Raw genomic sequence first — 72,089 nt, 5'->3', positions numbered from 1 at the left:
ATTTTGAATACCTAGTCATGCCTTCTGCCTTGGCAATGCTCCTGCCACCTTTCAGCATTTTATTAATGATACATTGCTGGATCTGTTAGATCATTTTGTTTTTGCTTACCTCGATGATATATTCTGACTGCTTGGAGGAACATTGCAAGCATATCTGGCTGGTCTTGGAACGTCTTCAAAAGAATCGTCTCTATATCAAACTGGAAAAATGCTGGTCTCCAATTTTGCCCTAGGCGGCAGCTCTACTTGTTAAACTGTTAAGCTTGCTGGACAGCTCCTCTGCTGAATCGTAGCCTAGTCCTTGCTCTGGTTGAATCCAGTTCCTGCCTTCCTATCTTGGCTTCACCCTCTCCTGATTGGACTTCCTATATAATTCTTGCCCTTACAGTGTACCACTGCATTATTATTGTGCATCACAGCCCATAGTTGAGCTCCACCACCTTCCTGCACCTCTGCAACCAGACTGATACCTACCATTAGTGACCCCTGGCATTCCTCTGACTACACAAACTGCCTGCTTCTTTGTACTGCGACAGATAGCTACCGTTACTGCCGTCTAGCTTTACTGATCACGCCTTCTGTTTGCTCGGGTTGAAACACGAGGCTCCGAACCAGCACCTGAACGTTACACCTCCCTCCCTGTTTTTTTAATACATTTTTTATTTGTTGATCATCCAATGGAATACAAGAACATTTGCATAGTAATAACGAGACGCATCAGTTTGCATACTGATCACATGGGATCGTTCACACGGCAAATGACATCTTTCTTAAGCAAACATCTCTGGTGATAAATCGGCTTTTTGTTTCTTTACTTGGTTTCTACATTCTTTTTTATTTGGTGGCCGGACCAGTAGCTTCTAGTCTTCTCTATCGTGAGATAGTTTCAGAGCAGTCTTGACTCGTAATGCCCTTGGCCCCCTCCTGGGGGACTGGTGAGAGGGGCAGTATGGATATGAGAGGGTGGGTGAAGTGGGTATGTTTACTACAAGAGACAGACCAGGAGCCGCCTTTGCCTTATGGTTAGGGTTCTCTGCCCCTTGCTTGCTCTCCACTAATTGCAGCCCCAATTGAGACAAAGGCTTTTGTACATGTGATGAGAGACATCCGTCATGGTGTTGGTATTTTTCCCAAGGGGTTCTCTGCCTTCACTGGCGCTTCGCCATGTTACTTTTGTGTGGGCAAGTGAGCACCGGGCCCACACGAATGTGACCCAGATTAATAGGGAACACCAGGTGAAACTACCACAGAGTAACACCTCAATAAGGGGCAGCTCAGCGGTCTTCAGATCTGGGCCCTTGCTGCTCCTAGGAACCCACACACCCTGGATAGGACACATACACATGCCACCACCGACAGGGACAACAAGACACACAGAGCCAGAATCACACCATACAGCATCCAATACACAAACACCAGTAGCAGGTGTTAGTGCAATAAATGCCAGGTATTAGTTGACATTTTGGCCAAAATATGGAAGCTAGCAGGCCACATCACGGCTCCTGGCTATACTGCTAGTCCCTACACTAACCAGGAGTCCAGCAACATAACCAAACAAAACCACAAGACACAAACCTATCTTGTAGCCAGCACACATAGAACCTGCTCACACCACACAGAGAGAGAATGAGAACAGAGAAAGCTGACCACACCCACACCTGGGAAGACAGCTGACCACACCCACACCTGGGAAGACAGGTGACCACACCCACACCTGGGAAGACAGCTGACCACACCCACACCTGGGAAGACAGGTGACCACACCCACACCTGCGAAGACAGCTGACCACAAGCACACCTGGAAAGACAGGTGACCACGCCCACACCTGGAAAGACAGCTGACCACGCCCACATCTGTGAAGACAGCTGACCACGCCCACATCTGTGAAGACCGCTCACCACAAGCACACCTGGGAAGACAGGTGACCACGCGCACACCTGGGAAGACAGGTGACCACGCGCACACCTGGGAAGACAGCTGACCACACCTACACCTGGAAAGACAGGTGACCACGCCCACACCTGGGAAGACAGCTGACCACACCCACACCTGGGAAGAGAGGTGACCACACCCACACCTGAGAAGACAGCTGACCACAAGCACACCTGGAAAGACAGGTGACCACGCCCACACCTGGAAAGACAGCTGACCACGCCCACATCTGTGAAGACCGCTCACCACGCGCACACCTGGGAAGACAGGTGACCACGCGCACACCTGGGAAGACAGGTGACCACGCGCACACCTGGGAAGACAGCTGACCACACCTACACCTGGAAAGACAGGTGACCACGCCCACACCTGGGAAGACAGCTGACCACACCCACACCTGGGAAGACAGCTTATATGTATACTGACCTGAAGTGATTGGCTGACTGGAGACACACACACCTAGCCAGCACAATCCCCACCACCTCAGCAGGGAAACTCCAGAGCACCTGTAGCACCACAGATCCCAGGAGACAGATGTGACACCCCAGCTGATGACTAGACAGATGATGCTTGTAATGGCCCTTTGGTGATGTAAATACTTAAGCTTTGCTAGAAGTTATTGAAAAAGTGTTTTACAATATCAGTAACATAGTAACATAGTTCGTAAGGCTGAATGAAGACAATGTCCATCTAGTCCAGCCTGTTTATCCTCCTGTTTTGTTGATCCAGAGGAAGGCAAAAAACCCCAAGAGCAGAAGCCAATTAGCCCTTTTGGGGAAAAAATTCCTTCCCGACTCCCTAATGGCAATCAGACTGTTCCCTGGATCAACCCCTAATAGTTCCTACCTGCCTATATACCCGGATTAACAATTAACCTAAGATTTATATCCTATAATGTCCTTCCTCTCCAGAAAGACATCAAGTCCCCTTTTAAACTCCTCTATGGATTTTGCCATCACCACGTCCTCAGGCAGAGAGTTCCACAGTCTAACTGCTCTAACAGTAAAGAACCCCTTTCTATGTTGGCGATGAAACCTGCTTTCCTCTAATCGTAGCGGATGCCCTCTTGTTACCGTTGCAGTCCTGGGTATAAACAGATCCTTGTATTGTCCCCTCATGTACTTATACATGGTTATTTGGTCGCCTCTTAACCTTCTTTTTTCTAGAGTAAATAGTCCCAGTTTTGGTGCCTCTCTGGGTATTCCAGTCCCGTCATTCCATGTATTAGTTTAGTTGCCCTTCTTTGTACCCCTCAAGCACTGTGACATCTTTCCTGAGCCCTGGTGACCAGAACTGTACGCAGTATTCCATGTGAGGCCTGACAAGTGCCTTATATAATGGGGGGATAATGTTCTCATCCTTCGCCCTATACCTTTTTTAATGCACCCCAAGACTTTATTAGCTTTTGCAGCAGCTGACTGGCATTGGTTACTCCAGTTTAGTCTATAGTCCACTAGTACCCCCAGGTCTTTTCCCATATTACTTTTCCCTAGTGGTACCCCATTTAGTGAATATTGGTGACATCCGTTTCTCCTGCCCATGTGCATAACCTTACACTTATCAACATTGAACTTCATTTGCCATTTTTCTGCCCAAGCCCCCGGCTTATCTCGGTCCGTTTGTAGCCGCACATTGTCCTCCGTTGCATTAATTATATTGTATAATTTTGTGTCATCTGCAAATATTGATATTTTGCTGTGCAGCCCCTCTATCAGGTCGTTGATAAATATATTGAACAGAATGGGGCCTAATACTGAACCCTGTGGCCCCCACTAGTGACTGTGGCCCAATCAGAGTACGAACCATTTATTACCCCCCCCCCCCCCCTGCTTTCTATCATTGAGCCAATTTTTAACCCACTTACACACGTTTTCGCCCAGTCCGAGCTGCCTCATTTTGTATATTAGCCTATTATGTGGCACGGTGTCAAAGGCTTTAGAGAAGTCCAGATATACAAGATCAATAGATTCTCCCTGGTCCAGCTTAGAGCTTACTTCATCGTAGAAACTGATCAGATTTGTCTGACATGAGCGACCCTTCATGAATCCGAACGGGGGGGGGGGGGGGGGGTTAAAAAAAAAACAAACCCGTTTCGGCGCGGGACAACCCCTTTAAGTTTGATTTGACGTATAGACATACCCCTCCGCCTTTCTGGTTCCTTCGGTCTCTTCTGAAGTGATTGTACCCCTGTAAATTTGCCGCCCAATCACACTTATCATCAAGCCATGTTTCCGTTATTCCAACTATATCATAACTCTCATCAGTCATTCTTGCTTCAAGCTCACCCACTTTACCAATCAGACTTCGTGCATTTGTGGTCATACAAGTTATATCGTTATTTTTGTTTTTTAGATTCGTTTTGTTGCTATTCGTACTAATGGGTGACATCATATTTCTAACTGTACTAACCCCCCCCCCCGCTCGACTCCCATTTCTTTGACCCAGGTCGCTATCTACACTGGCTACCCCACTATTTCTCATTTCCCCTCCCCCAGTCCCTAGTTTAAACACTCCTCCAGCCTTCTAGCCATCTTCTCCCCCAGCACAGCTGCACCCTCCCCATTAAGATGCAGCCTGTCCCGTAGAGCCTGTAGCCGACAGCAAAGTCAGCCCAGTTGTCCAGGAACCCAAATCCCTCCTTCTTGCACCAACTCCGGAGCCACTTGTTTACCTCCCTAAGATCCTGCTGCCTTTCTAGTGTGGCTTTAGGAGCAGGTAGTATTTTTGAGAAAACTACCCTGGAGGTCCGCGCCCTAAGCTTGGACCCTAAGTCCCTGAAATCATTTTTGAGGGCCCTCCATTGACCTCTAACTTGTTCATTGGTGCCAACGTGCACCATGACCGCTGGATCCTCACCAGCCCCTCCCAGTAATCTGTCAATCCGATCCGCGATGTGTTGAACTCGAGCGCCAGGAAGACAACACACCGTTCGACGATCCCGGTCTTTATGGCAGATTGCCCTCTCTGTCCCCCTAATAATTGAGTCCCCTGCCACTAGGACCTGTCTAGCCTGCCCTATGCTCCCCGTCCCCGTCTCACTTTAGCAGTCATCCCCCTGGCGTTCAGAGGGCGTGTCGTGCTGCAGCGGTGCTGGCTCTGTAATGGCATCCCCCTCATCTGCCAACGTTGCAGACATGTTGGGTTGTGCCAGTTCAGGACCAGCCTCCCTGGTTCTCTTCCCTCTATCCCTCCTCCTGTCACCCAGCTTACTGCCTGCTCTCCCTGCTCTTCCGTACTACCATCCGCCCCCGCCTCTACCCCAGCGAGTGTCTGCTCAGTGAGCACCAAACTCCTTTCCATGATGCCAATGGCTCTCAGTGTTGCCAGTTGCCCATTTAGATCCAGGATTTGGGCTTCTAAATGTGCGACGTGCACGCATCTTGTACAACAGTCTGCACCCTCGATCGGCTGATCAAGGACCGCATACATTGCACAAGTCGCACACTGGATGACATTGCCAGGCATGGAGCTTATCCTAATGGGGATCTACAATTTACTTGTGGAAGTAGTGAAGATAGACTTGTTCACACTCCGCTCACACGCTGCCGCCTCTGCGCAACCGCTCACACGCTGACGCCTGCACACAACCGCTCACACGCTGACACCTACACGCAACCGCTCACACGCTGACACCTACACGCTGACGCCTGCACGCAACCGCTCACACGCTGACGCTCGCACGCAATTGCTCACACGCTGACGCTCGCACGCAACCGCTCACACACTGACGCTCGCACGCAACCGCTCACACGCTGATGCCTACACGCAACCGCTCACACGCTGACGCCTACACGCAACCGCTCACACGCTGACGCCTACACGCAACCGCTCACACGCTGACGCCTACACGCAACCGCTCACACGCTGACGCCTACACGCAACCGCTCACACGCTGACGCCTACACGCAACCGCTCACACGCTGACGCCTACACGCAACCGCTCACACGCTGACGCCTACACGCAACCGCTCACACGCTGACGCCTACACGCAACCGCTCACACTCTGACGCCTACACGCAACCGCTCACACACTGACGCCTACACGCAACCGCTCACACACTGACGCCTACACGCAACCGCTCACACGCTGACGCTTACCCTCAGCTCAACCGCTCACACACTGACGCCTACACGCAACCGCTCACACACTGACGCCTGCACGCAACCGCTCACACGCTGACGCCTGCACGCAACCGCTCACACGCTGACGCCTACACGCAACCGCTCACACGCCGACCCCTGCACGCAACCGCTCACACACTGACGCCTACACGCAACCGCTCACACACTGACGCCTACACGCAACCGCTCACACGCTGACGCTTACCCTCAGCTCAACCGCTCACACACTGACGCCTACACGCAACCGCTCACACACTGACGCCTGCACGCAACCGCTCACACGCTGACGCCTGCACGCAACCGCTCACACGCTGACGCCTACACGCAACCGCTCACACGCCGACCCCTGCACGCAACCGCTCACACGCTGACGCTTACCCTCAGCTCAACCGCTCACACAACAAAATTTTTATTTTTCCCCCTCCTCGCAAACACTTAGACCCGCCGACATACACACTTACACTAGGTACACAGAAGACAAACACTTAGATTCACACACACACAGAAGATACTTCTCGGCTCCTGTTGCAGCTCCTCCACAGTGACGTCACCTGCTCTCCCGGCGGCCACTCACTCCACCTGTCACTCTGCCCTCCTGCTGCTGCTCCGGGACCCGCTCCGCTTCTGCACTCCTCCTGCCGGCTCTTCCTCGGACTCCTGTCACCTCCGGGCGCCGGTATGGGCTCCTCCGCTGGTCCGATGCCCCCTTCTGCCCTTCAGACCCTTCAGACCCCCGCTCGTGCCTCGGCCAGTGTTGCAGCTCATTCTATTAGTAACATTGCGCTACATTTAACTCCTTGTCCTTCTTATCGTATAAGAACCTCAAACACGAAAATGTGGCAATACAAGTCAGAGGTTCCAATGAAGGAAGAACTTCGGTTCCTTTCTGGATGAGCTGATTCTCCTTCGCTCTCGTGCAGCCTGCTTAGACAGTGGGATCCATCGTTGACTCATTTAACGAAAATCATTCTGTATCGTTCAGTCTGTCACATTAACCCCTTAGTGACGGAGCCAAATCTTGGAAATCCGCCATGTGTCACTTTAACATGGAATAACTCCGTAAAGGTTCTGCAGATCCCGCTGATTCTATCGGTAAAAATAGATCGATAGAATTTGTGTATATTTATTAAAAGCGCGAAAATTGGAAACTTTTGAAACAAAAATTATCATTTTTTTTCCAATTTTCAACTGCAATATCTCAAATATGCGCAAATATACTGTAAAAATTTGCTAAGATATATATTTCGATCTGTTTACTTTATTCTGAATGCATTTTCGCTTTTTTTCTTCCATTTAGGAGACGGACAAATATAACATTAAATTATCAACATTTTGAGGAAGACTTTGTTTTCCTGCACCGAGCCAAGATTGTAAAGGCTCATAGGTGTCAGAATGATAGAGACCCCCACAAGAGACCCCATTTTGAAAACTGGACCTCTTAACAAATTAATGTGGGGGGGGGGGGGGGGGGGGGGGAGGGGGGGGGTTCAAATACAGAGGCCTCCGTAAAAAAATTACATCTCCTCTCACTGATTGCAACGGTGAGGAAAGATGAAACTTTTATGTGATTGCCAATATCCATTGGATAGCGGCGATCACGTGATCAGGAACCGCTCACCCCAGCCCCCCATGACATCTCCTTAGTAGCCAAGAGCAGGGAGATTTTAAATTTCCTGGGCAATCCTCGACTTTTGCTCATGTGTCCGCCATTTTGCTGACGCCATGTTAGGTCCGCAGATAAAGATCCCATTGAGAGAAATCCGGGGAGATGAAACTTTCACTTTTTAAACTTTTTTTTTTTACATTTTTTAACTTTATATGATGGATAACAGTGATCATGTGACCAGGAACCGTAAACAGCGGACCCCGGTCACATCTCCCTGCACTAACATTAAAATCACATCAAATCACACGAAAATCGCGAGTTCATGTGATGCGATAAACAAGGAGGCTGCATAGGGAACATGGGAGATTTTAAAAAATCACACGTCGCAGAAAGCTTTTTTCTCCGCAACATCGCATTAGTGAAAACATGGCTAAAGTGAAGGAAACCATTGGAAAGCATGGGTGTCACAAACGTACGGTTTGTAGCGCTGTCGCATCGCCGGAAAATTGCACGATTTTGTAGTCCGTGTGAGAACTGCTTAACAAATGTGAACGACTAACTGAGCGCTGGTTAAGCAGAAGAAGCCAACGAGGAACAAGGAGCCAACGAGGAACAAGAAGCCAACGAGGAACAAGAAGCCAACGAGGAACAAGAAGCCAACGAGGAACAAGAAGCCAACGAGGAACAAGAAGCCAACGAGGAACAAGAAGCCAACGAGGAACAAGGAGCCAACGAGGAACAAGAAGCCAACGAGGAACAAGAAGCCAACGAGGAACAAGAAGCCAACGAGGAACAAGAAGCCAACGAGGAACAAGAAGCCAACGAGGAACAAGAAGCCAACGAGGAACAAGAAGCCAACGAGGAACAAGAAGCCAACCATTCCTGATCGTCGGTCACTCGTTAGGTTTAGACCAAACAATGGGTGTTCACTTTCGCTTGTTTAAAGGACGATTGTTCCCTCTCTTAGCATCCTTAGTCTAAGGTCATTAACAGAGAGGAGAGCATGGGTAGAGTAATAGACAGAGCTGACGGAGGAGTGCAGCACTGGGAGAGCTTTATGGATGAGACTCATGAGTTTAAATTGTATTTTATATTTTACTGGCTGCCACTGCAGTGACTGGCACAGGGTGGAGGCATCGGGGCAGTGACCGGCACAGGGTGGAGGCATCGGGGCAGTGACCGGCACAGGGTGGAGGCATCGGGGCAGTGACCGGCACAGGGTGGAGGCATCTGTGCGCTGATTGGCACAGGGTGGAGGCATCGGGGCAATGACCGTCACAGGGTGGAGGCGCCTGTGCGCTGATTGGCACAGGGTGGAGGCATCGGGGCAGTGACCAGCACAGGGTGGAGGCATCTGTGCGCTGATTGGCACAGGGTGGAGGCATCGGGGCAATGACCGTCACAGGGTGGAGGCACCTGTGCGCTGATTGGCACAGGGTGGAGGCATCGGGGCAGTGACCAGCACAGGGTGGAGGCATCTGTGCGCTGATTGGCACAGGGTGGAGGCATCGGGGCAGTGACCGGCACAGGGTGGAGGCATCTGTGCGCTGACCGGCACAGGGTGAAGGCATCTGGGCAGTGACCGGCACAGGGTGGAGGCATCGATGCAGTGACTATCGTAAGGTAGATGCATCGGTGCAGTGACTGTTACAGGGTGGAGGCATCGGTGCAGTGACTGGCACAGGGTGGAGGATCGGTGCAGTGACTGGCACAGGGTGGAGGCATGAGTGCAGTGACTGGCACAGGGTGGAGATATTGGTGCAGTGACTGGCACAGGGTGGAGGTATAGGTGTAGTGACTGGCACAGGGTAAAGGCATTGCTGAAGTGACTGGCACAGGGTGGAGGCATTGGTACAGTGACCGGCATAGAGTGGAGGCATCGGTGTAGTGACTGGTACAGGGTGGAGGTATCCGTGTAGTGACTGGCACAGGGTAGAGGCATCGCTGCAGTGACTGTCATAAGGTAGGAGCATTGGTGCAGTGACTGTCGTAAGGTAGAGGCATCGGTGTAGTGACTGTCATAGATAGCTACAAAGCGATTAGCGAGGGAGCAAGGGACTGGGGGGCGGGTGTTAGGTCAGGAAAGGGTTAAGAAAGCAACCTGAGTAGGTAGGAGGAGTTAGTACAAGGAAGAGGAGAAAGGAGGAGCGGTCAGTCCACGTGGAAGAAAAGAAGAGAGAAGACGTGTGAGGACATCGGGGAAGAAAACACCATGGACCAGCTCATCCAACAGATAAAAGAGGCGGTTGCCAGCCAGGGACCGGAAAGGCTGATGAGAAGGGCCGATGAAGTGGGAGCAACGTCGTGGGGAGAAGCCGGGGCTGGACGGGACCTTCCAGTACCAGTCGTGAGTAGCGAGCCAGGCTGAGCTCGAGTCCAGCCGCGAAGAAGGGGGGCCGGAAGACCGGCGAGAGCGAGTGGCGGCAGCGGAGCGTGGTCGCAGCGCTTAACGACGGGAAGCAGCCAGGGCGCGGCCGGAAGCGGCGCCGGAGCGAATACGGAAGAAATCGCGGGTCTTACCAGGAGCGGAGCGGAGATGTTCAGGAAGGGTAAGTCCAGCGCGGGAAGGGGTTGCCCCGTGGCTGTCCACAGGATGACAGAGGGTGACGTTGAATGGCCCTCGCGCCGCTCCGGCGGAGGGCGGATGGATCCGCGGGCCGGAAATAGTTCCGGCGCCGGGACTCTCGTGCGGCGGGATACCTGCGAAAGCTGCAGGAGAGAGTCCCTCAGTAGCGCAGGCGGCGGCAGCGACCAAGCGAGGGGACAGATTAGTAAAAGAGCCGGGGGGGGGGGGCAGATAGGGAGGTGAGGCCTGTGGCGCGAAAACAGAAGGAAAGGAGGGGGGGAGGCGCAGTTAGCACGGCTTCCAACTCGCCCCAGGGCTCAGGCTCGGAAATAAGGGGCAATCCACCACAGCGTTATGAGGCCTCCACAAGCAAGCATAGGGCGCATGTGGCAGCACAGAGGGTGCAGACCGGCCGGGGGCTTAAAAGGGGGGCAGGGGAAAGCTACACGCCCTGTAGCCAGGGGTCTAGCAGCAGGGCAGTGTGAGGATCAGAGCGTAGGCAGAGGGAGGGTAATTTAGCGGGCGAGGGAAGGCGCGGCGAGGCTAGACAGGGCAGCTCTGCGTTAGCAGCGTCAGGAGAGGATTGCGCCGGCCGCGAGAAGTTCCCCTTTACAGGAGACATAGGCGTGCCGGAGCGGTGCAAAGGAGCAATAGGCATAGCAGCCAAGTGGCATCTGCTTGGGCTACGCGGTCCATCTTCACCGGCTTCCTCCACAGATGATAGGCGGGCCGTCCGCGGCAGCAGGCAGAGCGAACCGGTCGCGGCCACCAGAGCTTCATACAGCAATAGCCCGTTGCCCCGTGGTGTCTCCCGCAATAGGGACATGGCACGACACGCGGTGGCGAGTCTGTTGCGGCGTCAGACTAGACCGAGTGACCCGTCCTTTCCCTCGGCAAGGCCGGAGGACGAACTAGAGGGTGAGTCATCATGTGATAGAGTTTGGGGCGACACGTCGACTGGGAATATGAATAATTTTATGGTAGCGCTGAGAGCGCTGGTGAATGATTTTGATAAAGAAAAAGGGCTAACAGTGTCCTATGGTCATCCAGGGAGCCGAGGCTCGCCCGTGGTTGGTAAGGTGACTCACGCTCCCGGGTACTTGGGTGGCGAGCGGGAAAAGCGAGCGGGAAAAGCGAAGAGTCGGTGAAGGATGGTTTACGGTTTTCTGATTCACTTTTTTGTGGCGTAGCCCCCCCTGGGTGTGGGCCTCGCAGGTGACACGGTGGAGAAAATAAAGAATGGATTATACATGGATATCTGGCGCTCCTGTCGGTGGAGCATGTGGCAGTCGACAAAGAGCGTTTTTCGGAACGGGGAGTCGATAAGAAGCCTAAAATAGCTAAAACTTTTAGTAACTGGCTACAAGCCATGTTGACCCTGTCACGTGATATGCCAGCATCAGCCGTTTAAAGGCCTGGAGTTGCTGGTTTATATAAACACGATTCACAGCGCCTACAAGCTGCAGGGTGGTACAGTATGGTGGCGCTACGACGAGGATTTTCGTCATCGCATTTTGGAATTAAAGAGGTTAGTTGGGCGACGAAGGCAACGGACGCCTGGATCCAGTTGATCCTGGCACAAAAACCGGCGAAGCCGCTTTTCAGAGTAGTACCACGGGGGCCGGAAATGGGCAACAGGCGCCCGTGGCACACAAGCCCTCGGGGTCCTGTTGGTCATTCGACGAAGGGCACTGCCGGTTACTTGCCGCCTGCAAATTCTGGCAAGAATGGTCCTTTTGCGGCAGTTCGCACGCAGCGGTACGTTGCTGCCGTCAACAGAGGCAAAATGCGCCTCCTGGCACACCCGCGCCCGGGGGCAACTCCAGTGAACGCCCAGTTCCTGGAGGGGTGGTTTGGCAAGTACCACAGGAAACAGGAAGCAAGCCTGCTTAAAGCAGGTTTCGCTTCAGGTTTCGTAATTCCGCATACGCCAAGTTCTGCGTTGACGCTTAGTCGCAATTTAAAATTGGCATACGAGAATAAGGACTTAGTGATGGAGAAGCTGCTAAAGGAGGTGGAATTGGGTCGGATGGCGGGGCCTTTCAGGTGCCGCCATTCGAGAACTTGCGAGTTCACCGTTGGGCTTGGCACCAAAGAAGGAACCGGGCAAGTTCCGGCTTATCCATCACTTATCCTACCCGGCGGGCGAATCAGTTAACGACGGTATCTCAAAGGAACAGACAGCCGTATCGTATACTTCTTTCGATAGGGCGGTCTGCCTAGTCCGTCAGGCGGGTACTTGCCGATGGGATGTTCCATCCCGTGCTATTACTTCAAAGTTTTCAGCTCATTCCTGGACTGGATGCTACGATATGAGTGCGGGCGTGCAGCGGTGTTGCACTATTCGGATGATTTCCTTTTCGTCGGGCCCTCAGATTCGGACGTATGCCGGTTTTTACTTTCCTCCTTTCAGGAATTGATAGGAAAAGCGGGAGTGCCGCTATCGCGCGGAAAAAAACGTCGGTCCGGTCACTTGCCTAACGTTTTTTGGGTATCGAAATTGATATGAAGGAGATGGATTTCCGTCTACCGAGAAGAGAAAGTAGCGCGACTGCGTCAAGAGGTAAAGCTGTTTGGCAGTTCAAAGAAGGTTACACTGCATCAGCTACAAGTGCTTCTAGGCTTGTAAAAAGTTGCATGCCGGGTCATTCCCATGGGCCGCTCATTCGCTAGGCGGCTGGACTCAGAGAGCAGCATTACTTTTTCAGAGTGACAAAGGGCATGCGGGCGGACTTACATGTATGGCAAGTCTTCCTTCGGGCGTCAGTGGAGGTCGCAAACGAGGAGCTTTGCCTCTTTGCGAATGCGTCGGGTTCATGGGGCTTCAGCGTGATTATGGAGAACAGTTGGTGCAATGCACCATGGCCGGTAAAATGGGTCGTGAAACGGTGGGTTGGAAATATAACGCTGTTGGAAATTTTCCCACTGATGGTGGCTGTGGAGATCTGGGGTTCGGTTTTGGAAAAGAAGAGCATTTGCTTCTGGTCGGATAACCAAGCGGTGGTGAGAGCTGCGAACAAACAATCATCCAGATCTCCCTTGGTTTTGGCGCTGATACGCCATTTGGTTTTGAGATCCTTGCAAAATAATATCAAGCTGAAGGCGAGACATGTACCCGGAACAAAAAGTAATACGGTTGACACTCTTTCTCGCTTCCAGATGGAGAGATTCAGGGAGCTTCACCCGACAGCGGATGTCGAGGGGGTATGTTGCCCGTCGTTTTATGGGAAATAATAGAAGAGAGCTCCTAACTCTGATTCGCAATTCGGTTAGGAATCGACGTGAAAACGCTTTAATGCCATATGGAAAGCATGGATGGCGGCCGCGGGGGGTTATTTCCCCGAAGAAGCGCAAGCGAGAGCAGTGACGCTGGACACGTTAGCAGAGCTGCGGAAACGGGGCGCGTCGGCAGACGCGGCGCGCAAGCATTTATCGGCAGTTGCCTTTTGGTTGCGCCTGCTCGGTCGTCACGACGTAACAAAGGAATTTGTCTGTGGACAGATCATAAAAGGATGGAAGATGGAGAAGTCTTCAAGAGACGACAGGCGACCGAAAACTTTTGAATTGCTGAATGCGATGCTGAGCGTTTTGGAGGCGGTTTGCAAAGTAGGAGAGGTGTTGCCTTTTCGGGTCGCGTTTGCGCTAGCATTTTCGTGGCGCTAAGACTGGGTCAACTAGTATCCCCCAGCAGAAGGTAGCTGGGGGGTTGCTTTTTGCGGTGGTTTTGTGCGGCGAGGAGGGCATAAAATTACGTATTCGAAAGTCTAAGACAGATGTGTACGGCGCAGGCGAATGGCTGCGCATAGCAGCGTTGGGGTCAGCTTTGTGCCCGGTTTTATTGTTAAAAATGTTTTGGCGAGACACAGCGGCACGGGACAGCTGCTGGTGTATGCTTCCGGGTCCCCGCTAACTAAGTTTCAGTTCGGGGTGGACATGCGCGCATGCCTGCGGAGGTTAGGTTTTGAGCCCAGCGAGTTTGGCACCCATTCTTTTAGGATTGGCGCAGCAACGTCGGCGTTGCATGCGGGTTGAGGGTAGAGGAAGTGAAGCGGGTCGGCCGCTGGAGGTCGGATGCGTACAAGTCGTACGTCCGACCTGATCTCAGGTTTTATAAGTGGTTGTGAATTAAGTTAACTGTTGGTTGTTCGGTGTTGTGCTTTGCTTTGCAGGTTCGGAGTGGACAATATGGGTGGTGGGACAGGCATTTATACACTGGGCTGAGAAATTAGCCGGGACCAGGCCTATTGGCAGGAACCTGGGCCTGAAAGAGGTCCAAGTAAAATGGCATGGTAGAAGAGGACTGCAATGGGCCAGGCTGCTTCACCAGATTTTGTGTCAGCAGGTGGTCCCAAGGAAAGGTGATTCTAGTCATCCATGCTGGAGGTAATGACTTAGGGAGGGTAAAAGTCGCGGAACTGGTCGCTCTTATGAAGGAAAACATGCTGCGGTTCAGAAAGTTATTTGAGAAGACCATTCTGGTATGGTCCGACATAGTCGCAAGGAGAGTTTGGAGGGAGGCGAGGGATGTGGAAGCTATTGACAGGGTCAGGAAGAGCGTGAACTTTAAAATATCGGGATTTGTCAAGTCAATAGGCGGGGTAGCCATCCGGCATTGGGAGTTAGAGAAGAAGGTGCCAGGGATGTGGAGGAAGGATGGGGTTCACTTAAGCGACATAGGAATGGACACATTCCTATCGGGGCTGCAGGATGGGGTCGAGGCGGCTCTGTCGCTGGCATGTGGGGGGCGGAGTGCAGCGTAGGTAGGCGGTAATAGTGGACTTTCCATGCCAGCTGGGGAATTGAGGGCGTTTACAGGCCATCATGGGCTTTCTCACGCCTTGACGGAAGTTGAACGTTAGCGAGTTAATAAGTAGTTGGTAGGCATGGGAAGAAGGAAAGATCACTTAAAGGGGTTGTCCCGCGGCAGCAAGTGGGTCTATACACTTCTGTATGGCCATATTAATGTACTTTGTAATGTACATTGTGCATTAATTATGAGCCATACAGAAGTTATAAGAAGTTTTTCACTTACCTGCTCCGTTGCTGGCGTCCTCGTTTCCATGGAGCCCGTCTAATTTTCGGCGTCTAATGGCCAAATTAGACGCGCTTGCGCAGTCCGGGTCTTCTTCTTTTCTCAATGGGGCCGCTCGTGCAGGATGCCGGCTCCGTGTAGCTCCGCCCCGTCACGTGCCGATTCCAGCCAATCAGGAGGCTGGAATCGGCAATGGACCGCACAGAAGCCCTGCGGTCCACCAAGGGAGAAGATCCCGGCGGCCATCTTCAGCAGGTAAGTAAGAAGTCACCGGAGCGCGGGGATTCAGGTAAGCGCTGTGCGGTGTTCTTTTTTAACCCCTGCATCGGGGTTGTCTCGCGCCGAACGGGGGGGGGGTGGGGTGGGGGGGGGTGTTGAAAAAAAAAAAAAACGTTTCGGCGCGGGACAACCCCTTTAATGTTATAATAATAAGTAAAGCTGTGGCCTCCCACAAAGGTTATGCCAGCATTAAAATAAATGTGTGTTTCAATAAATAAGTTTTTATTAACAAGAAGTGGTCCCGTGTATTTATCACAAAGGGAGCAGGTTAAATGGGTTAAATCGGTTGCGAGTCCCCCCAGTCCCCCCAGGTGGCGGTATAGGTGTAGTGACTGGCACAGGGTAGAGGCATCGCTGCAGTGACTGGCACAGGGTGGAGGCATTGGTGCAGTGACTGGCACACGGTGGAGGCATTGGTGCAGTGACTGGCACAGGGTGGAGGCATTGGTGCAGTGACTGGCACAGGGTGGAGGCATCGGTGCAGTGACTGGCACAGGGTGGAGGCATTGGTGCAGTGACTGGCACAGGGTGGAGGCATCGCTGCAGTGACTGGCACAGGGTGGAGGCATCGCTGCAGTGACTGGCACAGGGTGGAGGCATTGGTGCAGTGACTGGCACAGGGTGGAGGCATTGGTGCAGTGACTGGCACAGGGTAGAGGCATCGCTGCAGTGACTGGCACAGGGTGGAGGCATTGGTGCAGTGACTGGCACAGGGTGGAGGCATTGGTGCAGTGACTGGCACAGGGTGGAGGCATCGGGTGCAGTGACTGGCACAGGGTTCATTCAGGAGAGATTGAAGAGGTGACAGTTTAGTGAGGGGAAGATCAATCAGCAGGGAGTTGCAGTAATCAAGCTGAGAATGGCTCAGGGCAACAATAAGAATTTTTGATGTCTCCACAATGAGAAAGGGGAAGATTCTAGAGATGTTTTTGAGGTGCGGGTGACATGAGCGGGCAAGTGTTGGAATGTAGGGAGTGAAGGAAAGATCCGAGTTAAATAGGACTCCATGATATTGGGTGTGCTGCTGAGGAGTTATGGTAGATATCAGGTTTAGGTCGGTTAGTAGAACCGGCAAAGAAGTTCAGTTTTTGAAGATTCAGTTTCAGCTAGAGGACCGTTAGAGACAATCACCGGCATCGTGTAGTAGTGGAGGTGAGATGTCTCAAGAAGAAGTACATAATTAGGTGGTTCTGAAAGCCAAATCTGCTGACAGTTGTCCAGTAGGGACTGTGTAGATGGAACAGAGAGGGGACCACCGGCCAAACCCTGAGGAACAGCAAGGGGAAGAGTAGAAGAAGCGTTGGCTGAACAAGCGGTCAGAGAGATAGAAGGAAGACCAGAGGAGAGCAGTATCCTTGAGGCCAGCAGAGCGGAGTATACTGCGGAGGAGTTGGTGATCTGTGGTGTTGAACTTTGCAGAAAGATCCAGAAGAATCAGTGGAGAGTAGTCGCTGGTAGATGTAGCCATCAGGAGATTGTTGGACACTTTAGTAAGCAGTTTTTGTAGAATGTAGATAGCAAAAACTCGACGGTAAGGCTAACTTCACACGGACAAGCGGGATATGGGGCCGTGAGTCCCACCCCTATAACGCGCTCACCATTCATGGGAAATCCCTGAGGATGCCAGGCGTTTTTACGTCAAAACAGCCTCACATCACTTCAGCAATCCTCCTGCCACAGTTGTCAGCCAAGGCAGAGGATCGCAGCATTTCTCCCATTATTTCAATGGGAGACCTTGCATCGGATGCACCTAGCACGTGGCGTGATGCGGGCGTCGGCCTCTTTGAAAACAATGCGAGTTCATGCGGGGTTCATATTTGTGCATCTCACAACACAGAAATCCTGCACAATTGTGACGCCCGTGTGCAGACAGCCACCCTCACACAGCCGTTTTTTTTACAGCGTTTAATATGCATTTGCAGCGTGGCCAATGACAGCCACTGTTGGCAATCGAACCCAGGACCTCCTGTGCTGCAGTCGACAGCTCTCCCTGCTGAGCCATCCAGCCCTTTAAACAGTACCCCTGTATGGCGTTAGCCTTGTTCCCAGATCCTGCAATCCAGTTCCTGTTCTAACTCCGCCCTGTTCCTGATTAGGCTAATTAAAAGCCTGACCCTGCCACTGCACAAGTGCCTGATTATTGTGCCTCTACAAACAAATCAAAACCTCCTGTGACCGAACATTGGCATTCCTCCTGATGACGTTACCCGCCTCCTCCCTTGTACTGCGAACTGAGACCCACTGTTGCTGACTCCTGGCTCTTCCCTGACTACTCTCTAGTACTGCGGCGACCACATCTGCAGCTTCAACCTAGTCCTTGAAATGCTACAGCCAGAGAGAGAGACCGGAGGAGGTGTGAGGGAAGAGGGTCACTAATGTAGGTATTTAGGCCAGAAGAAGAGAGGAGCCTGGAGACGTCTTCTTCTGTTGTTGGGTCAAATGCTGAGAGTGAACCAGATGAGGTGCGGGCAATCAAAGCGACCTGCTGAAGGGCAAAGTTGTATGTTCTGAGCATGAATTTGTAGTGGAGGAAATCTGCAGATGTTTGTGATTTACTCCAGGTGTGTTCAGCACACGGACCACCAAAGAAAAAGTGCTTGAGGCATGTGCCAGAGTTACCGAAATCTGCATCAGGAGGCTCGGAGCATGGGGGAGGGCTACTTCATCCAGGGCTCACCATTCATTATGTTATAGTGTTTGGCAGCCAGATCGGGCAGCGATGACTGTAAGGAGCTGGGTATATTTGAAGTCCATGGTGGGGATAGGTATACTGTGTTTCCTGGAAAATAAGCCCTACCCTGATTTTTTTGGGTGGGGGGAGTGCTTGAAATATGAGCCCTGCCCTGAAAATAAGCCATAGTTAAACTACATGAGGAAAAAAACTGCAATACTCACCTATCCAGAGGTGTCTGAGTCCCTCACGCTGGTGTCTGGCACTGCGGCAGGCTTCTGTGTCCTCTGCACTGACATATCACTTTTTCGCTGGTGACGGGGCTTTGAATACCCCGCCTCCAGCAAGCGAGTGCGAGGATTGGATCATGAGCTCCGCTGGCTCAGCCAATCAGAGCCGGAACTCGATCATTCACAGCCATTCAGTGAATGACATCACTGAAGGGCTGGAATTGGTTTATCAAGTGTCGGCTCTGATTGGCTAAGCAACTGCGCTCGTGATCCAATCACCGCACTCGCTTGCTGGAGGCGGGGTATTCAAAGCCCTGTCACCAAAGAAAGAGTGATATGTCAGCGCAGAGGACACAGAAGCCTGCCGCAGCGCCGGAGACTAGCTTGAAGGACTCAGACGCACGGGCCAGATGAGTATAAGACACACCCCGAAAATAAGACACTGTGCCTCTTTTGGGGCAACAATGTCTTATTTTTGGTGAACCCCATAATACAGGGGTCATCGAAAAGTTACCAGAATTCTTGAATATGAGAACAATGACACTAATTCAAGTAAATGGTTTCTTCCTGGATGTCAAAAATGTGAGATCCAAGGATATAACAAAAGGAAGCAACTGCACTTAAAAGACACTTGAACATGGATGGAAACTTGGTACAAACACAGATCAGCAACGAACGGGAAATCAGAGGCATGACAAGCAGCGGCCAAAAGAGAAGAAAACACCGGACAGCGTGGAACCAGGAAATCTGGGATGCAAACAACTTACAAATGACAAGATTCACTCGAAGCCTGGACCCCGGTGCTGCGTACAGACAACGGACTGGACTGATGGCTAAGAGCCCCGTTATACTGGACGATTGATGGGAATCTGAGAGCTAATTGTCAAACACCGACATGATCAGAATGATGAATGATATTCGTGCTTTGGACCATGCAGGCATTAGAATCAAATCTGATCGACCTGCATTAAGGCCCATTTAGACACAACAATTATCTCTCTCAATTCGCGCACAAGCCGTCTTTTGAGTAATACTCGATGCGTGTAAATGTGCCCATCTTTCACTTTTCTGTTGAACAATGAAGTTCTGCTTGAAAACCATAGTTCAGCAGCAGAACAGCTGATAAGCAGGACCGCACGCTGTGTTCTGCCTGGGGAGCACTGATAACAGCTGATAGCATTGTCTCCGCTGTCAGCCCCACTGACAGAACAAAAGGAATGTAATCAAGGAACAGTGGGTGGTCTGTTCCCTGACCACAGCTCCCGGTGGCTCACACTCTACTAATTGGTACTAATAGGCATCAGTACCAAGTAGTAATTTATGCAGAATGATCGCGTAAAAGCCATCTTTTGAGCAATCATCTTTGCAGTGTAAATGCACCTTTACTCTGAGTGGAGGCGGGTGGCTGGAATGATCCCTGGGCCGCTCCATTCTCTGAGCGAGGATTGAAGAGCACAGGAGGAATTATCGCTGGGATGACGCCAGTTGTTATGAGAAGCGCACATCATTTCAGCGGTTTTGTTTTCACTAGCTCTTTTACCAGCTATTAATTGTACAGCCAAGAAAAGATAGGAGCTGCACTGTCTGTCCCATACATAGTTGTCAGAGCACAGAGATTGTTAAGTTTCAGAATGCAATAAGTGTACGTATTTCTTATCTGATTGGACTATTGGCCCTTATATAGAAGACTAAACCTCTGCTTTGTAGTGCCGGTCAAAGATCATAAGATAAGAGAAGTCAATAGGAAAAATAGCAATACTAAATTATGTTAGCATAAAGACATAGGTAGTCAACAGAAACAGAGTATAATGAGATAACAATACCCTGACTGCAGCTATTTCCTTGTCTAGCCGACCATTAGGAGCTTTGAGACTGTTTTGCAGATGTCAATAAGTCTTATGATCAATAATCTTTGTAACCTTTGTAATAGTGACCTCTGTATGATAACGCCCTCTCTCTTTCTGTATAAAAACTGTCAATGTCTCCAATTAAACAGATTTCTCTCTCGAGTTCTCATGAGATGCGTCTTGATATAACACAGAGTGCTTTTATGTTATTCATAGATAATTGCTAGCAACCTTCTCATCATGGGCTTCCATATCTACCAATGTGGCACCGGGCAGCGAGGTAATCAAATTGGTACCCGTGTGGTCCGATAACAAAGTGAATAGCACCAGCGGTAAGATCTTCCCACATTTTTTTTTCAAAGTCTTGCGCTCTGGTGTGGCGTTTGAACGGCTGAAAAAAACCCCTCCTTCAGGCACAGCTACGCTCCGTAGTGGCGAGTGTGATTGCGCCTACGGCCATCTGAATCTTCTGTAAGGAGCTATCTCCACAGGTTTCTCCATGCACCCTCAGGCTGATGGACTTGCTGACAAAATGTGTGCAATCTCTCCCTCTCCTGCTCTTCCTACGAGTCTGTGCGCCCATTATGTTGGGGTTACTAATCATTTCGCCAGAATGTCTCGCTCTTGGGACAGTAGTGGAGAGGACATTCACATACTGGCTCTCTGTTTATTGGATCGGAGACACAGCAATGCAGCATGGGAAGTGAGGGAAAAGAAGTACAAGGTGCTGAAATACCGGCAGAATGCCAGGCTTGCACTATGCCCCCTGCCTAAAAGTGTATTGCAAAGAGCAGGACAGCAGAAAAATGAGGAAGACCACCTAAAATACAGAACTTAAAAATATGAAGTCAGGTGCCAACAGCAGCGAATGGGGTTCAGGAGAAACTGTTATGTTTTAGAAAACTTGTTAAAAAGCTCAGAACGTCCTTCAAAAGTCTAGAACTAAATTAGAACATTTTTGGAAAGGTGAATATATAAAAAAGGGCCAGTTCGACTATGTTTGAGGAAATTTGGGAACGATGGTCTGATATATATAATCAATAGTACATATCAAGTGTTGGTTACATTGAGGTACCATAAAAAAACTGATGGGATTTTGAGGGAGAGGTGAGAAGCTGGAGGAGAAGTAGGATTGTTCTCTATGTGCCTAAATATTTTTTTTTTAGGGGAATGGGGGAGATTATGATCTGCTTATCAAACTACTAACAACCACTTGTCAGTTAGTATGTGAGTGCTTCTCATGCTCCACCTTGTGACATCATCGCTCCACCCCTGGTGACGTCATCGAAGGTCCACCAACATATATAAAACAAAGAGCCGGACCGACAGAAGAACAAACTCAGTTAGGGCTCTTGAAAAGGGGAGGGCAAAAATAACAAAATGAGAATAGAACTAAGCCATTATTATTTCAGGCACAACTCAGCAGTCCTGACAAAACACACTGACCTACCCCCACCACAGAGATCCGGTGGGCTAAAGGACCTGTTCTGACATCACTGTTGTGGGATGAGCCATTGTGCAGTTTGGTAGAAAGTACTGTATACTGGACAAACTGAAAGCAACTACTACCAGAGCCTGTGATTATGTCACCGTGATGTGATCACCTGTGTGGGTGGAGTCAGGAATCACATGAGAATGGGTGATCACTGTATCCAGGAGTCCAGTGATGTGTGGAATAGCAGAGCTGTACGTGTGTGCTGTGTGAATCAGGATGTAGCAGAGCTGTGTGTGTCATGTGTGGGGTTTGGATGGATGTAAATGGATGTAATGCAGCAGTGCTGTGTGTGTAATGGGCTGTGTGTGTAATGTGTGGGAATTGAGATGCATGTAACAGAGCTGTGTGTGTAATGTGTGGGAATCAAGATAAATGTACCACAGCTGGGTACTGGTGTATCTTGCCTCCACCAGAAGAATGGGTGGAGACGAAATGCACACCCACAACCAATGCCCACAACTTGATTGGCTGGGCAGGAGAATAGGTGTCCATAATCTCCCCTCCCGCCTCGTGTCACTCACCCTTTTGCCGCACTCCCTTGTCCTCTTCCTGGCTCCTGCGCTGTCAGTCTCCTTGCTGCCGTCACATATTATGCGAGGCCTGCCGTCAAGTAGACAGACAGCAGCTGACCGACTGTGCGGAACAGGGAGGGGAGAAGGCAGAGCGCCGGTGCCAGTGACAGGTGAGGGGATGGAAGTCTGTAAGCGGCGGCCACATTGCATCTCCCCTCCCGCCTGGTGTCACTCACCCCTCCGCAGCTCTCCCTTCTACAGTCTATGTGCTGCTTTCCCCTTCCAATGTTTTTTACAACTATGCTAAAGCAGGTGCGCAGGACTGCAGGCAAAATACGATGACCGCCCCGCCTGCATGGACAGCCGGCGCTGCAGCAGCTGGGCCTGAGGTAATTTGCTGCAGCTTCCAGGATAGCTTGGTCTACATACAGGACTGCACAGCCTGTAGACAGGTGTGGGAAATACAGGTGTCTGATTGGCATGAAATCTATTCTGCAGCGGGACAACAACCCCCAACATCCAGCCAGTGTCATTAAGAACTATCTGCAGTGTAAAGAAGAACAAGGAGTCCTGGAAGTGCTGATGTGGCCCCACAGAGCCCGGATCTCACATCATCCAGTCTGTCTGGGATCACAGGAAGAGACAGAAGGATTGGAGCGAGCCGACAGCCACAGGGATGAGTCCTCTAAGATGTCTGGAACAACCTCCCTGCCGAGTGCCTTCATAAACTGTGTGCAAGTGTCTCTAGAAGAGCTGAAGCTGTAGGAAGGCAGAGGCGTTGTATCCCGAGATACGGATGGGTGACGTCTCTGTCACTAAACAATAAACTATTAACGCTTCTCTTTTGTAACTCCTTCTTACATTGCAGCATTTTCTCCACACCTACAAAGACCGCAGCGTCTGGAGCGGCGCCAGGATTAATGCAGTACCTTGTGGCCAGAACGGCGGATCACTGGAGGTTTAGATTGACAATCCTTTAACCATTTCCCCCCCGATGTAAGGCCCGATGTCCACGGGCGGATAGTAATTATAAAACCCACATGAGGCTCCTGCGCCGGAGACCGGCAGCTCTGGACGCCCATATTAGCATACGCAAGGGAAGTTAAAGCATGCGGATGGGATTTTTCCCCAGCATGCGGATTGCACACTTGGGAAGAAATCGCAGCACGCTGCATTTTTCCGCATATCCCATGGGACGGCTTCCATCGATGTCAATGGCAGCGGTCCGATCCGCGGCACAGCTGCAGCTGACACTGTGGACGTCCGGCGGATCCGCGGGAGAGCAGGAGTATTAAAAAAGAGGAATTGCACTGCACAGGCGTCCGGCGCGTTGCCAGAATGCCGGGACGCATCCGCGGTGCTGAAGAAAGAAGATCCTGCCGACACAGAGGAGACCTGCGCTGGAGCCGGAGAGGTAAGACACTGTATTGTCCTGTCCATGTCCGCAGGCGCAGCCGGGTACCGCTGCGGGGCTCACCAGATGAGATCCGTGCGACCGCGAGCATTGGGCCTTACAGTCTGTAAAGGACCGCTGACCTCAAAGTGATTGTCAGGCAGCGCACAGAGACTGCTGCGGGTTGTGCTTTACAGGTGCAGCAGAAGCTGTACCTGCACGGGAAGATGGGATAAGACGGCCCCTCAGAGGGCGGGATGCCAAGGGTTCACTTCTTTATGGTTGCGCGGGAGAGCATGCTGTCAATCCAACAAGCTCGGGCCGATATCACTCCCTTACACCTCCGATTCTGGCTGCGAGGCTGAGGCAGCTCCGCACATGCGAGAAAAGAGCGCAAGCGTTTCCAATAACTTCAAAGGGAAGCATTGCATCATATTGGCTCATCTCACGGCCCGCGCGGGCAGGCTCCTTTTTTAATAACGGGTGATGCCTTGCATCATGAGACAAGCTGCTCCTGTGGATAGAAGTCACTGTTACACGCGGTTCCATCATGTCGCGATCAGGCGGTACTTGCATGACCCTTGCTGTGTGAACACACCCTCAACCCCTTAAGGACGCGGCCCTTTTTTTAAATTTTTTTTTATTTTTGGTTTTTCCTATCCCGTTTAAAACAAATCTTGTGACCTTCGTTTATCCATCGCTGTAGATGTCTGAGGGGGTTTTTTTGTGGCACGAGTTGGATTTTCCACTGGTGCTTTGTGATGTACCCAAAAACGTTAAAAAAAGTCTAGGTGGAGTGAAATGGAAAAAACCTAAATTGCGCCCTCTCTGGGTGCGTCTTGTTGCTGTGGTGCACGAACAGCACCTGATAGGGACTCCGACTCCCTGCGTTTGTTTAATGCTGCGGTTTTTCACTCGATTGTCAATAGGACTTTCTAATGTTAAAAACGCATCGCACAAAAAGCGCAAAAGCGCGAACCTGCGATACGTTTATAATATTAGAAAGTCCCATTGACAATCGAGTTATAAAACCGCAGCGCTAAACAAATGCAAGTGGGTGTGGGCCCCAACGTTATTCCACCGGCGAGGAGCAAAACTGCGAGGCCCAATTTAGACAGTTTTTTTTAAAAAAAGATCTTTAATTTTTTAAATAATTTTCCGGCAGCCATGACGGTTTTATTTTTCCCTCCGCACCGTTGGGCGGGACGTCCTGCAGTTTCTATTGGTGCCATTTTAGAATACATGTCTGATTGCTTTTAATTGCAATTTTTTCTTGGAGATGGGGAGACCTGAAAAGCGCGATTCTTGCGCTGTTTTTTCCCCGTTGACGGTCACCGTGTGCTGTAAATAATGTGTTATTTTGATAGATGGGGTTTTACGGACGCGGCGGCACCAAATCTGTGAGGTTTGTTTTATTATTTAGATTCTTTTATTATAAATAAAAGTAGTTTTTTTTTTACTTTTATTTTTTAGTAATTAGCTGCTTTTTAAACAAATTTTTACTTCTGGGGACGAGAACTTGTGATGCTTTGATCGCTCCTGTAGTCTGATGTAATGCCATAGCAATACATCATACCGCAATCTGACAGGCAGTCTTTCAATGACAGCCCTGGGGCATTTCAGAAGGTACTCGGCTGCCATGGCAGCTACATGGCAACCCTCAATTGTATAGCGGGGGGCAGTGCAGGACCCCCAAATACTCAGTAGGGTATATAAATGCCACTGCCATAACTGACAGTGGCATTTAAAGGGTTAACTGCTCTGATGAGCGTCGCGGCTTATTGGAGCTGTTGCGGGCGCCCGCGTTGTAGGGAGCAGGATGGACCTGGGATCCCCCTCCATTCGTACCCTGAACCTGCAGGACGTAACTGTATGCCCTGTAGCGTTAAGGAGTTAAAGGGATTAGTCAGCTTGTCCCAGCCCAGCAGAGAGTCGGTGACACACATGGCAAAGTGGCTGGAAGAGGCCAAGAGAAGTCCCTAACAATGCAAGGAAATAACAGGAAGACCTGGAGACGACGGCATACAGCATCTCAAGGCTTTACCATCTGTGGTCCAGATAACAGAATTGTGGGAAATCTACGGCTTATTGGGAAAGTACTAACAGAAGACTGAGTGCAAATACAAAAAGATAGCAGCCGTCAACAGCCCAATCTTAGGCCCCCTGTCCACGGGCGGGTTTTCATTGCGTTCCCCGCGGCGGTAATTCGTCCGGCCGCGATTCTCACCTCGCGGCCGGCAAATTGCAGCATGCTGCGAATTACCGCGATTCTCTGCGGTGAGCCTATCTGTCAGAGATCCGTCTGCTGGCTCCTGCTCCCGGGCGGCGGTATCCCATGGTGGATCCCGTGGACAGGCAGCCTAAACCCCTCATTGGCTGGGCAATGATGCAAAGTCATACAGGACCGGAACCCATGGACCCGGTGTGTAAACCATACAGAGAGTGCATCCAGGGTGCAGTAACAGCAAGGTCTTCATTCTTCCATAAACAGCGGCAACGTTTCAACCAACAGGGCTTCATCAAGCATACAAACATTCATGTATCACAGGTGTATAGTAAGCAGTACCAAGCAATTAGCCACTCAGAGACAACGAACATGAAGAGACAGTATACCAAAGGCATGGGACGGCCCATGAGCTCCATGTGACTTCATCGCCGGCTGCCGAGGGGTTTACATTGTGCTTTTTATGGACTATGTTGAATTCTAGTCAGTGTTCACCCGAGGGCCATGACCGCATGGAAGTTTGAGCTGGTCGGATATGGGCGCTCTAGGATCATCCATGGCCTTTTCATACACCGATGCTGATGATCTGAGGATTTCAGCCCGGTCTAGGGCTGAGGAGGCCTTCCTGAGTTCCCCCACCCCGCACTTGCCTCAGAGGAGATGGAAAGGTGAGCAAAACCGTATCATCTGCCTGAGCTTGCATATGGTCACACTGACTGAATATAAAGGGAGGATTCCCCGAGGTCTGCGGACATCTCAGAGCCGCTCTCCTTCCTCACAATGTCCCACTTTGTGCTCAGTATTTCTAAGTATGCATCGGACATCCTGCTCCTTAATGTTGAGTTTCTGCAATTGGAGATTGAAAGATAGAGATGGGCAGCCATCCATTACTAATATATATAAAAGCAAGATGGAGTCAGTATGGAGACTGAGGAGGAGGAGCGTGAACATACGGAAAGGATCAAGTGAGCTCATGATATGGAGGAATACAAAAAATGGACACAAGTTAAATGAGCAGTTTGGTGGACCCAGAAGGAAACTACATGGACAGAGGAAATAGAACAGGAAGCTGCCCTCATATCAATGGGGGGATCTGACCCTTCTGATGAATCCATGGGGGATATAGTGAGGGGACTCAGTAACTGTTAGCAGGGAGAAAGACAAGGCGGAAACCGTAAGCGAAGAGGGGGCCACAAACATAGGTGACCGCTCAGGGGAGGCTCCATACGGTGCCCCGATCGGGAGCTCGACGCGCCTCCTGGGACAACTGCAAAAACTCTGAAATATTTTGTCTAACCCTTTAATTGGCGATCAGGTATTGTTATCCGAAGGCTTGTCTTTCGGTCCGCTTCCCAAAATTGATTTGGTTCCATTAGATTTGAACCTACGGCGCTTCTGTAGGGCACTTTGTGAGCAGACCATGCTGACAGGAGTGTTGCCGGGTCAGTGCCACAGGGGCTTCTTTCCTGGAGTCAGTTTCAGCTCCGTCTGCCAATCCCAATCTTGTATCCGGCCGTTCAGGAAGATGTACAACTTAGACCGATACGGGACGATCTTAGTGCGGGCCCTTTTACACAAGTGCATGAGCGGGTGACGTCCTGCTAGTTGTTCGCACGCGTGCAGCATGTTTAGACACGCAGATCATCGCTGACTGCAGACTTATCGCTCAGGGCTTCATGCGGGGAGCGTTTAGACGTAACGAGAAGGGAGCGAATCAGCAATGAGTTTTAGGCTGAAATCGAGCAGCAAACAAGCAGTGCGCACTGCGTTTAGTCGTAACGATTACCGGGCGCCGGCGTTCATTTCAATCAGCTTTGAGTGAAAAATCGTTACATGTAAATGGGCCTTAAGAGAGAAAGAGTTGAATTGTCCCAACTGGCAGGGGGCGAATCCATCACCTTCAAGCGGGCTGTGGGGGTGACTACATATGACCGCTGTCAAGATTTTGGTTGAGGAAGCTTGTGTTGGTCAAAAGCTGGCCACAGTTGGTTGGTCCCTTCACCGTGGTGCCAATGTTGTATATTCGATCTAGGTCAGACGCCATGGACACAGCCTTCAGGCCGCGCTGCAGCGAATACTGCCTTCAGACAGAGCGCTCTGTGACTCCATATGGTGCTAATACTGAAAACAGAGAGCACACGCTTTGCCCTCCATTTCAGTGGGTTTCCGTCATACGTAGTCACGCATGGAGCGGCCAAACAAAACAAAAACCGCTTCAGAATTGCACTTTTTTTGCTCACCCTCTTCTGCAAAATAAAATGTAATAACAAATAATCAAAAAGACACATGTAGCCCAAAATGGTACCAGCAGGGAGCGCGGGCCATCCCACGGAAAACACACCTTCACACCACCGATTCCATGAAATAAAAAGAAAAGCTCGAGTTGGCAAAAGAAGAGTTTATTTTGCCAGAATTTCCAGTTATCCCCTAGCCACAAGATAGAGGCTAGCCGATCAGTGGGGGGCTCACCTGTCACTGCGGGGGTCAGTGACATCACTGTGATCGGAGCGTTGGCTGCACACGGTCGGCTCTCCATTGATGTTAATGGGAGTGACGGAACTCCCTGAGTGGGGGCGGAGCTCGTGTACTTGGCCGTGGAGTGCCGATGAGCTTACACAGCTAGCGCTCCATTTAGTGTCTTCCTAATTGCATCGGGTGCAATAACCCCGTAGTGAGGACGTTGGGCCGGTGGCAAGACCCCCAACGATGGGCAGGCGATCCCCGCTCCTGTGGATAGGGGTTATCTTGAAATTCTGATACAACCCCTCTAAGTGTTCAGTACAACTAAAAAAATGTATCTATAAAACCTTGGTATCGATGTAATCAGACCGATTCACACAGTAAAACGTAAGGTCATTGTTGGCGCAGAGTGGATGCTGCAAAATAAAGACCCCCAAAACGGCACAATTGTGTTTTTTCCATTTCACTCAACTTGAGAACTTTGTAAACTGTTTTCAGTACATTGTATGATACGAGTCAAAAATATACATTCAAGAATAAAGGTGGGAGGAGGAAACCAAACTATGGCCGTGCACTCAAGGGGTTAATCACTTTGGGGTGCATACATCATAGGTTCTCACAGATGAGGCGGAACAACAACTTTTTTTTTTTTTTTGCTTAAAAGCTTCAAAATTTGCTTGGTTTATTCAAAATATTGTACAGGAAGGACCCCAACGTCTGGCGCACCCCCCGCAATCTGTCCTCTAAGTATTGTACCTCGTTATTCTATGGGTTTAGGTCTCAAACATTCTGGGGTAAATCCCAGCAATTACTAATTCAGTTAGTTGGAGGTCAATCGCTCCTATAGGGGGCAGTGTGCTCCTCCAAACTAATGGGCGGACTATTACAACCTGTGGACTACTTACCTCAATAGGTAGCAGTAGTAGGTCCAGCAGCTGCTCATGTACCATCAGAAGCAGGTGCGGGCTGGAATATACACCTAGGATGGGTGACCGGCTGCCTGGCATCTTACAAGCTGGAGTCAATAGCTGTCATAGCATCTACGGTGTTGGCCAGATGGAAGGGTCTGCTTTATCAGCCCGTTGGCACTGGAGTCAAGTTGGCTTTCCATGACAGCTGATACCCAAATAAAGGCCCTTACTGTCTAAACACACTTTCTCGCCGTCCCACAACAGCTCAGTCCTTAAGAGGGTAAAGAGTTTCCAGTTTTCTTAACCTAAAGCTACCTCAAGCACTACCTCTTCATAAGCCCTATGCCGGCCAATGGTTCTCCGAGGCTGGGTGCATCCTATATTGGCATGAGCATTGCTGGAGACAGTGGCTCCCGATTGGTGGGGCAACCCATCATACGGCACCTGTGAAGACTGCTGGACGCGCTGCAGCTTCTACTGGAGAGGAACGCTAATAGTTAGGGATATATCAGCACACAAGGTGTAGCGAGTCAGGCCGCAGATCACAAAAAAATACCAAGCCCCTAATAGTTAGAGAACTTCTGATTACCGGGGATTGTGCTCCTTTAACCCCTTAGGGACAGCCCAATTTTGGAAATCTGACATGTCATTTTAACAAACTCCGTAAAGGTTTTGCAGATCCAGTGATTCTGACATTGTTTTTCTGCCACACATTAACCTTCATTTAGGTGGTATTAAAAGTGACCAAATTGGGAAAATTTTGAAAAAATTTTTTTCCCATATTTTCAACTGTAATATCTCAAATATGTGCAAATATGCTGTACAAATTTTTGCTCAGATATATATTTCCATCTGTTTACTTTATTCTGGACACACATTTGAAAAACTTTAGTTTTTTTAACCATTTAGGAGACGGACAGATTTAACATTAATTATTAACATTTTGAGGAACACTGTGTTTTCCGGCACCAAGCCAAGTTTGCAAAGGCTCCTAGGTGTCAGAATGATAGAGACCCCCACAAATGACCCCATTTTATAAACTACACCCCTTATTGTAATCACGGAGGGGATCCGGAGGATTTTGACTGCACAGTTTTTTTTCCAGGAGGCAATGCAATTTAGAGGAGAAAATATGTTATATTTTTGCAAATATTTTATTTTAAAGACATTTTTTTTTGTATAATGAACATGAAAATGAGGATTGACACCCCAAAATAGATCCCCCTATTTGTCCCGTGTTCAGTGACATACCTGTTGTGGCTCTAATCTTCTGTCCGTATGCACAACGGGGCCCAAACCGAAAGGAGCAGCCGGGGGCTTTCAGAACAGACATTTTGCTTAAAGGTGATTTAGACCCCATTGCCCACTTGTAGAGCTCTTGAGCAGCCAAAACGATTGAGAACCCCCACAGATGACCATATTTTGAAAACTAGACCCCTTAACGCGTTCCTCTAGGGCTGTGCTGCGTATTTTGACCCCACAATTTTTGAATGAATCGAAGCAAAGCAGAAGGAAAAAAAATTACAATTTTCGTTTGGCAATTGTGTCATTTTAAAAACAGCTTTTTTTGTACAGCAGACATATGAATAGAGGCTTTCACCCCAAAATGGATCCTCCTGTTTGTCCCATGTTCAGAGACATACCCATTGTGGCCCTAATCTTCTGTCTGGCTGCACAACGGGGCCCAAACCAAGAGGAGCATCGAAGCTCAACTGTCTTAACTCTTACATGATCCCATTAGCCCTCGGTCACGGCTCCAGGCTCTTGGCTATCTTTAGTAGCCAGGAGCAAGGAGATTTTAAATTTCCCTTCCCCTCCGTAGCTTCTGTGCTTGCGTCTGCCATTTTGGCGAGAGGTGCATGTCCCGAAGCTGGGGAAAGGTCCACGGGTAAGGATCCCATGGGGAGACCTCGCCGGTGGCCTTAGGTAAGTAATTTCACCTCCCCTCACAGATCGGATCCATGACGGAGGGTAAAACTAACTTTTTTTACTTTTACGTGATCGCCGTCATCTTTTGGATAGTGGCGATCATGTGACCAAGGACCGCGTACCGCAGCCCCCTTGAGATCTCCAGGCTCTCGGCTACATTTGGTAGCCATGAGCGGGGAGATTTTAAAATTACCCCGGCAATCCGTGGCTTTTGTGCATGCGTCCTCCGTATTGGTGAAGGGCGTGTGCGCAGAAGCTGGGTATAGATCCACGGATAAATCCGGGTCCTTTAGGTACATAATTCCATGTCCCCCAAAGATATGATCCATGAGGGGAGATGAAACAAACTTTTTTACTTTTACAATGGATACCGGCGATCCTGTGACTGGGAAATGCATACAGCGGCTCCCGGTGACAGATCCCTACTACTCATACTAGCCAGGAGCAGGGAGTTTTAAAATTTCCCGGGCCTCCCAGGCTTCTGCGCGTGACGCAATGATATCTGGCACACATGCGCAGAAGACCGGCATCAGGTCCTAGAGGCTGAGAACGTCGTGAGACATCGCGGAGGAGGGGAGGAGGGGTATCCTGAGCTCCCATTACGGATCCGATCCGTAACCGACAGCATGGAGCCGTCACATCTGCAGCCTGTAGGGCTTTAATCCCCAGAGGAAGCGAATTTTTACGTCCCTGGGGATTAAAGCCCAGCAAAGCAGGATGTAAAAACACTAAGGGGTTAATAAAACAGATGTAAAAGACTGCTCTCCGCCATTGTGATCCCTTAGTAGATTTCTTGGGGTCTGGAGGTCTACTAAGCTGTTCTATCTCTGGGACGAGGTTCTGGCCTTGTGGATTAGATGTTTTGACGACTGCCGCCATGACTTTCTTTACTGAATGTTCCTCTTGCAGCAGCAAGAACAGTTATGTAAGAAATAACCTTTACCTCTAGGAAATACAAGAATTTCTAAAGCTTTTATGGGAAAATCCAAAATTTCACACAAACATTATAGAAATAGCTAAAAAAAAGCTCAGAAGTCTAAAAAAATTGCAAATACGACGGCTTTACTGTTCGGGTTCACAAACTTTAGTCGGCACCAACTGTAGGGCTGAGGGCATTTAGAAAAAAGGCAGAATGGGGCTGTCTTATTAAATGAGAGGTCCCGTTACGCTTCCGGGCATCATAGAGGGGTGGCCCTCGCTTCAGACCGGCCCCGATTGAGCCAGAGGGGTGATACTAAAGCTAGTCATGCACTTTCAGATAGCGGTCATCTCCCGCCCCCAAAACACATTCATGCCCAACGGGGCACCCATCTGTTCTGAATGGGGAGAACAGCTTTAGAGGCGACTTATCTCCTGGAAAATCAAAGGATCGGGCATGTTGAAATCCAACTGCCCAATCTTTCTCTTCCCCAACATGTGGCATTGTGATGGGGCCGGAGGCTGCCCTACACATTAGCTGGTCATCCCATGCCACACAGACTGGCGGGCTCAGCCAACAATGATCTCATGTGTACGGCCAGATTACCAAGCAGTAGCTCTTACTCTTGTGAACGGCATTTCCCCGGTAGAAGTCATGCCTTCTCCTAGCAAAATCAGCTGCTTGTCAGAAGTCTTGGGAACAGAGCAGAGAACTGCCAATGAGCGGCTCTTACCCTGAAAGCCCCGGGGTACATGAGAACTTGGTGGTTTCTTCCACTGTCAAAGTGCTGACTGCAGGCGATTCTTCTCGAGAGAGAGGGTACTCGAACCAAACAGATGCAACCAATACGGTGAGGTTTTTCCAGCTTTTCCGCCGCCGCCGAGCAGCAGATTACCAGTTGAAGACACGAGACACAACTTAGTAGTCATATTGCTTTACTTCATGAATAACTCATTATTTTCCTCACTAACTACCATTTGTTGACATTTATTATTTTTCTTTTCCAAATTTTAGGGCTGTAACAAAAAGTTTGCTTGGGAAAAAAGACTTAATATTGTATAAGGAGAGACTGGCCCGTCAGACCAGTATAGGAGCTCTTCAGCCGACTCCGTCCCCTCGGGGGCCGTACTGTGGCACAGGGAAACCGCCGGAAAGTGGGGCTTACAAAACAAAATAATAGACCAAACAATCGACACTGTGTATCCTTATTGGCGTCAACTAGTGAGAATTAGAAATAAAAAAGGTACATTTGCCACAGTGCTATGAGCTCTGCTCCGTAATTAGGCCGCGGTGCAGAACTTCTGGCAGGTCCTACTGAAGTCCAGTTCTTGGATTTGGCAAGTGAATGTGTGACTTCATAGCTTCTCACTCGCGTTCAGTTCTAACATTTTACATGACCCATCCAGCTTTCTGCAGGCCAACACATGACTGATGACCTGTTTAGACTGTTCCTGGCCATCACGCCGCTGTGATGCCCGCCATCATGTTGTAGTGGCACATGTGTTTTGTCTAGTAACAGAGACGTTCTCGCTGTCAGTTGCTCCTCGCTTCCTCTGCTGTTGTAGTAAACGTTTCCTCCAGTCTCGGAGCAATCCATGATGTTGACAGTCTTCTCGGTTGGACACCCATGTGCAGTCCTTGGGTCATACTCTACTATCATCAAGAAGTGGTTCCTTGCCCTCGGGGAGGTGGGCAGGAGGTAGAAGTGCATGGCTCTGGGCACCATTGCTGTGCTTCTTATGGGCACCAGAGCGCAGTGTAAGGCTGGTGTGCTCCGGGATGAAGAGTGCCACAAGCAAGGATAACAATACAGAGCAAGCCCCAAACAGAAAGGGCGGACCGGGGATTATACTTCTCTGTGGGAGAGACAAAAAACAAAGTTATTTCACCTCCCCAACCCTACAAAACAGACAAAATAGGCGATACAGCCATATTAGCAAAGACGTTATTGGATGTGCAATTACATAAACCATGCCAGCTAACGGGCTGAGCTGCAATACCAGACCCCCCCATGTATAAGAGGGGCGAGGGGTCTGGGGGCGGGAAAAGAAAGAGGTAAAAAAGGAGTTTTTATGAGACTAGAAAAATAAAGAAAACTGCTCCAAGTCAGTCTGGAATAGAAGAGATGGTTGTGAGAGGCCAGAAGGACCTCATCCCCTCATTAATAGTCACACACAACAGAAATATGCAAGCCACTGAGTCCCAGTTATGTTTTCCTTGAAGGGTCACTAACTTTTCCTACAACCTCTGCTCATCTTCTAGCTTGTGTTCGTCTCATCATTTTTGTAATATGCATTAAAAATTGTATTGCTTTAGCGCTGAAAGTCACATTTGAAGTGTCTGCCACTAGGGGTCTCACTTCCAGTTACAGAGTTTCCATAGCAGCAGAGGGAGGGTCTATCTTGACAGGCAGGTTCCCTACCCTTACAGGCTGACAGATCTGCAGACTCTGTGATAAGGTCTGCCTCATTAGTGCATGCACACATTACACACACAATATAGTGGGTTTATTAATCATTGGACCAGAATGTCTCTGACTGCCTGAATCGGCCTGGGATAGCAGAGGGGCGAGCATTCAGATACTGCCTCTCTGCTGATTGAACCACAGACTGCACAATGCAGCATGGGAAGTAAGGGCAAGGAAGTCAAGACAGTGAACTGCTGGCAGAATGGTAGGCTTGCTGCATGGCCCCTTTCTGAAAGTGGACTGCAAACAACAGAGCAACAGAAAAATCATGAAGACTATCAGAAAATTAGAACTTACAGACATGAAACAGGGTGCAAACAGCAGTAAATGAGGGTGAAGAGAACCCGGCGTATTCCAGAAAGGCACACTTCAGATTAATAATCATGAATGTTCTGAGCCTCCTTAATCCCGACGGTCTACTTCATTTTAAGGAAGCAGCAATATTGGTCGAGTTTTTTCTTGCTAAGAGACACTTACCTCATCAGAAGGGTTTGCCATATTGGGCTTCAGGATCTTGTCCGACGGCTCCTCCTCGGTAATTTCATTCAACTCCACGTGGAACAAATAAAAGACAAAGCCATATAAGGCAGGTCCGAGTCCATTACATAATCCACGGATGCCCGTTACCATTCCCTGTACAACACCTACAACAGAGCCACAAAGTTCAAGTGTTTGCCAACGTGTAAAGAGCTGCCGAATGGACTTCGCAACAAGCCCTTCAACGTTTGTCTGGAACCCAACCTTCAGAAACTACATAATCCAACTCTGCCCAACTCACCCTGCTGGTCCGGGTCGGCATTGCGAGACACCACTGCACTTATAGCAGGGAAGGTAATGCTGGACATGGCAGCGACGGCACCAGCGGCCCACATCATCCTAGCAGACATGACAAAAGGGAAATCCTTTAAGGGCTTGTACAGGTTAGAAACCCCAACGTCTTATACCTTACTATACAATCAATATAGTCAATATAGCAAAATCCTTCCATCTGTATTTATATAGCGCCCACATATTCCGCAGCGCTTACAAGACGGGAGAACAGACACAAGAAACAAAGATTCAAAAGACCACAGTTACATGTAGTAATCAGCTGATGGAGACAGTAGGGGTGAGCGGCTCCAACGAGCTTACATACTACAGATAAAGGGGGGATACAGAAGGTAAAGGGGCTGGAGATGTGCGCGGTATGGGGGGGGGGGGGGCTGGAGATGTGCGCGGTATGGGGGGGGGGTGGAGATGTGCGCGGTATGGGGGGGGGGGTGGAGATGTGCGCGGTATGGGGGGGGGTGGAGATGTGCGCGGTATGGGGGGGGGGGTGGAGATGTGCGCGGTATGGGGGGGGGGTGGAGATGTGCGCGGTATGGGGGGGGGGGTGGAGATGTGCGCGGTATGGGGGGGGGGGGTGGAGATGTGCGCGGTATGGGGGGGGTGGAGATGTGCGCGGTATGGGGGGGGGTGGAGATGTGCGCGGTATGGGGGGGGGGGGTGGAGATGTGCGCGGTATGGGGGGGGGTGGAGATGTGCGCGGTATGGGGGGGGTGGAGATGTGCGCGGTATGGGGGGGGTGGAGATGTGCGCGGTATGGGGGGGGGGGTGGAGATGTGCGCGGTATGGGGGGGGGTGGAGATGTGCGCGGTATGGGGGGGGGGTGGAGATGTGCGCGGTATGGGGGGGGGGTGGAGATGTGCGCGGTATGGGGGGGGGGTGGAGATGTGCGCGGTATGGGGGGGGTGGAGATGTGCGCGGTATGGGGGGGGTGGAGATGTGCGCGGTATGGGGGGGGGGGTGGAGATGTGCGCGGTATGGGGGGGGGGGTGGAGATGTGCGCGGTATGGGGGGGGGGTGGAGATGTGCGCGGTATGGGGGGGGGTGGAGATGTGCGCGGTATGGGGGGGGTGGAGATGTGCACGGTATGGGGGGGTGGAGATGTGCGCGGTATGGGGGTGGAGATGTGCGCGGTATGGGGGGGGTGGAGATGTGCGCGGTATGGGGGGGTGGAGATGTGCGCGGTATGGGGGGGGGTGGAGATGTGCGCGGTATGGGGGGGGGGGTGGAGATGTGCGCGGTATGGGGGGGGGGTGGAGATGTGCGCGGTATGGGGGGGGGGGGTGGAGATGTGCGCGGTATGGGGGGGGGTGGAGATGTGCGCGGTATGGGGGGGGGTGGAGATGTGCGCGGTATGGGGGGGGGGGTGGAGATGTGCGCGGTATGGGGGGGGGGGTGGAGATGTGCACGGTATGGGGGGGGGTGGAGATGTGCACGGTATTGGGGGGGGGGTGGAGATGTGCACGGTATGGGGGGGGGGTGGAGATGTGCACGGTATGGGGGGGGGGGTGGAGATGTGCACGGTATGGGGGGGGGGTGGAGATGTGCACGGTATGGGGGAGGGGTGGAGATGTGCACGGTATGGGGGCGGGTGGAGATGTGCACGGTATGGGGGGGGGGTGGAGATGTGCACGGTATGGGGGGGGTGGAGATGTGCACGGTATGGGGGGGGGGTGGAGATGTGCACGGTATGGGGGGGGGGGTGGAGATGTGCACGGTATGGGGGGGGGGGGGGCTGGAGATGTGAGGGATGCTGTACACATAGACAATGGTCAGGCCATATAGTGGCTGAATGAGTATGACTGCAGGCGGCGGTAGATGGCCGCTAGGACAGGCAGCAAGTTACCAGGGGGGTACAGAGGGGTTTGGCTTAGGGTATATGGTATGCTTCCCTGAAGAGTAGCCTGAAGTTCTGCATGTCAAGGATTGCCCGGATAAAATCACAGACTGGTAGAGTTGGAAGGGACCTCCGGGGTCATCGGATCCAACACCCTGCTCAGTGCAGGATCACTAAGTCATCCCAGACAGATATCTCAGGATAGTCTTGGGGTCGTGCGTTCCAGAGCTCTGGTGCTGCTCTAGAGAAGTCTTAGAGGCGGGAGAGAGAGGTTCGAATTAAAGGGGCACTTAATCTGATTTAGTTAACGGAGTGGAGGGCACGGACTGGGTGGGGGTTTGAGATGAGGGGTACAATGTAGGGCAGCGCTGTGCTGTGGATGAGGGACACAATGTAGGGCAGCGCTGTGCTGTGGATGAGGGATACAATGTAGGGCGGCGCGGTGCTGTGGATGAGGGATACAATGTAGGGCAGCGCAGTGCTGTGGAAGAGGGATACAATGTAGGGCGGCGCGGTGCTGTGGATTACGGATACAATGTAGGGCGGCGCGGTGCTGTGGATGAGGGATACAATCAAGGGCGGCGCGGTGCTGTGGATGGGGGATACAATGTAGGGCGGCGCGGTGCTGTGGATGGGGGATACAATCTTGGGCGGGGCGGTGCTGTGGAGGAGGGATACAATGTAGGGCGGCACGGTGCTGTGGATGAGGGATACAATGTAGGGCGGCGTAGTGCTGTGGATGAGGGATACAATGTAGGGCGGCGCGGTGCTGTGGATGAGGGATACAATCTAGGGCGGCGCGGTGGATGAGGGATACAATCTAGGGCGGCGCTGTGCTGAGGGTGAGGGATACAATCTAGGGCGGCGCGGTGGATGAGGGATACAATCTAGGGCGGCGCGGTGCTGTGGAGGAGGGATACAATCTAGGGCGGCGCGGTGCTGTGGATGAGGGATACAATGTAGGGCGGCACGGTGTTGTGGATGAGGGATACAATCGAGGGCGGCGCGGTGCTGTGGAGGAGGGATACAATCTAGGGCGGCGCGGTGCTGTGGAGGAGGGATACAATCTAGGGCGGCGCGGTGCTGTGGAGGAGGGATATAATCTAGGGCGGCGCTGTGGAGGAGGGATACAATCTAGGGCGGCGCGGTGCTGTGGAGGAGGGATACAATCTAGGGCGGCGCGGTGCTGTGGAGGAGGGATACAATCTAGGGCGGCGCGGTGCTGTGGAGGAGGGATACAATCTAGGGCGGCGCGGTGCTGTGGAGGAGGGATACAATCTAGGGCGGCGCGGTGCTGTGGAGGAGGGATACAATCTAGGGCGGCGCGGTGCTGTGGAGGAGGGATACAATCTAGGGCGGCGCGGTGCTGTGGAGGAGGGATACAATCTAGGGCGGCGCTGTGGATGAGGGATACAATCTAGGGCGGCGCGGTGCTGTGGAGGAGGGATACAATCTAGGGCGGCGCGGTGCTGTGGAGGAGGGATACAATGTAGGGCGGCGCGGTGCTGTGGTTGAGGGATACAATGTAGGGCGGCGCGGTGCTGTGGAGGAGGGATACAATCTAGGGCGGTGCGGTGCTGTGGATGAGGGATACAATGTAGGGCGGCGCAGTGCTGCGGAGGGGGGATACAATGTAGGGCGGCGCAGTGCTGTGGAGGAGGGATACAATGTAGGGCGGCGCGGTGCTGTGGTTGAGGGATACAATGTAGGGCGGCGCGGTGCTGTGGAGGAGGGATACAATCTAGGGCGGTGCGGTGCTGTGGATTACGGATACAATGTAGGGCGGCGCAGTGCTGTGGAGGAGGGATACAATCTAGGGCGGCGCGGTGCTGTGGAGGAGGGATACAATCTAGGGCGGCGCGGTGCTGTGGAGGAGGGATACAATGTAGGGCGGCGCGGTGCTGTGGAGGAGGGATACAATGTAGGGCGGCGCGGTGCTATGGATGAGGGATACAACGTAGGGCGGCGCGGTCAGGTGGATGAGGGCTACAATGTAGGGCGGCGCGGTGCTGTGGAGGAGGGATACAATGTAGGGCGGCTCTGTGGATGAGGGCTACAATGTAGGGTGGCGCGGTGTTGTGGATGAGGGATACAATGTAGGGCGGCACGGTGCTGTGGAGGAGGGATACAATGTAGGGCGGCGCGGTGCTGTGGATGAGGGATACAATCTAGGGCGGCGCGGTGCTGTGGAGGAGGGATACAATCTAGGGCGGCGCGGTGCTGTGGAGGAGGGATACAATGTAGGGTGGCGTGGTGCTGTGGAGGAGGGATACAATGTAGGGCGGCACGGTGCTGTGAATGAGGGATACAATGTAGGGCGGCACGGTGCTGTGGAGGAGGGATACAATGTAGGGCGGTGTGATGCTGTGGAGAAGGGATACAATCTAGGGCGGCGCGGTGCTGTGGAGGAGGGATACAATGTAGGGCGGCACGGTGGAGGAGGGATACAATCTTGGGCGGCGTGGTGCTGTGGATGAGGGATACAATGTAGGGCGGCGCGGTGCTGTGGAGGAGGGATACAATGTAGGGCGGCGCGGTGCTGTGGATGGGGGATATGATATAGGGTGGCGCTGAGCTGTGGAGAAGGGATACAATGTAGGGCGGCGCGGTGGATGAGGGATACAATGTAGGGCGGCGCGGTGCTGTGGATGAGGGATACAATGTAGGGTGGCGCGGTGCTGTGGATGAGGGATACAATGTAGGGCGGCGTGGTGCTGTGGATGAGGGATACAATGTAGGGCGGTGCTGTGGATGAGGGATACAATGTAGGGCGGTGCTGTGGATGAGGGATACAATGTAGGGCGGCGCGGTGCTGTGGATGAGGGATACAATGTAGGGCGGCGCGGTGCTGTGGATGAGGGATACAATGTAGGGCGGCGCGGTGCTGTGGATGAGGGATACAATGTAGGTCAGCGCGGTGCTGTGGATAAGGGATACAATGTAGGGCGGCGCGGTGCTGTGGATGAGGGATACAATGTAGGGCAGCGCGGCGCTGTGGAGGTGGGATACAATGTAGGGCAGCGCGGTGCTGTGGATGAGGGATACAATGTAGGGCGGCGCGGTGCTGTGGATGGGGGATACAATGTAGGGCGGCGCGGTGGATGAGGGATACAATGTAGGGCAGCGCGGTGCTGTGGATGAGGGATACAATGTAGGGCGGCGCGGTGCTGTGGATGAGGGATACAATGTAGGGCGGCGCGGTGCTGTGGATGAGGGATACAATGTAGGGCGGCGCGGTGCTGTGGATGAGGGATACAATGTAGGGCGGCGCGGTGCTGTAGATGAGGGATACAATGTAGGGCAGCGCTGTGGATGAGGGACACAATGTAGGGCGGTGCTGTGGATGAGGGATACAATGTAGGGCGGCGCGGTGCTGTGGATGAGGGATACAATGTAGGGCGGCGCGGTGCTGTGGATGAGGGATACAATGTAGGGCGGCGCTGTGGATGAGGGATACAATGTAGGGCAGCGCAGTGCTGTGGATGAGGGATACAATGTAGGGTGGCGAGGTGCTGTAGATGAGGGATACAATGTAGGGCGGCGCGATGCTGTAGATGAGGGATACAATGTAGGGCGGCGCGGTGCTGTGAATGAGGGATACAATGTAGGGCGGTGCGGTGCTATGGATAAGGGATACACTGTAGGGCGGCGCGGTGCTGTGGATGGGGGATACAATGTAGGGCGGCGCAGTGTTGTGGATGGGGGATATGATATAGGGTGGCGCGGCGCTGTGGAGGAGGGATACGATGTAGGGCAGGGCAGTACTGTGGAGGGCTTTATGGATGAGGGATACAATGTAGGGTGGAGCGGTGCTGTGGATGAGGGATACAATGTAGGGTGGCGCAGTGCTGTGGATGAGGGATACAATGTAGGGTGGCGCAGTGCTGTGGACGGGGGATACAATGTAGGGCGGCGCGGTGCTGTGGATGGGGGATATGATATAGGGTGGCGCGGCGCTGTGGAGGAGGGATACGATGTAGGGCAGGGCAGTACTGTGGAGGGCTTTATGGATGAGGGATACAATGTAGGGTGGAGCGGTGCTGTGGATGAGGGATACAATGTAGGGCAGTGCTGTGGGTGAGGGATACAATGTAGGGCTGTGCTGTGGGTGAGGGATACAATGTAGGGCGGGGAAGTACTGTGGAGGGTTTTATGATTGAGGGATACAATGTAGGGTGGCGCTGTGCTGTGGATGAGGAATACAATGTAGGGCAGTGCTGTGGGTGAGGGATACAATGTAGGGCAGCACGGTGCTGTGGATGAGGGATACAATGTAGGGCGGTGCTGTGGATGAGGGATACAATGTAGGGCGGCGCGGTGCTGTGGGTGAGGGATACAATGTAGGGCTGTGCTGTGGATGAGGGATACAATGTAGGGCAGTGCTGTGGATGAGGGATACAATGTAGGGCAGTGCTGTGGGTGAGGGATACAATGTAGGGCAGTGCTGTGGGTGAGGGATACAATGTAGGGCAGTGCTGTGGGTGAGGGATACAATGTAGGGCAGTGCTGTGGATGAGGGATACAATGTAGGGCAGTGCTGTGGATGAGGGATACAATGTAGGGCTGTGCTGTGGATGAGGGATACAATGTAGGGCTGTGCTGTGGATGAGGGATACAATGTAGGGCTGTGCTGTGGATGAGGGATACAATGTAGGGCGGGGAAGTACTGTGGAGGGTTTTATGGTTGAGGGATACAATGTAGGGTGGCGCGGTGCTGTGGATGAGGGATACAATGTAGGGTGGTGCTGTGGATGAGGGATGCAATATAGGGGGGCGCTGCGCTGTGGAGGGCTTTATGGATGAGGGTGGTGAGTGTTAATTGTAATCTGTATTTGTCGGGCAGCCTGTCAGTGACCGGCACAGGGCAGAGGCGTCCGAGTAGCGGCTGGACAGGAAGATGAGCCTGGGTGTCGCATTCAGGATGGACTGGAGAGGGTAGAGTCTGGTGCAGGGGAGGCCGATCAGCAGCGAGTTGTAATAATCCAGCCGGGAGTGGATGAGGGCGACAGTGAGTGGTAAGCATTTTTAGATTTTTAGCGTGCTCTTGAGGTGCAGCTGACATGTTCGGGCCGGAGATTGGATGTAGGGGGTAAAAGGAGAGATCGGGTTCGCATATAACCCCAAGGCAGCGGGCGCACTGGGAGTTATGGTGCCACATGCTGACATGCAGATGTCAGGATGAGGTCAGTTAGTGGAGGGCGGAAACACCAGCAGGTCAGTTTTTGTGAGTTTCAGTCTTAGGTAGAGAGAGGACAGCAGATGAGGCGGCAGCCCAAGCGGCGGCCCCAGCAGACGAGGCGGCGGCCCCAGCAGACGAGGCGGCGGCCCAAGCGGCGGCCCCAGCAGACGAGGCGGCGGCCCCAGCAGATGAGGCGGCAACGTGAGTGACGGCATACACTAGTCGGGCTTCTTGTTCTATGCTCTAGTGTAAATGGCTCCACAATAAGCTGCTGGTTAATACTTGATGTTTCAGGTCAGTTGATCTAACGGCCACTTACCATTGTTGAGAACCGAAGCCATACCAAGCGAGCTGCAGGATCTGGAAGCCTAGACCGAGGAGTATAGTGTTCTTATTACCAATGGATCTCATCAGCACACCCAGCACCACAGTCTGCATAGAAGGAACAAACAATCACCCTCTGACCCATGGGGTCACACCGGATACTGTACTCATGGGGTTCAGACACTTTCGTATCACGTCACTCACCTGAGCCAGGATGGACAAGATGCCAACAACACCAATAAACGTAGCCACAGTCTCGGATGTGAAGCCAATCACCTGTACGATGGAGAAGAATGACTATTGTGCTCCACAGCCCATGCACAGGTTCCGTTACCGACATGTGTCCCCCCTATAACACCATGAACCAAGCTATGGTCCTTATAGGATGGGCCCCGCAGGCCCCGCAGCACTTGTATTTACCGCACTGTCACCCCAGAAAGTCGCCGCTCTGTTTACCGCTATGACTCTTCATTCATTCACATTCAGTGACTTAGAGAACAGGCATGGACTGAATGAAGAGAGTCGTACTGGTAGACAGAGTGCCAACGCCCCGGGGTGACAGCGCTGAGCGGGAAGTTCCACCTCTGACTCTGGGGGACATATCCTACAAGCGCCATAACTTCCTTTACCGTGCTTATCGGAGGCGACAGGTTCCCTTTAAGGCCGCTCGCACACCAGCGGAATATTCCGCCACACACAAATGTCTAACATGTGGATCACGAGCAGGAGGAGGCGCGCCTGTAATCTGCAGCAACTCCACCCCAAAACCGTGCCAACTATCCAGGTTAGACAAATCCTCGTCTGCGAAGGAAAGGGGCGGCACGAAGATCCTGGGCCATAGACACCGAAAAACGCCCACTGCACAAACAAGGCCGGGGATTCTTCTTGGCATAACCAATAGAAAATGACCTTTATCACCTGTTTCTTACCTGCCGCAGGTAGAGAAAGAAGCTGGAGTACTGCCCGGCCTCAGGGAGGTAAGACAGGAAGACGGTTATACAGATGAGGAGGACGGTGGAGTCCTGGCCAACCTTCCGGAGGGACTGAAGAAGGGCGATAAAGAAGAAATCATAAATCCTGCTGTAAGTCGGACCGCACCGTGGTGCCGGACGGCAGTCTCACTCGTTAGCCTTCCTGTGGGATTACTGGGCACTCCTCGTTATCTGCCAGCACCACAGACTACTACTATCTGATGGCAGCCGTGGCCAATAGAAGCATCACTTACAGTGCGGTGGCTCGCCCCATGAACACACTCTGCGTTAGGTGGCCACGGGGTAATATTACCCTTGCCCTCTTCCAGCCGTGGCCGAGAGGTGATCAGCTGACATCCCCTTTAAGTCCCTCCCATGTTTTCACTGATTTAGGCATCGCCCCTCATGCTGGTGCCACAATGGGTCACATTTACGCCAGTTTTCTGCTGCCGCCTCTTCCTCACAGACAGAACACAATAGCGGCATGTCTCTAATGGCCGCCATAGTCCTGCGACGCGACGGCGGCATGCTGCGGCTCTTGCTGGCAGCGGGGTTCTGCTGCAGGAAATCTATCAGGATTGTAGAAAACAACACTAACATGAAGTTCTTCTCATCAATGAAGTTTGTACATCCAGCGGCCGGCGGTGGAGGAACGTCATCCATCCCCCCCGACAAGCTTACCAGAAGCCGCGCGGCCCACAGAACTACCGGGGATTCCAGCACTTGGCGATACGGCGGCCAACATCCAGGAATGTCCGACAGAGAGCAGCTCTCCACTTCACTATGGCAGGAAGCCGACTCCTAACATCACATCCTCCGTGGGGCTCCTCCAGCCGGCGGCGGCTTCCCCAACATACATCATGTGGGATGACAATTGATTTCCGACTTGCATTGTTAAGCAGATGGAGCGGCCGGCCTCCCCGCCTGTAAACAGCCATCGCTGACCTTCCTGAAGTCAGGCGGCGTCAGCCCTATTCTATGGGTAGCGCATGCCACGCGGTCCACACGCCATACACTGCATACGAGCGACGATACACTGGCAATGCCACGATGACCGTCACACTGCGCAGGACCGCGGGCGTGAGATCTGTCGCTACACGCGGTGCCTGCGGCTCACACAGACCGGTGAAAGTCTACGTGACCCACAAAGCGTTTCAGTCGTGTGAATGAGCCCTTAGATAACGACCACTTCAGAATATTGGCTCCCATTTATAGGTCACAGCAGTTTGTGTGACCCGGTATATGGAGACTCTATAGCCAGCCCCAACACTTCTAGAAGCGGGCAGGGCGGGTGTAACTGGTGCAAGTTGTAGCTGGCGCTGGCGTGCGGCGGGATAGTAACCCCCAATACTAGAGCAGTCCTAGAGGTCCCATACCGGTCACTACATGGTCCCACTGCTGCACAGCATCAGTCCTCGGACTACATACAACTGCTGCTCTGGTGTGAACAGAAACACAAGGGGGCCGCGTCACGCCAGAGCGCCCTCCGGCCGCGTCACGCCAGAGCGCCCTCCGGCCGCGTCACGCCAGAGCGCCCTCCGGCCGCGTCACGCCAGAGCGCCCTCAGGCCGCGTCACGCCAGAGCGCCCTCAGGCCGCGTCACGCCAGAGCGCCCTCAGGCCGCGTCACGCCAGAGCGCCCTCAGGCCGCGTCACGCCAGAGCGCCCTCCGGCCGCGTCACGCCAGAGCGCCCTCCGGCCGCGTCACGCAAGAGCATTCATGCGCACCTCAGCTCTACCAGCCTTTCTGCGCATATCGCCGCATTTTACTGTACTTCTTGCGCTCGCCAGACATGTTCATTTGCGCACGGCAAACAGACATCACTTTAAATGGCTAATTAGTCTAATGAGCTCTGGATGTGTTCTTTGTACAGCGTTGCATTCGCCCCCCCAACGATTCCTATGGGGAACTTTACCTGCACAAATAGAGCCGGCTGCAGTGAAGGACCCCACTGAAGTCACTGGGGGCCCGGCCCCGGGAGCGATCCGCACCGCCGATGCCGTCAGTTTCAGCCTTACAACTTGAAGGGATAAAATCTGAACCAAAATCTGCAGCACATCAGCCCCATGTAATGGCAGCCGTCGGCGCTCTCACACACGCGCTCCGCTAAACGCCACCATCTTGATAGCAGCGTTTTGCCACAATTTTACTTTTCATTTCGGATGCAGGCTCCTGTCCTACAGCAGGTTTTGGCACGCCCCGTCAATGTGATGGGTGAGGAGGTGCGCTAAACGCAGGAAGACAGAGCAGACCGCGTATGCGAGGCCCCCCTGACATCAACGGGGGCGCTGTACCGCGATTACTGCAGCGTTTTAAATCGTGGTAAAAAGTGCCTGTGTGAGCGATGTGCAGGGGGGCGGTGTGCAGGGGGGCGGCCGCGCAGGGGGGCGGCCGCGCAGGGGGGCGGCCGCGCAGGGGGGCGGCCGCGCAGGGGGGCGGTCGCACACAGACACGTTTTAAACACTGCGTTTTCAAATATGTTCGGCAGGATTTTTAGCGAACGGGTGATGAGGTGCGTTTAAAATAAATAATTATTACCAGGATATATTGGGCAGCGCGCTCCAGAGGACGGGTGCAGCTCTGGAGAAATAAATATTGCTAAAACACACTAAAATAGAAGAAAAAGCGTTCGAAAAGCGCCGCGCTCAACTTAGAAGCCCCACTGACATCATTGGGGGCGTTTTACAGCGTTTTAGTGGGTGCTTCAAACACCGGGCTAAATGCTGTAAGAAGCGCTTGTGTGAGCGCGGCCCTGGGGTGGGTAGTGCCCCCTACTGGGTGACAGTGTTTAGATGGTCTTGTCCTACATCACATACGCACATGTCCCCATTAGCCACGGCGTGCGGACGGTCTTTAGTGAAGGCTCCTCCCTGTTGTACGATAACGCCCATTAAATACCCTATACACGTCTCACCAGACGTCCAACTCTGCATATTCTGCCAGCAACAGACTGGAGGGCAGATTTACTACTGCGATTATTGGAGAAATGATGCTACTTGCACCCAAAAACAGCATGACGAGCACCGCGCACAAACCGGGCCGACCTACTACCAATCTGGTAGTTTCTTGGCACAGGTTGCCTCAGAAAGCCGTCTCACCCGCTCCGCACCAGACACGTCTGGGATGCATTTTAGCACTTTTTCGGAAAGTCCAAAAAGTGCACGATTTCCTATTGAAAAGTGGGGCTTGTCCCAAAAGGGCTGCAAAACCGGTCCTAAAACTAAGACAACCAATAGGTGGCACAAGCCTGGAGCAGAGCGATCCGGCACATCTGCCCCAATGGGTGCGCCATCCAGCCACTTCATTCTTACCGCAAACGGGTCGGCTTGCTCCCAGGATATGGGGGCTCCCCAGGACACGGGTCGCATCTCCTCAGGCAGGGACTCGGGAACAGCAATTAGGATAAAGCCGATGTCCAGCAGGGCCACCGCCGAGGCCAGCACCACCACCAGCGTGTCACTGTAGGCGCGGGACAGATAGGCACCGATCGCAGGACTCGTCACAAGGCTGGCAGCAAAGGTGGCCGACACCTAGAACAGCGGGCAGAAGGAGAACCGCTATGAGAACCGAAGTGCAGAGGGAAACAGGGTAATATATCAGAATGATACATAAAATTTGGACACTAATTCTTTTGCGCATAGAATTGAATAATCGAGTTGGGACCCATTAGCTTTTCCTATTTATGACATATTCAATGCTTGTGCCAAATGTCGAGTTTCTATGACACCGGGAAGTGAGAGAATTAGATTCCGTACGTAAAATTTGGACACTAATTCTTTTGCGCATAGAATTGAATAATCGAGTTGGGACCCATTAGCTTTTCCTTTTTGTGACATAATCAATGCTTGGGCCAAATTTCATGTTTCTATGACATTGGGAAGTGAGAGATTTAGATTATGTACGTTAAATTTCGACGCCAATTATTTTGCGCTAGAATTGAATAATCGAGTTGGGACCCAATTTCTTTTCCTATTTTGGAGATAATCTATGCTTGCGCCAAATTTCATGTTTCTATGACATCGGGAAGTTGGAGGACTTTTGGCGAGTCAGTCAGTCAGTGAGTCAGTCAGGGCTTTCAGACACAGACACAGACACATATATACACACACACACAGCCCCCTACTTGTGAACATTAGACTTACGAATTTCGCAAGATACGAACTATCTGTCCTGCACAGTATCATGCTATGGCATGACATCATAATGTGCAGGGATCGGGCAGGCTTCTATCAAGCCTGATAGAAGCCTGTCCGGTCAGATCGCAGCTGCTAGGCAGCCGGGGGCCTTCTGAATGGCCCTAGGGCTGTCTATGCAGAGCGCCTATCAAGCCTATCATCGCGGGACGCTGTACGGGCCCCCTGAACGTCGGGTGCAGGCTGTTTCTTACAGCGGGCACCCGGCGGCAGCAGTTCCGATGACAGACAGCACCAGACGTGTATGAGGATGTATGTATGTATACACACACACACACACACACACACACACAGCGCATGCAGTATATATATAGTATACACACACACACACACTACACACACACACACACACACTACACTAGTACACACAAGTATCGACTCACTACACTATCACGACAAACTCTAAGTCTACGTACACTCTACACACTATACAGCTACTACGTACAGCTAGCACTACACTCACACTACTACACTACTACACTCAGCTACACTACACACTACACTACCTACACTCACACTCTACTACGTACTACTACTCACTAGCACACACACACTAGCTCTACACACACACTAGTCAGCTACACACACTACTACTCACTCTACACACACTACACTACACTCACTCTACTCACACTCTACTCTACTCTACTACAACACACGTCTACTACACTACACACACACTCTCACTACACACACTACACACTACTACACACTACACTACACACACTACACTACACACTACACACACTACACTACACACACTACACTACAACTACTACACACACACACTACACACTACACACACTACACTACACACACTACTCACACACTACAGCTACACTACACACACTACACACAATACACTACACACTCACAATACACTACACACACAATACACACGACACAATACACTACACACACACTACACACAATACTCTACACACTTACACACACACTACACAATACACAACACTACACTACACACTACACACTACACACACACACACTACACACACACTACACTACACTCACACTACACTACACTCACTACTCACACTACACTACACACACTACACACACACTACACACACAATACACACACACAATACACACACAATACACTACACACAATAACACTACACACAATACACTACACACAATACACACACACACTACACACAATACACAATACACACACACTACACACAATACACACACACTACACACAATACACACAATACACACACACTACACACAATACACACACACTACACACAATACACACACACTACACACAAATACACACACACTACACACAATACACACACACTACACACAATACACACACTACCACACACTACACTACACACACACTACACTCACACACTACACACTACACACACACTACACTACATCACAATAACACTACACACACAATACACACACAATACACACACACAATACACACACACAAACACACACACACACACACACACACAATACACTACACACACAATACACTACACACACAATACACTACACACACAATACACTACACACACAATACACTCACTACACACACAATACACTACACACACAATTACACTACACACACAATACACTACACACAACACACACAACTACACACACACTACACACACACACTACACACACTACACACACACTACACACACTACACACACTACACACACTACACACACTACACACACTACACACACTACACACACTACACACACTACACACACTACACACACTACACACACACACTACGGGTGTATATATATATATATATGTGTGTGTGTGGCCGATCTGGAGCTCTGGATCCCGCAGCCAGTACAGCCCATAGGATGAGTAGAAATAATCTGCGATATTCCGCTCACAGGGTGGGAATCGCAGCATGTCCCTATTTCCGTGCGAACCATCCACAGCGCGGAGTGAAGACGCCGTGGGGCACTGCAGGCGCAGGCCGCATCCTAAGAGAGTTTTTTATAGTAGTAGAGCAAAAAACCTAAATCTTTGCTATGTTTGTAATTAGAGATGAGCGAACCTACTCGGCCACGCCCCTTTTTCGCCCGAGCACCGCGATTTTCGAGTACTTCCGTACTCGGGCGAAAAGATTCGGGGGGCGCCGTGGGGTGAGTGGGGGGTTGCAGCGTGGGGGGAGTGGGGGGGTGGGGGGGGGGGGGGGGGGGGGGGGGGGGGGGGGGGGAAGAGGGGGCTCCCCCCTGTTCCCCGCTGCGCCCCCCCGAATCTTTTCACCCGAATACGGAAGTACTCGAAAATCGGTGGTGCTCAATCGAGTAATTACTCTAAACGAGTAGGTTCGCTCATCTCTATTTGTAATCATACAGACCCCTGAGATGAAGTCGCTAGTTCATCGCTGCAGCGTGATACAAACAAGACCCCCCCCCCCCCCCCCCCCAAGATGTCGGACTTGCTCTTTCTTCCCCCGTTCATGACATTTAATGGAAAACACAACTTGTCCTGCAAAACCCACAAGACGTCAGAGAGAAGGGCGGCACTCCCTAAGGGGTTAACGATCGGTTTACCTGCAGGCAGTGAGTCACAAGGTAAATGAGCGCTGAGGGGGTGTCTGCAGGACCAATCACAAGCTGGCAGTGATTGGCTGTCCAGGGGACTCCAGAAATATGTCTGCGGGGAGTAGCAGCCAGATATGGGGGATTACAGGAAGTAGTCCTCATGCACCTCCCCATCCAGCCACCGCTTGACCGCTGTCTGCCTATGACTGTCCAGTGACAGGGTGGGTGTGGCTAGCCCTGCAGTGGGCGGGGGTAAATCCCAGCACATGAATATCTAGGTCTAGTCCTTTCCCTTAAGGATGCAGCACCCCCACACACACACTTAAACAATAACTTTATGTATTCATCGCCGTCTTGTTGTACCATAGAATGTACTGAAAAACCCCCCAAAAAATAAAAAATGGAGTGAAAAAAAAAAATAAAAAGTGTAAATGCGCCATCTTTGGAAGGCCAGAAGGGGACGGGGTGTCATTCCGTGGGCCAGGAGCATCCCAGGGCAGCCATCTTGGCCTACAGAGAAAGTAATAATCTGGGCCACTTACCAGACCGTAGGCGGTGCTGCGCTCGTGCTCCTGGGTAATATCTGCCACATATGCGAAAATCACAGAGAAGGTAACAGCAAAGACGCCCGACATGGAGATCACCGCAAAATACCACCTGGTGGAAAAAGGAGGAGCCGCGTTATTATCCACCGGAGCGATATATAACATCACAAGGAACAATACACACGTCAGCCGGAAGGGGGAGGAGCCACGTTACTATCCACCGGAGCGATACGTAACGTCAGCCGGAAGGGGGGAGGAGCCGCGTTATTATACACCGGAAGCGATACATAACGTCAGCCGGAAGAAGGAGGAGAAGCGTTATTATCCACCGGAGCGATACATAACGTCAGCCGGAAGAAGGAGGAGAAGCGTTATTATCCACCGGAGCGATACATAACGTCAGCCGGAAGAAGGGAGGAGAAGCGTTATTATCCACCGGAGCAATACATAACGTCAGCCGGAAGGGGGAGGAGCCACGTTTTCCACCGGAGCAATACATAACGTCACAAGGAACAATACACACAACGTCGGACGGAGGGGGAGGAGCCGCGTTATTATCCACCGGAGCGATATATAACATCACAAGGAACAATACACACGGCAGCCGGAGGGGGGGAGGAGCCACGTTATTATCCACCGAGCAATACATAACGTCATCCGGAAGGAGGAGGAGCCACGTTATTATACACCGGAGCGATACATAACGTCAGCCGGAAGAAGGAGGAGAAGCGTTATTATCCACCGGAGCGATACATAACATCAGCCGGAAGAAGGAGGAGAAGCGTTATTATCCACCGGAGCGATACATAACGTCAGCCGGAAGAAGGAGGAGAAGCGTTATTATCCACCGGAGCAATACATAACGTCAGCCGGAAGGGGGGAGGAGCCACGTTTTCCACCGGAGCAATACACAACGTCAGCCGGAAGGGGGAGGAGCCACGTTTTCCACCGGAGCAATACATAACGTCACAAGGAACAATACACACAACGTCGGACGGAGGGGGAGGAGCCGCGTTATTATCCACCGGAGCGATATATAACATCACAAGGAACAATACACACGGCAGCCGGAGGGGGGGAGGAGCCACGTTATTATCCACCGGAGCAATACATAACGTCAGCCGGAAGGAGGAGCCACGTTATTATACACCGGAGCGATACATAACGTCAGCCTGAAGGGGGAGGAGACACGATATCCACCGGAGCAATACATAACGTCAGCCGGAAGTGGGAGCTACGTTATTATACACCGTAGCGATACATAACGTCAGCTGGAAGGGGGAGGAGCCACATTATCCACCGGAGCAATACATAACGTCAGCTGGAAGGAGGAGCCACGTTATTATCCACCGAAGCGATACGTAACGTCACAAGGGACAATACACACGTCGTCAGACAGAGGGGGGAGGAGCCGCGTTATTATCCATCGGAGCAATACATAACGTCAGCAGGAAGAGGGAGGAGCCACGTTATCCACCGGAGCAATGCATAACGTCAGCCGGATGGGGGAGGAGCCACGTTATTATCCACCGAAGCGATAACTATTGTCACAAGGAACAATACACACGTCGTCAGCCGGAAGGAGGAGGAGCAACGTTATCCACTGGAGCGATATATAGCGTCACAAGGAACAATACACACAACGTCAGCCGGAAGAGGGAGGAGCCGCATTATTATCTACCAGAGCGATACATAACGTCAGCAGAAGGGGGAGGAGCCATGTTATTATCCACCGGAGCGATACATAATGTCAGCCGGAAGGGAGAGGAACCACGTTATTATCCACCGGAGCGATACGTAACGTCATAAGGAACAATACACACAACGTCAGCCGGAAGGGGGAGGAGCCACGTTATTATCCCCCGGGGCGATACGTAATGTAAGCCGGAAGGAGGAGGAGCCACGTTATAATCCACCGGAGCGATACGTAATGTCAGCCGGAAGGAGGAGGAGCTGCGGTATTATGCACCGGAGCGATACGTAACATCACAAGGAACAATACACACGTCAGCCGGAGGGGGGAGGAGCCGCGTTATTATCCACCGGAGCGATACACAACGTCAGCCGGAAGGAGGAGGAGCCACGTTATCCACCAGAGCAATACATAACGTCAGCCGGAAGGGGGAGGAGCCACGTTATTATACACTGGAGCGATACATAACATCACAAGGAACAATACACACAACGTCAGACGGAGGGGGGGGGAGGGGAGCCGCGTTATTATCCACCGGAGCAATACATAACGTCAGCCGGAAGGAGGAGGAGCCACGTTATTATACACCGGAGTGATACATAACGTCAGCCGGAAGGGGGAGGAGCCACGTTATCCACCGGAGCAATACATAATGTTAGCCAGAAGGAGGAGGGGCCACGTTGTTATGTATCACTCCGGTGTATAATGTCAGCCGGAAGGAGGAGCCACATTATTATACACCGGAGCGATACGTAACGTCAGCCTGATGGAGGAGGAGCCACGTTATCCACCGCAGCGATATATAACGTCACAAGGAACAATACACACAACGTCAGACGGACAGGGGAAGGAGCTGCGTTATTATCCACCGGAGCAATACATAACCTCAGCCGGAAGGAGGAGGAGCCACATTATCCACCGGAGCAATAGAGAACGTCAGCCGGAAGGAGGAGCCACGTTAGCCACCGGAGCGATATATAACATCACAAGGAACAATACACACAACGTCAGACGGAGGGGGAGGAGCCGCGTTATTATCCACTGGAGCGATATATAACATCACAAGGAACAATACACACGGCAGCCGGAGGGGGGGAGGAGCCACGTTATTATCCACCGGAGCGATATATATAACGTCACAAGGAACAATACACACAACGTCAGCCGGAAGGAGGAGCCACGTTATTATCCACCGGAGCAATACATAACGTCAGCCGGAAGGGGGAGGAGCCACGTTTTCCACCGGAGCAATACATAACGTCACAAGGAACAATACACACAACGTCGGACGGAGGGGGAGGAGCCGCGTTATTATCCACCGGAGCAATACATAACGTCAGCCGGAAGGAGGAGCCACGTTATTATACACCGGAGCGATACATAACGTCAGCCTGAAGGGGGAGGAGCCACGATATCCACCGGAGCAATACATAACGTCAGCCGGAAGTGGGAGCTACGTTATTATACACCGTAGCGATACATAACGTCAGCCTGAAGGGGGAGGAGCCACGATATCCACCGGAGCAATACATAACGTCAGCTGGAAGGAGGAGCCACGTTATTATCCACCGAAGCGATACATAATGTCAGCCGGAAGGGAGAGGAACCACGTTATTATCCACCGGAGCGATACGTAACGTCATAAGGAACAATACACACAACGTCAGCCGGAAGGGGGAGGAGCCACGTTATTATCCCCCGGGGCGATACGTAATGTAAGCCGGAAGGAGGAGGAGCTGCGGTTATTATGCACCCGAGCGATACGTAATGTCAGCCGGAAGGAGGAGGAGCCGCGTTATTATCCACCGGAGCGATACGCAACATCACAAGGAACAATACACACGTCAGCCGGAGGGGGGAGGAGCCGCGTTATTATCCACCAGAGCGATACACAACGTCAGCCGGAAGGAGGAGGAGCCACGTTATCCACCAGAGCAATACATAACGTCAGCCGGAAGGGGGGGGAGCCGCGTTATTATCCACCGGAGCAATACATAACGTCAGCCGGAAAGAGGAGGAGCCACGTTATTATACACCGGAGTGATACATAACGTCAGCCGGAAGGGGGAGGAGCCACGTTATCCACCGGAGCAATACGTAACGTCAGCCTGATGGAGGAGGAGCCACGTTATCCACCGCAGCGATATATAACGTCACAAGGAACAATACACACAACGTCAGACGGACAGGGGAAGGAGCCGCGTTATTATCCACCGGAGCAATACATAACCTCAGCCGGAAGGAGGAGGAGCCACATTATCCACCGGAGCAATAGAGAACGTCAGCCGGAAGGAGGAGCCACGTTATCCACCGGAGCGATATATAACATCACAAGGAACAATACACACGTCAGCCGGAGGGGGGAGGAGCTGCGTTATTATCCACCGGAGCAATACATAAGTCAGACGGAGGGGGGAGGAGCCGCGTTATTATCCACCAGAGCGATATATATAACGTCACAAGGAACAATACACACAACGTCAGCTGGAAGGGGGAGGAGCCACGTTATTATCCACCAGAGCAATACAGAACGTCAGCCGGAAGGGGGAGGAGCCACGTTATTATCCACCGGAGCAATACATAACGTCAGCCGGAAGGGAGAGGAGCCACGTTATTATCCACCGGAGCAATACATAACGTCAGCCGGAAGGGAGAGGAGCCACGTTATTATCCACCGAAGCGATACGTAACATCACAAGGAACAATACACACAACGTCAGTCGGGAGGAGGAGGAGCCGCGTTATTGTCCACTGGAGTGATATATAACATTACAAGGAACAATACACACAACATCAGCCGGAAGGGGGAGGAGCCGCGTTATTATCCACCGGAGCGATATATAACATCACAAGGAACAATACACACATCAGCCGGAAGGGGGAGGAGCCACGTTATTATCCACCAGAGCAATACATAACGTCAGCCGGAAGGGAGAGGGGTCACGTTATTATCCCCCGAGGCGATACGTAACGTCAGCTGGAAGAAGGAGGAGCTGTGTTATTATCCACTGGAGCGATATATACCATCACAAGGAACAATACACACAACGTCAGCCGGAAGGAGGAGGAGCCGCGTTATTATACACCGGAGCGATACATAACGTCAGCCGGAAGGGGGAGGAGCCACGTTATTATCCACTGGAGCGATACGTAACGTCAGCTGGAAGAAGGAGGAGCTGTGTTATTATCCACTGGAGCGATATATAACATCACAAGGAACAATACACACAACATCAGCCGGAAGGGGGAGGAGCCGCGTTATTATCCACCGGAGCGATACCTAACGTCAGGCGGAAGCTTTCATGTCTAGCAACAACGGCTTTAACTAGATAAAACATAGAATCAGACCCCTCGCGACATCTCTGACCGCTTGTGCGACGGCAGCCGCTGCTAAAGCCCGCCGATAGCCAAACCTAATCCAGAAGACTTTACTAAGGCGTCCCTTCAGATGCTTAACCCTATAGTGACCTCCTGTACGCCTTCTTACGCTGCTGCATCAGACTACTGGCAGCGGTAGAAACAGAAGCCCGGCATCTGTCTCAATGGTGCGTCCCGTAGAAATCTCAGATCCCCGCTGTTTAACCCTTTACATGCCGCTGATGGAGGCCTGATTGGTTGTTATGGCACCTCCGGGTCTGCCATCTACGGTGGCCTCTGGCTGAGCTTTATAGGCAATACAATACACTGCTATTCTGAAGTATAGCGGTTTATTATAAGATGGTAGTGAGATTCACAGCCCACAAAAGGCAAACACAAAAATGTATTAAAAAGTTAATTAAAATGTTGAGGCCTCCTGTCGACGGCACGCACGGATCCTAAGGGTGGATTCCTGCCGCGCCCGCAGACATGAGGCATTCTTCTTACCGAGTCTATCCTGACGGCACACATGGAGGTTGCCCTTTGACCTCGTTGGGACAGGAAGAGGAGAGTTTTAAGGCCGCCCCCCACCGCTATCCTCCAGTGGCTTACAATCATCACAGCGGTTATGCGGCCAAATCCTATTATTACAGTAAAACAGACAGGTGTACTGAGCATTATACATAATCACAATAGGGTGGGAAGTGCGTGCCGTCATGATGGACTCATGGAAAAGGAACCATCGGAAGAAGCATTCCCCTTATGGCACACATGGAGGCCAGATTATTATGGACACATCGGGGTGGAGAAGAATCCCACGGAACTCCTTTCCTACGATTCTGCGGCGACAGCCACCAATTTAAGGACGCTTTGACCGCTACTGATAGTCTAAGCTTAGACTGACTTCTATCCCACACAAAAAACAATTCTTGTTGTAGAGTTCTGGAATGACCCCCGGACCAGCTGACCATGGAGAACCAAGCCGACATCTGGCCCACAATCCCCGTGGTCTCTCTTATCGGGACCCATCCTTCTGCCGGAAGGTAAAAAAACAACAACACTTACTGGAATCTAGCAAAACCGCCAAAAAAACTTGTTTGGTATCCGGCTGAAGGCTTGAATTTTCTAAATGAATCAACCATCCCGGCTCAGTAAGACGACTCCGGGGCTCGCCAAGTGTTGTTCAAATGAGCAATAGATCGTCTAAATAAGGTCCTAACAGATCCCTCGATCCCGGAGGAATCCTATCGGCTCGATCAGGAGGTTTAACAATACCAAACAGCAGACAAACCCAAAAGGGAACATTTCGGAGTTTATTTTAGTTGCGAACCGAAGATACTTCTGCTAAGCAGATGATTGGGTACATGAAAACAGGCGTCTTTCAGGTCGCACACATTACGTCTGACCGATCGCAGGAAGCGCAGAGCTCACCGTTTCCAATTTGAACAGTCGATTAATTATTTAGGGATTTAAATTAGGAATCATCTAAAAGAACCATCTGGTTTTGGCACCAAAAACAATGGCGAATAAAACCCAAACCCTCGCTGCAACAAAGGGACCGGAACCACCACCCCCATCTGTAACAGGCCCTCTTCCCCCTCCTCCAGTCTTGCTTGCAGATGGGGAAGAAACCAAAAACTTCCTAGGGGGCAGGGAATCAGACTCAATCCTGTACCCTGAAAATATAATTTCCAGTCCCCAGGGATTCCCAGTAAGCCGAGGCCATCTCCCTGACAATTGGCCTAACCCACCCCCTACCGGAACTGTGGATTCATTTATGCTCGGGTCTTGGTGGAAAGAGGGGGTGGGGGGGGGGGGGGGTGGGGGGAGGTTCACCCTTACCTCCCTTCGCGTAGGACCACCTGCCCGCCTTGCCTTTGTTTCTTTGGACCCTAGAACAAAAAGGCTGCCTGAACCCTGCGCTGCTCCTGGAGAACTCCAATGGGAACCCCTTCCTCTTGTCTCCCAGCTTTTCCAAAATTTTGTCCTGCACAGGGCCAGGTAGGTATTCCCCTTGGAAGGGAATTGAGCATAACTTTGAAGCGGTGTCACCTGACCACGCTCGGAGCCACAGCGCACGCCTGCATTTTTCGCTGAAGCATTGGCCAAGAAGCCTGCAGCTTTTTTTTAACAAGGGAGTGCATCCTGCTAACTCTTCCCCAGAGGCTTTTTGCATCAGATGGGACTCTAATTGCGATACCCAGATATGGATAGAGCGAGCAACTGGAGTTGTCGCGATGTTGGCATCCATCAGGTTTGCTGTGGTCCCCCAGCCACACTTGAGGAGCCCGTCCACCTTCCGCTCCATGGGACCCTGGGATCCTTAAGCTGTGAGGCGTCCTTAAATGGGAGTGCTGGGTTTTTTTTTATTAACTTAGCGACTTACATGTCAACTTTCGGAACGGTGTTCCACAATTTAGTCTCCTCAGCGGGGAACAAGAGCCTGTCCTTGAAGTCTTTGGACATTGACAACCGCTTTTCCGTCTTTTCCCATTCATCTTCTACCAGCTGGTTTAGTGTTTGATTAACGGGAAAACCCTTGCGATGTTTTGTTCTCCGGCCACCAAACATCTCGCCCTGAATGGACCGCCCGACACTTCCAGTATTCCACACTGCTGTTATGGGCTCTTCTAGGTTCTGGTTCGAAAAGTAAGGTTTATTGTCATCCTCCTGGAGGAGCGGCGTGGAGGGGTCTACAATCTCACCGTCGGACATCTCTATGGCTGAAGATGCCAGGACCGGTGTCCGGCCCTTTTCACAGACCTGGAAGGCAGGTTCCGCTTGAATCGCCTGGACTTCCTCCCATCCACTAAAGACTGCTGTCCATCTGTAACAGAAGTGTCTTTGTATTATCCTCCCGTTTTTTAGTACATAACGCGCACTTTTTGAGCCTTCCTTTACTGTCCAATTTTTCGGATGTATCCTCCTGCAATAAAATGCAAGAGCGGCTCTTAAATGGAGGATAGCAGTGCAAGGGTTAACGAGAGTTTTGTCCAGGTGGGCTACTCCCGCTCACCTCCCGTCTCCTTCCTTGCTGTCCATCCTGCAGGTCTTGTAGGAAGACTCCTTGAGCGTGTTGCCCATATGGGCGACATCAAGGGGGGGGAAGTCACGCTTTTATTGTGAATTTGGCGCCTCCAGGCAGGCTCCCGACATCCTCGGCATACATTAAGACTCTCCCTGTGTCCCATCGGGACAGGAAGAACACTGGAGAATAGCGGTGGGGGGCGGCCTTAAAAACTCTCCTCTTCCTGTCCCAACAAGGTCAAAGGGCAACCTCCACGTGTGCCGTCAGGATAGACGAAGTGTGGAAAATACATTTACTCACCTGTTCGCATATTAGCCTTTTATTCCCTACCTCGGCCCTAACAACCAATCAGGTTGAATCAGACAACCCAAACAACCAATCAGGTTGCTGGAATTGTGAATCAGAACCAATCAGGTTGCTGGAATTGCGCCATAGTACTGAGCTGGAGAGTAAAAGACTAACATGTCACCTGTTTGGCCGCTGCAGGTCTCCTCTATCGCGGCCGGATATTCTTCCTACTGCACAGCGGATGTGCTCAGCACGCTAGCCAACGTGCTGCGGGCATGCGCCATGCCTTTTTAAAAAAAAAAAATCTCCTGCTTTCCCACAGATCTGCGACACATCTGCAGTGTCAGCTGCAGGGGTGCTGTGAACCGGAAGGCTTCCATTGACTTCAATGGGAACCATCCCTGTGGGATTCACAGAAAAATGGGGTGTGCTGCGATTGTTTCCTGGCGTGATATCTGTGGGTATTTAAATCCCTGCGGATGCCCAGTGATAGTCTATGGGCACACGGAACTGCGGATCATCCATGCGGGCGACCCATGTGGATTCCGCAATTCAATTATGCCCGTGGACAGGAGGTCTTAGTGCGCACGCAAAACATACCAGCACAAATCGGGTATTCTAGTGACCCGCAGGATAGAGTGAGTGTGCCATGTAACCCGCCACTAATGGAAGAAATAGCCACGTTTGTAGATCGCGCCTCACATAAAAGCAGAAGAGAGCAATCAGGGTCATATGGATCAGTGAGCGGCACCAAGAGAACGTAGCAGCCACCCAGCAGCAGCACTGATGGGAAAACGTGACGACAGGAAGGAAGGAAGAGTAGGAAGCTATTAAACAAAAACCACGTAAATTGGGCATCGCCGTAAATTGCACCGAGCTGCAGAATTAACCTCACTTATATCACACGGAACGCTAAAACTGAACTGCAGAGGCAAGAAAAACAAATGGAATAAAGAGAGTGATGAGAGAGTCCTGCGGTCCAAGAAAGAGAGACGACAGTGCTGCAAAAAGAACACAAAAGGCAAGAAAAACAGCAGAATGTGGCGACACAAAAACAGGGAACAGTCTGCAACTGTAACAAAAAAACCTAAACACTATAAGCTTGGGTGTGCTGGCACTGTGCCCGCCGGAAAACTGATATATTATTATAACACATGAAGTACCCATAAATGATCCCCCGACAACAAACCCTCCTGGTGGAAAAAACTTCAATGCTGATGGAAAAGAAGTTATGAAGACAAAACAAAAAAAACGGGAACATTGGTTGGCCGTTGGGACACGGAATGGGCCGTCACCAAGGGGTTAAACATAAAGGGCACTCTCAGCTTTTGTCTGTCAGCGTGCCCCCCAAGCTGTGCGCGCAGTCTACTACTGGGTTAGATAGAAGACACTGTCCTATGTTAATTTTTGCCCCAAGAGAGGCACAGTGTCTTATTTTTGAGGGAAGTCTTAATACTTACCTAGCAGGAGCCGTTCGGGTCCCTCTTGCAGGTCTCCGGGGCTGCGGCAGTCCTCAGGGCTTGAATACCCCGCCTCCAGCAAGAGATTGCTCTGATTGGCTCAGGAACACTGAATGGCTGTCATTGGTCAATGCAGCGCCGCGTCAGCCAATCAAAGCATTGGGTTGCTGAAGGCGGGGTATTCAAGCCCCGCTTCTGGAAGAAACGCTCTGTCAGCTTGGAGGAAGACGCAGCAGCGTCGGAGGCCCGCATGAGGACCGGATCGCCGGCGGTAAGGGAGTAGGTTTTTCTCTTTTAACATGTAGCCAGGGGAGGGCTTATATTTCAAGACGGAGGAGGTCTTACTATCGGGGAGACACGGTGGGCAAGTTCTGTATCCCAGTAAATATATTTTAGGTTCTACAGATTGGAGCCGGATGTCCCCATGTTACTACAGGAAACGGATAACGTAAAAACCCTGCAGCAGAAATGAAGGGGTCGGCGTGCGGCGACATTCCCACCAGCGAGACTCTCCGATAGTCTTGTGCGTTGTCCATTCTTTGGGATGGCCTTATTCACATGAACAATGTTCCATCTTTTGGCGCTCTCGGACCGCCTCGCCCTGTAAAGGCACGGCGCCCACCTACGATGCGATGTGACGTTTCCCACGGAAACACTTGCGATCCTCTGAAGTAAAACGTCTTGCATCTGCATAAAAAAACGGGTTTGTAAGCGCAATATTGGGGCCCGTCTGTCAGCCCGCGATGGCACTAACCGGTGTGAATGCGGCCTAGTCGGAGTTTTGGTTTACCGACTTCACAGCTTTTATTTCCAGGATCGGCGCAAGTACAAGCGAAAGTCGACTTGGTTTGATTATTGGTGAATGCTTGGGGCGTCCCCTTGGGCGGCACGCTGTTGGGGGGGCTATGCTTAACCATAGGGTGAGGCTCTCCAGAGAACGTCTATACTCCTGTAGCGGCCCACCCTTGGACTGGTCTGTGGATTCCCCCTGCACCCTATGGCGGCAGACATATCTACTGCGGTCAGGGACTCGGCGTACGTACCAAGGACTTATCTTCAGCAGCGGTATAGGGGCACATGTGAAGAAAACCGTAAGAAGGAGGAAAGACTTTCTACCCCAAACATCAGACAGTGCTCCAATGAGGGGGGCACTCAAGAAGGAGAGAAGCCCCTGTAAGACAAACGAGACATAATTAGTGATGTGACCGCCACATTGTAGGGCTACAGAGCAGGACGGAGCCGCTGGCGTACAGCCGTTGGTCATGCTTCTTACCTTGACTCCGTGGATGAGGCCGTTCATTAAGAAGGTGTGCTGAGGGAACGTCTGGTGCAGAACCTGCTGGGAGAACATCAAGTCTTCAGTCCGTCCCACCGGCGGTGGAGCGCCAACAGTCATCGGAAGCTACTTACCGTTAACATGGGTGTCGTCAGCAACCCCCAGGCGAAAAACTCCAAGAATATAACCACCACGGCATGGTAGACGCTGGGCTCCCCGACCCCCTGGCGCTGTTGGAGACAAACCAATCACCAGTTATCTACAGTACCTCCAACCCGTCTACAACCAACCTTCATGGCAATCTACGGAGGGAGAAGACGACCCCGCCAACAGCGGCGCCAGTCATGTATGCCTTACCATTCCTACCGAGAAACTGGAATGAGGGCTGCCAGCGAGGCAACGAACCCCACTGACCTACGCCACCATGGTGTCCGCCATATTACCAGAAACCAATCCCGCTGCTGCGTCTTTCTGGTATATTCCATGGAATATGAGAAGGAAGCTCCCAACTTCCCAACAGCCTCCATCGGAGATGTCATCGAAGACTAAGGCCGAATTCAGACGGCCGGATGCAAGCTGCACCTGAGAAACTAGAGTGGCACACGCTGTCAGGGGCACGCGGACCCCCCCCCATCCGGGGCCACTGTCAGGGGCACGCAGTTCTCCCCATTTGGGGCCGCTGTCAGGGGTACGCGGACCCCCCCATCCAGGGCTGCTGTCAGGTGAGGAGGTTGCATCTTCTGATATCGGCTGCGGATATGCAGGCGATTCGGAGTTAATATCTGCACCAATAGTGCGGATTTTGACTCCATTTTGGATTCGGAAACGCTGCAGTATTCCTGCTCCGTGTAAACGTGCCCTTAAAGGGGTTTTCCAGGCAGCGGCTGTCAGTGCCGATATAAGCCAGGGTGGGAGTGGATGCTGCTGCTCCGACCCGTCAGTGGGACCGCCGCCTGCAATTACAACAAGGCGGCTACGCAGGGTGGGAGCAGTGGCTGCCGCTCCGACCCCGGTGTATCCCGGCGCTGCCTGGAGACCCCTGTAAGGTGTACGAGAGGCTGCGGGACAAGACAGAGAAGACCCCTCAGACATCCCACGTGTGCGGCGGTATAACATGCATGTATAGTGCAGCCGTGTACACGAGGCGCCGGGGATCGACTCCGGACCACCCAGAGACCCTCCAACACATCTCTTGCCTCTCCTCATATCCGGGTCTCTGTACAGCTGCTGGGGGCAACAACATTTGGGCACTACACCTGGTTTAGTCAGCGACTAATGTGTGATGAGACTTTGGCTGGTCCCTCTGTGGTTGGTTTTCTGGCACTAGAGCCAGTAATGGACGCCCAGACAGAATGCCAGAAGCGGGGAGGAGAGCATGTGCAGCAGCGTGCGCCTCAGCTAATATTTGCTCCCCTGTTGGCAGCGCATCAGAGTACACATTATACCATCACACAAAGCCCCCCCCCCTCAAAGCCTGAGGACCCCCAGCGCATCGCACCGCCCCCCTCAAAGCCTGAGGACCCCCAGCGCACCGCACCGCCCCCCTCAAAGCCTGAGGACCCCCAGCGCACCGCCCCGCCCCCCCTCAAAGCCTGAGGACCCCCAGCGCACCGCACCGCCCCCCTCAAAGCCTGAGGACCCCCAGCGCCCCGCCCCGCCCCCCCTCAAAGCCTGAGGACCCCCAGCACCGCCCCCCCTCAAAGCCTGAGGACCCCCAGCACCGCCCCCCCTCAAAGCCTGAGGACCCCCAGCGCACCACACCGCCCCCCCCTCAAAGCCTGAGGACCCCCAGCACCGCCCCCCCTCAAAGCCTCAGGACCCCCAGCACCGCCCCGCCCCCCCTCAAAGCCTGAGGACCCCAGCACCGCCCCGCCCCCCCTCAAAGCCTCAGGACCCCCAGCACCGCCCCGCCTCAAAGCCTCAGGACCCCCAGCGCCGCACCGCCCCGCCCCCCCCCCCTCAAAGCCTCAGGACCCCCAGCGCCGCACCGCCCCCCCTCAAAGCCTCAGGAGCCCCAGCGCCGCGCCGCCCCGCCCCCCTCAAAGCCTCAGGACCCCCAGCGCCGCCCCGCCCCCCTCAAAGCCTGAGGACCCCCAGCGCCGCCCCGCCCCCCCTCAAAGCCTCAGGACCCCCAGTGCACCGCCCCGCCCCCCCTCAAAGCCTCAGGACCCCCAGCGCACCGCCCCGCCCCCCCTCAAAGCCTCAGGACCCCCAGCGCACCGCCCCCCCCCCTCAAAGCCTCAGGACCCCCAGCGCACCGCCCCCCCCCTCAAAGCCTCAGGACCCCCAGCGCACCGCCCCCCCCCCCCTCAAAGCCTCAGGACCCCCAGCGCACCGCCCCCCCCCCCTCAAAGCCTCAGGAGCCCCAGCGCCGCGCCGCCCCGCCCCCCTCAAAGCCTCAGGACCCCCAGCGCCACCCCGCCCCCCTCAAAGCCTGAGGACCCCCAGCTCCGCCCCGCCCCCCCTCAAAGCCTCAGGACCCCCAGTGCACCGCCCCGCCCCCCCTCAAAGCCTCAGGACCCCCAGCGCACCGCCCCGCCCCCCCTCAAAGCCTCAGGACCCCCAGCGCACCGCCCCCCCCCCCCCTCAAAGCCTCAGGACCCCCAGCGCACCGCCCCCCCCCCCCCCCCTCAAAGCCTCAGGACCCCCAGCGCACCGCCCCCCCCCCCCCTCAAAGCCTCAGGACCCCCAGCGCACCCCCCCCCCCCCCCTCAAAGCCTCAGGACCCCCAGCGCACCGCCCCCCCCCCCCCTCAAAGCCTCAGGACCCCCAGCGCACCGCCCCCCCCCTCAAAGCCTCAGGACCCCCAGCGCACCGCCCCCCCCCTCAAAGCCTCAGGACCCCCAGCGCACCGCCCCCCCCCCTCAAAGCCTCAGGACCCCCAGCGCACCGCCCCCCCCCCCCCCTCAAAGCCTCAGGACCCCCAGCGCACCGCCCCCCCCCCCCCTCAAAGCCTCAGGACCCCCAGCGCACCGCCCCCCCCCCCCCCCCCCCTCAAAGCCTCAGGACCCCCAGCGCACCGCCCCCCCCCCCCCCCCTCAAAGCCTCAGGACCCCCAGCGCACCGCCCCCCCCCCCTCAAAGCCTCAGGACCCCCAGCGCACCGCCCCCCTCAAAGCTTCAGGACCCCCACTGTACCAGCTCTGCAATACCCTGTAGGATGGCTTCCAGGCACTACAGCAAGCAGACAGAGCCGACCCCCCGGCGTTGGGAGTGAGCCCCTCATGTTATCAGGGTTGTCTACAACTAGGGGTGGATGCCAGCGGACGAGCGACGCACCACAACCCCAAATATTGGGACCCCACTGAGTTTTCTGCGCATTTGAAGTTTGTGGCGCCTCACCCCAGCGGCTGCATGAATGTGTGAGAGTACAGCGCCCCCCTGAGGCCACCGCCTGCAGCGATCCCTACTGGTGGGATATAAGGGAGCCGCTAGAGCCTATGTTATGGCGCTCACGAGTAGGATCCCACGAGGTCCGACCGCAGCTCTGAAGCCTTAGGGAGCTCCACTAGAACCGCACGACGCAGATAAGACAAGTCCGTCCGCGGGGGCCGCATGGAAGCATGACTGGTCCCTCCAGGGACAGGTGCGCAAAACCAGCGCAAGTCAGACTCGCAGCAGAAAACCTGGTAGCTTCAGGAGGGTTCTTCATCCGGGGTGCCCCCTGTGCCCGCTCACCTACGGAGATCGCCTGCTGTTCTCTATGTGGGCACGCACAGCCTGAAGGGTGAGGCTGGCAGAGCAGGACCTGCCGTTGGGCACCGGTCATACGGGGCGACGGGCTCCCTTCGTGTGAGGGTATATCTGCAGCATCTTAGTGCCCTCTGTCTCCTAGAGGCACCCCTGTGCCCGGCACGCTGGGAAAAGAAAAAAATAACAACCAGCTGGCAAACCTAAAGGAGACGCCAAGTAGAAGGTTTCCAATCCTTCACCTGTGGGCAGATGGTGCCCGTGTGCCCGCCGCCAGCCTTCCCAGCACTGTAATAAGAGTACGGTGTGCGGGCAGCAGAGAGATGCCGTCTCCCCAGAGCGGGCTGTGCCAGGCGTCATGCGGGCATCACAAATACAAGGATTTAAAACGGAGAAAAATAGGAATTCATTTTTTTTTTTAAATTTGAGAAACTTTGCAGATCCTCTGAAATACTTGGGTGCCCGCGGGTGCCAGGCTGCCACCACGGCCCAGAACAGAGCGGGCGCAGGCTGCCACCACCGCCCAGAACAGAGCGGGCGCAGGCTGCCACCACGGCCCAGAACAGAGCGGGCGCAGGCTGCCACCACGGCCCAGAACAGAGCGGGCGCAGGCTGCCACCACGGCCCAGAACAGAGCGGGCGCAGGCTGCCGCCACCACCACCCAGAACAGAGCGGGCGCAGGCTGCCACCACCGCCCAGAACAGAGCGGGCGCAGGCTGCCACCACCGCCCAGAACAGAGCCGGCACCGGCTGCCACCACGGCCCAGAACAGAGCCGGCGCCGGCTGCCACCACGGCCCAGAACAGAGCGGGCGCAGGCTGCCACCACCGCCCAGAACAGAGCGGGCGCAGGCTGCCACCACCGCCCAGAACAGAGCGGGCGCAGGCTGCCACCACCGCCCAGAACAGAGCGGGCGCAGGCTGCCACCACCGCCCAGAACAGAGCGGGCGCAGGCTGCCACCACCGCCCAGAACAGAGCGGGCGCAGGCTGCCACCACCGCCCAGAACAGAGCGGGCGCAGGCTGCCACCACCGCCCAGAACAGAGCGGGCGCAGGCTGCCACCACCGCCCAGAACAGAGCGGGCGCAGGCTGCCACCACGGCCCAGAACAGAGCGGGCGCAGGCTGCCACCACGGCCCAGAACAGAGCGGGCGCAGGCTGCCAGCTGGTATCAAGTCACCCTTCTAAAGAGACATTAACCCAAATCTGAAAAGTTCCTAAACAAGCAGCGGGTCACCCTCCTCGGGGCTGGCAGTGTCACCCTTCCCCGGGCTGGCAGCGGGTCACCCTCCTCGGGGCTGGCAGCGGGTCACCCTCCTCGGGGCTGGCAGCGGGTCACCCTCCTCGGGGCTGGCAGCGGGTCACCCTAGAAGTGGTGGCCGCCTGTGGCCCCGCCAGCAGCTGACATCACGTGCCCGCCGCTGCCATATGCTCCGCGGGGACAGTCACTCACCGTCCCTCCATCTTTAATGATGATCTTCTTGGCCAGCAGGATGCTGCGGTTCAGCCTCTTCTTCTTCTTCTTTTCTCCGGTCATGCTGAGCTCCGGCCCGTCATCCCGACACCGGGGAGCAGCCCTCACGGCTCACCGGGCCCCACTGCCATGGAAACGGCGGCTCCTCCGCATCATCCCACCCCCATCACCCGCTTCCGGGCCCCGCCGATCACCCCGCCCCTCGCTCACTGACGAACCAATCACCGATGTCCGTTAGCGCAGTGAGCGCTCCCATTGGTTGTCGCGCTCGTCCTTCATGTCCGACACGCCTGCTGTTTGGCTGGATCCCATGACGCAATATGCATGGAGAGTCCGTTTACACTGAGAGCGGCTGCGGCCGGGGCGGGCGCCTCTGCTGGTGAGAGCCCGCATGTGCAGCCGGCCTGGGGAGCATCTGCCTCATGAGCCCGGAGTCTATGTGAAGGGAGAGCTGTCGACCAATCACAGCTCGGCTTACACGCTGGACTAAATGGTGTCAGCTGCGCTGTGATTGGTTGCCAGGGGCAACAGAGCCCTTTCTAATTCTGCCTCACCTGGGGACATGGGGCCAGGTGTGGGAATAGTGGCGGCTCCAGGGCCCATCATGTAGCGCACTGATTAACCCTTAAGGAACCCCTTCGCCCTGTAACGCCCGTATTCCGCCGCCCGCCGGGTGTTCTGCGGGACGAGTCGTATTTTTTCACTTATAATATTTAATGTACGAAAAACTTTACAAAATTCTAAGTGGAGTAAAAACCGCGCCAGCCCGCCATCCCGCCATCCCGCCACCCCGCCATCCCGCCATCCTGCCATCCCGCCACCCTGCCATCCCGCCACCCCGCCATCCTGCCATCCCGCCACCCCGCCATCCCGCCATCCCGCCATCCCGCCACCCCGCCATCCCGCTATCCCGCCACCCCGCCACCCCGCCATCCCGCCACCCCGCCACCCCGCCATCCCGCCATCGTCCGCGGCATTTAAAGCCGCCAAACTATGTTGGGAGGTCCCGTACGCCCCCCACCGGCGGTGAGATTGGGGGAGCCGTGCAGGTGTCATGGCAGCCAGGAGCGTTCTGAAAGGCCCCAGGGCCGCCTTAGGCCGCCTGCATGTGGGCACTGGCAGGTTAGCTTCAATAGAACCTCATAGCTGCGGACCTACGCCGTGGGCACTAGCCCTTGTCCCCTGTGCCGCCCGCCGCTGCGCCCGCAGGGGGGCACCACTTGTACTCATCTTCTGACTCCATAACCTTTTTATGTGTCCCTCCACCCCGTTTTGCGCGGCTCATGTTTTGCGCGGCGTCCCGTAGTTTCCCTTGGCACCATTTTAGAATACATATGACTTTTTGATCGCTTTTTATTACATTTATGTTTTTGGAGACAGAATGACCAAGAAAGCGCAGGACTGACGTTCGTTATTTATTTTTCAGACGACGTTCACCGTAAATAATGCGCTACTTTAATAGATCGGACTTTTACGGACGCGGCGATACTAAATATGTATTTTTATTTGACTATTTATATTCTTTTATTATAAATATGGAAAATGTTTTTTTTACCTTTTATTACTTTTTATTTTTTCTTCTTTTTTAGCCCCCCCGGGGAACCACAACTAGTGCTGCTCTGATGGCTCCAGCAGTATGATGTAACGCCACAGCATCTGACAGGCAGTCTATCAGGCCACCCCACGGGCATTTCAGAAGGCCCCCGGCTGCCATGACAGTCGCACGGCTCCCTGCAATCTCATCGGCCGGGGGATTTACATACCGCTGTCAGAATTGATGGCGTCATATAAAGGGCGTCATATGGGAGTGGTGGTGGGCGGCGCCCGCACTGTATGGAGGGATACTTACCCCGAGGCTGCAGGACTTACCTGCAGTCCCACAGTGTTAAGGGCTTGAGACTACGGCGCCCGCGGGTGTCATCACTGTGTATTACATGGAGAATGAGCGGGTAGATCCGGGCCAGACGGATGGCAGCATTGCCTTGTGAACCCGTCATATACATGGGCAATGGTTTTTTCGTTTTATCTTTTTGCGCATGTCTCTTGGCGTCCTATGGAACGCATCGCCCTTTGTTTTTAATGGGACAGGTGAAGACGTCGCACGGCGGGCGATCCGAGGTTTCCGTTGAAGATCGGGATCGCTACTTTAATTGAAATGATGGGAGGCATTGTTAATGAAGAACGCCTCGCATCCGCGGGACAGCGCACGTTCACGAGCGTCAGCAAGTTTCACGGCTCGATGTCACACTCGCTCATGTGGAAAAAGCCTAAGGCCTCATGTGCACGGGCAAATTAAGAATTAAAATGCGCAGCGTTTTTCCCGCACACGCGGATCCGCACCCCATAGGGATGCATTGACCACCCGTGGGTAGATAAATCCCCGCGGATCGTCAATAAAAGGGAATTTTAAAAAAATGGAGCATGAAAAAAAATGGACCATGCTCCATTTAGGTGCGGATCGCGCGTGCGGAGCTCATAGAGCACATAGAGCACATAGAACACATAGAGCTCATAGGGCACATAGGGCACATAGGGCACATAGAGCTCATAGGGCACATAGAGCACATAGAGCACATAGAGCTCATAGGGCACATAGAGCACATAGAGCACATAGAGCTCATAGGGCACATAGAGCTCATAGGGCACATAGAGCTCATAGAACACATAGAGCTCATAGAGCACATAGAGCACATAGAGCTCATAGAGCACATAGAGCTCATAGAGCTCATAGAGCACATAGAGCACATAGAGCACATAGAGCTCATAGGGCACATAGAGCTCATAGGGCACATAGAGCACATAGAGCACATAGAGCTCATAGAACACATAGAGCACATAGAGCTCATAGAGCACATAGAGCTCATAGAGCACATAGAGCACATAGAGCACATAGGGCTCATAGGGCACATAGAGCTCATAGGGCACATAGAGCTCATAGAACACATAGAGCTCATAGAGCACATAGAGCACATAGAGCTCATAGAGCACATAGAGCTCATAGGGCACATAGAGCTCATAGAGCTCATAGAGCACATAGAGCACATAGGGCACATAGAGCTCATAGAGCACATAGAGCACATAGAGCTCATAGAGCACATAGAGCACATAGAGCTCATAGAGCACATAGAGCTCATAGGGCACATAGAGCTCATAGAGCTCATAGAGCACATAGAGCACATAGGGCACATAGAGCTCATAGAGCACATAGAGCACATAGAGCTCATAGAGCACATAGAGCACATAGAGCTCATAGAGCACATAGAGCTCATAGGGCACATAGAGCTCATAGAGCACATAGAGCACATAGAGCTCATAGAGCACATAGAGCACATAGAGCTCATAGAGCACATAGAGCTCATAGCTCAATCGATCTCCCGCATGAAAAATATAAGACAATTACAGTGCATCCGCAGCCCAAATCTGCAGCGGATCTGATTTTCCCCGTGGACATGAGGCCTAAGGGCGGCTTCACACAAAATTTGTACGCGCAATTCACAGTGAATAGAACCCTTTGATTCCAGCGGCTTCGGTCACATGAGCAGATTTTTCCTGTGCACATCAGTTGTGCAAAACAACGGCAGCACGCTCTATTGTGCGTCAAAAGTCCCCATAGAAGTCAATAGGGAGGCCCAAATGTGCGCAAAATACTCAAGGAAACGTATGCACAAAAATGCTCGCCTAAGTGCAACGCATGAGCGCCGCAAGCGCTGCACTCTTGCATATTACTGTACTTGTTGCACTGACAGGCCGGATCACAAGGGGACGGGCCGTAAATTTAAAGGCTGCCTGGCCTAATGACTTCTACATGTGTTCTTTTCCCGCCGTATTGTACATTTGCGCGCCTCCCATAAAGCTCTATAAGGACCTTTGGTGCACATAAAAATAAAGCATGCTTCGGCCGCACAAAATGTGCGCAGAACAGAGTAACTACCGCTATTTTGCCGCAAGAAAATTGTGGCAAAAGCGCATCTTCGCTGTGAGCTGTGAGCGCTGCCACGCTTTATTTGGGGAACGATCTCGCATCGCATCGCTGCCGCCCGCGATATAACTGAGCGAAAATCAAAGGAGACTTGTAATGCTAAAATTGCATCGCAACACGCGTTTGTAGCGCTGCGATCTGATAAAAAGAAGCCTCCATAGGAATCCATGGGAGATAATAAACATCACAGACAGATAGCGCACAGATCACATCACAGATGGGAAGGAGACCGTTAACCATTGATTTTACATTTTGCCTTTTTACGGACTATCCCAGCAGGCAAAAATCACGCAATTTTCTCGCTGGCGTGAAACCACCCTAAATCTGCAGAATTCTGTGACAAAACCGCAGGTCTCCTTGTGGATTATAAGATGGAATTGCCGGCAGAAGTAAACTGTCTTCAATTCCTGCAGATTTTCTTGTGAAGTTTAGCGCATCTTGCATTGTGTAATGCAGGCTAATCCCGCGCACGTGAAATCACTCTTAGGCCGCTTCACATGGCCAAAAAATCCCGAGAGATTTGTGCAGAGTGAGCGTCATGAACATGAGGCCCCTTCTTTTAAATATACACAGAGGGCGCTCTATCGTGCTCCGCGGGACGCATCACCCAGGAGCACACGTCCCATGGTGGCTGAGGCGAGGCTTCCTATGGAAAGGGTTGCCGATCCTCCAATAAAGCTAAAAGGCGTGCCGGAGGATCGCTGCTTCACTTGAAGTGATGGGCGGCGTGTTCGCCAGGGTACGGCACCTGTTGCCGAGGTAGCCTTAGGGGCGAGCACCATATCCAGCCAATATCACGCTTAGGAACGTGC

The 72,089-nt window shown here is 52.7% G+C and overlaps 1 protein-coding gene across 1 annotated transcript; it reads right to left on the bottom strand.

The window, feature by feature from the left end:
• Positions 1-33,048: 33,048 nt before the first annotated feature.
• LOC136628664 (hippocampus abundant transcript 1 protein-like) lies at positions 33,049-67,484 on the bottom strand. Its single transcript, XM_066604759.1, has 12 exons — positions 67,278-67,484; positions 62,269-62,364; positions 62,132-62,194; positions 61,902-62,029; positions 51,030-51,144; positions 47,045-47,263; positions 43,692-43,805; positions 42,967-43,038; positions 42,758-42,870; positions 35,376-35,473; positions 35,075-35,241; positions 33,049-33,986 (listed from the first exon to the last, which is right to left on the bottom strand). The coding sequence occupies exons 1-12, from the start codon at positions 67,359-67,361 to the stop codon at positions 33,774-33,776; spliced, it is 1,482 nt and encodes a 493-aa protein (XP_066460856.1). The 5' UTR covers positions 67,362-67,484; the 3' UTR covers positions 33,049-33,773.
• Between the last annotated feature and the right edge of the window lie 4,605 nt (positions 67,485-72,089).

The sequence above is a fragment of the Eleutherodactylus coqui genome, chromosome 5 (assembly GCF_035609145.1).
Source record: "Eleutherodactylus coqui strain aEleCoq1 chromosome 5, aEleCoq1.hap1, whole genome shotgun sequence".
Lineage (NCBI taxonomy): Eukaryota > Metazoa > Chordata > Amphibia > Anura > Eleutherodactylidae > Eleutherodactylus > Eleutherodactylus coqui.
The sequence above is the reverse complement of the archived record's forward strand: the minus strand, read 5'-3'. Positions and strand labels throughout refer to the sequence as shown.

Excerpts from the sequence above, each read along its gene's own strand:
- LOC136628664 (XM_066604759.1), bottom strand. The coding sequence starts at position 67,361 with ATGACCGGAGAAAAGAAGAAGAAGAAGAGGCTGAACCGCAGCATCCTG. Across the intron at positions 47,264-51,029 it reads GCAGCACCGCCTACGGTCTG|GTGTCGGCCACCTTTGCTGC; the intron begins GTAAGTGGCCCA and ends CCGCTGTTCTAG. Across the intron at positions 42,871-42,966 it reads TCTTGTCCATCCTGGCTCAG|ACTGTGGTGCTGGGTGTGCT; the intron begins GTGAGTGACGTG and ends CCTTCTATGCAG.